Genomic DNA, 71,535 nt, shown 5'->3' with positions numbered 1-71,535 from the left:
GATACTGAAATATGTGTTACTAGACAGTTATCAATAATTTAGTATTTAGTAATCAGTTGTCACCCACTTTCATACTTTGATAAAAACATCACTTCATCTTGCTCACAACTTCAGCTTTCAAAAAATTGAAATAGCATCTATTGTGCTGGTTCTGTCTTCAGGGGTGGAAAGGATGTAGTCAAAATGTTAATGACTGAACTGTGTGTATGCAGATCTTTGCAGACTACTAATACCACAGTAGTTATTAGTACATGCTTATGAAGGTATAGGTATTTTACTTTCTCTGTGTTCATAATGAAGCTGAATAACAAATTCAGCTGGCTTATTAGGAAGGACAGCCAAAACCTCTCCTTCCTCTGTTGGCAGTAATCTCGGCTGTAATTTGAAGAAATTATTGGAGTGACAGAGTATGGAATCAGACAATGTGATTGTGTACCAATGAAAATTGATTGATTTAAAGATGTTCATGAATGCCTCCTGAAAGATTGCTATAAATTGCCTCTTAAACTCTTGTTTAGTTTTCACAGACATGTTAAAATCTGTGCTTTACCTGAGTTTTGATTAAAGAAAAACAGATACAAGCAGCATGCAAGAGAATTCTTATAGGTAATAAAACCAGGTTGTAGTAGAATTAACTTTGCTTTGTGCAGGGACTTTCCTCCATGATTTCATGTAGCTTGTTAGACATTTCTGGTAAGCAATGGAAGATCCTGCAATACAAGCAAATTCTGTCACTTCAGATGTATAGTTTGGAAAAAATGTCATGCTGAGGTTAGTAGCTCTGTGGAGCTCCCTGCTGTGTTAGTGGGCTGATGCTGTCAGGCTGGTTCTGGGCTTCCATCAGTTAAAGGAGCAAGAAGGCCTCTGAGCTGAGCATGAAGGCAGCTTTGGTCAGAAGGGAAACATTTCTATTACACAGAGATGATTTTGTAGAAGATAGGTTTGGTAAGATAATTGCCTCTTTTCTGTCTGTACTCAGTAGTGAAAGTGTGATTCATCTTCTCTGTCAACCATCATGTATAGATTCAGTCTAAAAAAGGAATTTGGATTTACATGCCTAACTTGTAGACAGTCTAAAACAGGTGAGATGAACCTTACCTCTCCTCAGTGCAGCATGCTGCATAAGACAAGTTTTTTGTCCTAGAAGGCCAAATTGCTGGTATCCCAGCTTCCTCCAGGATGCATCTGTGTAATACAGACAGACATCTCTGCTGTGGCTTGAGGCTGTTGTGTGGATCCTCTGTAACCTTTCCCTTAATCAGGGACTCAGTGGGCTGAGGAGTACAGCAGAGAAGTGGAGGGAATGTTCTCAGCCAGGTATGAGAAACAGGACACAATCAATGTATGCATAATCATGATTAGGTTCAGTGCTAGTATAGTATATAAATATTGCCAATGCAGCATATAAATAAAATTTTTATGATCTATTACAATATCTAAAGGGTTATAAATATAAGAAGGTTTGTCCAGAAATGTGTAAGTTTACAGTTTTTGGGCCTGCAGAATTCTCAATTATAAAGCTAGAAAGCACCTATATAGCTAATTCAAGATTGTATTTCTGTATTTATCAGGATATTAGCACTTTTAGTCACTCATCCAAAAGTGAGTGTTCCCTGTCTTCCCTATTAAAGGAATCCACCCTGAAGTGCTCTCAGCTTCAGGAGAGCTTGTCCTCAGAACAACTGTCCTCTTGGGTTGGTAGATGGTGTCAGGGAGCAGAATGGTCCTCCTGTTATCTAGGAGGGGACAGTCAGAGAACTGCTGAGTTGTTTGGATATTCATAAATCTATGGGACCAGATAGGATCCATCCCAGGGTGATGAGGGAGCTGGCAGAAGAACTTGTGAGCCATCACCACTCCCCATCATTTACCAACAGTCCTGGCTCACTTGTGAGGTTCCAGATGACTGGAAGCTGGCCAATCTGATGTCCATTCACAAAAAGGGTGGGAAGGAGGATCCTGGTAATTATAGGCCAGTTAGCCTGACCTCAGTACTTGGTAAGGTTATGGAACAGTTTGTACTGAGTGTCATCATGCAGGATGGCCAGGATATCAGACCCAGCCAGCATGGGTTTCGGAGGGCTAGGTCGAGTTTGACCAACCTGGTCTCCTTTTATGACCAGGTCACCTGCCTGGTGGATGCAGGAAAGGCTGTGGATGCTGTGTACCTGGACTTCAGCAAGGCCTTTGACACTGTCTCCCACAGCACACTCCTGGACAAGCTGGCAGCCCATGGCTTGGACAGGAGCACTCTGTGCTGGGTTAGGAACTGGCTGGATGGCCGGGCCCAGAGAGTGGTGGTGAATGGTGCTGCATGCAGCTGGGGGCAGCCACCAGGGGTGTCCCCCAGGGGTCTGGGCTGGGGCCAGTTCTGTTCAATGTATTTGTTGACAACATGGATGAAGGTGTTGAGCCTTTCATTAGTAGATTTGCAGATGACACTAAGCTGGGAGTGTGTGTCAATCTGTTGGAAGTAGGAGATTTGGAATGGTTGGATGGAGGGGAAGAGTCCAATAAGATGAAGTTTAGTAAGTCCAAGTGGCGAGTCCTGCATTTTGACCACAATAACCTCCTGCAGTGCTATAGGCTGGGGATGGTATGGCTGGACATGGGCCAGGCAGAAAGGGACCTGGGCGTATTGGCTGATAGCTGACATGAACATGAGCCAGCAGCGTGCCCTGGTGGCCCAGAAGGCCAATGGCATCCTGGCCTTTATCAAGGACAACGTGGCTAGCAGGAGCAGGGAGGTCATCCTTCCCATGGACTTGGCACTGGTGGGGCTACACCTTGAGTGCTGTGTCCAGTTCTGGCCCCTCAGTTTGGGAAGAACAATTGAGCGCATCCAGAGGAGTATGGAGGGGCTTGACAGCTGGCCTGCAAGCAAAGCTGAGCTAATAGAAGAAATAACAATTGATGATTTTCGAGTGTATCCATAGCAAAGAAGAAGACAAGGCCCTCAGCATGGAAACAGATTAGAAAAGTGACGGCGGCAAGGGAAGACATGTGATCAATCAATATGATTGGTAAAGCAAGCTTCAGTTTATTTTGAGTACAGTGGTACTTTTATATGTTTTCAGTAATTATTCATACTCATCAATAATTATTCATACTCGTCGTTAGTTCATTGGTTTAAAGCAAAAGGTTATTTTTACACACTCCTCCTACTTTGTGTTTCTAACACAGGGTTCTTCCTCATTCTTGTCGCTTTTACTTCTCTATTTTTATATTGCAAAACCTCTTTTCTTCCTTTTTTTCGCTGCTGTCCTTGCTCTTTCAACCTTGTCAGCATGATGCAGCATAATTTGCAATCTCGTTATCATGGCATAAGGCCTAGTTATGTCAAGTGAGGCCTACTCATGCTAAGCTAACATGGGGTTTGCTTGTACAACACTTCCAGGGACCCATGGCCCTGTTCATCCAGCCATTCTTCCACAAATTCCCTCTTTTTCTTTTTGTACAAGCAAAACCCTATCGGATAATTGTGTTATACTCTTTATAATACAAGAATATGCAATTCTAATAACTATTGTAATTGCAAGCAATATTCTTAACCAGCAAAGTCCTTATTTATAAGGGATTTGAGCCAGGAGATAAACAGAAGAGAGGCTGTCACTATCTATAGGATATCGTATAAGACAGATATGAAAAGGATTTTGTGCTGTTGCAAGGCTCAAACAAAACTCAGTTGTGCTAGTACGATTTGCAAAAGTAAGCCAAATATTTTCACTAATGGGGTTTTGAACTTTTTCGGGAGTTAACCTGTAGGTGACATCAGTGCCAACATTCATTCTCAGCATGCCACTTGATACTAAATACAGAATGAGGCACAAATACATTTTTGTCACACTCAAAAGTGATTACACGTGATTTTTTACAGTAAGCCAATAGAATAATATGTGTGCAGATTTCGTTAGCGTTAATGGCCTGGTAAGCTTGTTCTCTACCCTCGAACAATTGGTATATGTTTTGAACAGGACTGGGCCCACCAATAAATGCTTCCAATTGTCTTCTCCAATTAGAATTTCTCCGATGTTCATGATAACATTCTGCACATAAATCATAAAATAGGCATCTAGCATAAATCCATTTCAGTGCTTTACATCTACCACATTCAAGCAAGACCCAAGGGATACAAAAGTATACTTACTACATCTTAAGCATTTAAATGTTTGACATCTTTGCGAAAAGTAGGCTGATTGTATATCTTGTAAACTTAATGCCCTAGACTCTAAGGACAATATATCTATACACCATTGGAGGATTTGATCTTCCAGGAGGTTCCAGCGAAAATCCTCCCTTTCACACGCCTCCGGACATAACTCGTTATCAAGTTGAACAGTCTGCCTACGCATCTGCCACATCAGCAGCTCCATCTACTGCTGCTCATGTCCACTTGCTTGATACCCAAACTGGACCTTGCAGGAGCAATAATACACATGTAACCCCCATCAAAATATCGAAACTCTGCAGGACCATTCCAAACACCTGATCAGTAAAAATACCAAGATAATGTGGTACAAATAATACTTACACAATTGTTTTAGCACATCTTTAACATCTTTAATTTTTTCAAAATACAATTTCAGAGTCTGATTAGTTCCTTCCACTATAAAACACCCATTACAGCAAAACAGCTGGTCAAATGACGAGTTACATGAGAGGTCTTTTCTCCTGCCCACTGTGACAGGCACACACTTTAGCCTTCTAAACTCAGGGACACGTGTGACGTCCATCTGCCAAATCCCATCCAGGCCTAAACCTTGAGGATTAACCCTGATGCCGAGGCCTGGTCCATGGTGGCTGCAGGTAGGACATGCTCTTATTATCCCTCTGGCTTCTGTTTGTGCAGTCCTCAGGCACTCCGATGAAACGTGGCAAGGGCCTCATGAGCCTTTGTGAACTCACTCATTGGTATTGTCAACAAGACCAACTGTTCTGCACAAGCGTTGCCTTTTCCCAGTCTTTCAGTCCATTTGCGGCTTCTGATGTTCAAAGTCTATGCAGTGACTAAATAAGCAGCATAGTGGATGTGCTAAGCCAAATAGGCCGAAATTTGGCCCAACGCATTCACCACGCTGATTTCTCTTTCACAGTCTCTGCCAGGAAGAACAAAAAGTCCTTTAAATCTAGATGAGGAGTGTCCTGATAGTAATGCTCCCTGGGATTGATTATTTATCATCACTGGTCTCTTAACCCCAGTAGGGATCCTTTGTGGTTTATTGTTGACAAGAGTCACATCTATTGTGGTAGTCAGGTCCAAACCGAGACTCCCTCTGGTCGCTGGCAGCCAGCGTGCACTAATGTCAATCCAAACATCACAGCTTCCCCAACTCTGGAATGCATTCATTACATGAACATCCAGACTGTTCCTCCTTCAAAACCGTCTGGTGTTCTCATCTTAGCACAAACCACTCTGCCCATCAGAATGGAAAGGGAGAGAGGTGTCTGTGTGTGTAGGGGAGAATGCATCAAAGATCCAGTTATCTTTTCTCCAGTTATCTTTTTTTTTTTTTCCCCATCATGGGAGGTCAAAAATTAGAATGTGAAACTGCCCTGGTTGTGAGAGGGTCTTGATGCGACGAGAAAACGAAAGGCTGCCAAACAGATGTGCATGAGGAAGTTACTCCCCTAAGTGAGAATGATGTGAGTGAAAACAAGTGTTTTGGTCAGTGTGTGAATGATCTGAGAAGTCTATTGAAGTTTAATTTTTTTTAATCTTTTTTTAATCTTTTTTTATATAGGGAATATGCAATTAATTAAACAGGAGCAAACAACAGTGCTCCCTTTTGTAGGATGGTTTTATTTCTAATGTGTCTCATGTTTCATTTCAGTTTGTCAGTCTCTTTATATTGAGTGCATTCTGTTTCAAAGTAAAGATATCATGAACAAAACTCAAACCCGAGAGTGAGGAGAGGAGGTGAAAGTATGTACTAGGTAATGCAACAATGTCGTGGTTTAGCCATGGCTATCAGCCAAACTCCCATCCAGCTGCTCAGCCCCTACCTCCTTTCCTCAGGAGGATCAGGGGAGAAAATGGGAGGAACAGGAAAGGAGGGATAATGTCTTCTGATGAAGACAGGGAGATTATTTGCCAAATATTGTCACAGGCAAAATAAATTCAGTTTGGGGAAAATTTACTTAATTTATTGGATATTCAAATAGAAATTGAAGTATTAATGTGGATTGTGAGAATCTACAAGACAAACATTAAAACAACATTGTGCCTCCCTGCTTTCCCAGGTCTACTTCTTTGCTTGCTGCTCTTCCGCTTACCCACACCCTTTCATCTCCCAAACCACAAGTAGTGCCGGGGGATGGGGACTTACTTGTCAATGCTCTTTCAATCCATGGACTAGCTTCTGAAATAGCACTTACAGCATAGTAACTCCCTGTGCATGGGGGAGTGGGAAACTTTGGGGAGTTACATGAACACCTTGAGACCAGAGTAGCCCCTAAAACTTAAGCATAATTAAATAAAAACCAAAGCAAACAAACAAAAAAGAAAAAATAGGGACTTTTAAGCAATTAAACATAGTAATATGGAATACATGGATACACTTTCCTATGCTGCTAAGCTTTAATGCAGCCCAGAGCTTAATAAGTACATCTTTTCTATTGTAGTGCTTTTTTAAAAATATATCTTTGAAGATAAATTAAAAGAAGGGTTATTTTTAAAATAATAATTGTATATCCCCTGTACAATTTCTGCAGTTGACTTAAGGAAGACATTGAGATTGTTAATCACTTAAAAGGAAAGACAGCTCTATACTTAGCATCCACTGAGGAAAGTACTGGGTTACATCCTCTATAAATATTTAATTAACAAAGACAATAGGATGGAACTGTTATAATACAAGTGACTTCCTGCATCTGATTACAAAAAGTATTCTCAGTTTGAAGCCTGATCTATTTTAATACTATGAAGTAAGTTGCTTTTTCAGTTACAATAAAATAAGCAAATTTGAGTGTTCAACAGTGTACATTACAAAATTTTAAAAGATAGTCCAAATGCTCAACTTGATTTGCTGCTGTTATCTGCAATTTTCAACACTATTACTTAGGGTGCTTACATTTATTTTCCTTATTTTAGCATGTTTTTGCTCTCACTTTTACATTTTGCGTACTGCTTTTCTTGTTCATGTAAGTAATATTTTGACATTTTCACAGAATCATAGAAGATGTTGAATTGGGAAGGACCCATGAGGATCAGTAATGTATAGATTTTAGCACTGCAGTTTTGTATTTTATTTTTTCAGCTTTATAAAGACCATGAAAAGCCTGAAGTTATATGATAGCAGTCTTCTAACATTTGCAAAGGTGCAGTAGGGCAGATGAGATTACAATTGGATACTCATTGAAGTAAATTGATGCCTCTTTTGGTCCTGGACCTTGCAATTAGCTGTCTTCAGCTTCACAAGCAGAAAGGGTGCCTGAGGAAAGGTGTAAGGCTCTTTCTCAGCTTGGACAAGTCATAAAATTAATTCTGCTGAAATGGATGAAAAAAATGATCCCCAAACAACTAAGCCTGAAGATGAAGTAAATGAAGTAGGTGACTTAAACATTCTTGATTTTCTATGCTTCTTGACATTATTAGATGTCTTGTGATATAATTCTCAAGTATTAAATTTAATATGATGGCTAGATTTGGTATAATTTTCTGGTTTATAGCTCAGTCTGAAAATGTCAACATGTGTTTATCCCTGGATTGCTAATATTATATATTTTCAGACAAATGAAATAATGGGCATGTCAGTGTGACAACATAAAAGCTTATATTGGTGTCATGCAGCATGTTTTTCAAAAAATGTTAACTTCTAGGCAAGAAAGGCAGCATTAAAGGAAGCAAAGTGTTTTGCTTTTCCAAGATAAGATAGAGAAGGGGATTGTTGTATAAGTGCTAACTCATGAAAAGGATGTAATTATATAATTTTGTGTATGGTGATAGTCAAATTGCAATGTTAACTGGAAAGCAGTTCTAGAATACAAGAACTAAGTTGCAGTAGAGGAAAGCTGGACTGAGAATTATGGTCCTTACTGAGGGAAGGGAGCAGCTTAACTTTGCTGTTTCTTTCCTTACTGCAAAAGGTTTACGGTAAATTAATAAAAACTATGAAAATATTGATAATGTAGCACACAGCTTTCAATATTCCTATGAATGCCATGTAACAGAGAACTTCGTCATGGAAAGCTTGATACATGAATTGCTTTTTTAAAAAAACATAAGATGAGGATTAGAGTAGAGAAATGAAGACATCAGTTGTTTCAAGTGCCCACTTATATATCCAGTGATGTCAGTTTTGAGTAGTTTTTAACAATACCTGACAAGATTTAATTTTTAATAATAAATCTGTCTGTTTAGGTCTAAAGCCACAAAAAGGAGTTACATGGGAAAACATTAATATAAAATATTATTGTGAGAATCTTGATGAAAATGAAAGAAATGAAATTTCATTTCTTGATGAAATTTCAGATGTCAGAACTCATCATTCATTGAACTGCCTCCAGCTGGCCTACTGGACACCTAAGAGTATAAAGGAACTTTGTAACAATCCAGAGCTTTAAACAAATATTCATTTTCATCCTTAAACAGACTCAATAAAGTTTGTAAAAATTAAAGAAGATGGGTAAATCAAGTGGAGAGCCCACAAACAAAGAGCAGTTAATTACCTAGATAGAAGACATGAATCTGAAATGTTCCAATTCTGTGTTTAAAGATTTTGTTTGAGGAAACTGTAGAGGGTCATACTTAGTCTTTTACTTCTACTTGTTATTAATCATTGCCATGTTTTCTTCTCCTTTTAGAACATCCTCCACTCTGAGATTAAAGATTGCTATCTGTTGCATTTGACTATGGGACCAGCAGGATAGTTGTGGGGATGTTTCTTAGGCTTCCTCTGAGAATATACAGAGGTCTCTTCTTGATAGTATTACTAGTGCATAATATCAGAGAAACGTGTCAAAAATACGTTGGTGAAGACTTCTACAAGTTTTTAATGTTTTTAAGAACAGGGCTAACATCAAAACAAAGACAGATTTCTTGGAACATTGATCCTCTGAGGTTTGAATAACTCCAGGTGTGGGGGTTCCCTGACCTCTCTGGGCATGGCCCAGGTGCATGGCCTTTGTGGTGAAAGACATTCTTCCCCCTCCCACAATGCAGCTAGAATGTCCCCTGCTGCTGTGTGTGGCTGTTGTGGCTCGCTCTTCATTGTGCACCTGTGAGGAAAGTGTGGCTCTGCCTTCTCCATAGCCCACTTCAGAAATGGATATCTAGAATTAGATTTACTCACGCTGTCTTTGCCTTTTTGTCTCCCGCTGAGCAACCCTAAGGCTCTCAGCTTTTTGCTGTACATCATATCCTCCAGCTCCCTACCTCTGTGATCTTCCCCTGGAATCACTCTGGATAATCAACATCTCCCATATCCTGATTGGCCCAAAACACAGATGGGCATCTCCTACTGTTGAACAAAAGGAAAGAAGCATTTATTGTAGGTTATTTCACAACCCCTTTTGCAAATTGCTGGCAGTTGTGCTTGTCATTTCCTGTGTGTCAAGCTGCATCAGCACAGAGTTTTTGTAGCCACTGTATTAAATTTGGCATCCCACACTGAAAACTGAAGAGTGAAATTCTCAGCTGGTTGTTTCCTGACTTTCATGGTCTTCTTTCTCATCAAGTGTAATATAATTTGTATGGATGAAAAATTACAGTTGTGTCCACACATTTTAGTCAACAACAGATCACTCAGTCTTTGCAGGGTACTTTCTGAGAGGCTTCAAACAATGCAATGCTGGTAAATATGTGAGCACCTTGTTGCACACTTTCTCCTCATCATCTACCTGCTGTAGCTCTGCAGAGGCCTATTGAGCACAGGGATTGAGCACAGGTAGATCTCCCCAAGACAGGGGCAGTGTGTGTCTTCTAGAGTGAGTGTGAATTCCTTGGTGTGTTTTTGTGTGAGCACAGAAGGAGATAGGTGATTGGACAGCAATTTGTCCCTCAGAGTGAGGCTGTCAGTATCTTGAGCAAATCATAGACCAGTTATGGTCATAGACCAGGACATTGTCAGAGCTTTTTGATTTGCACTGCTTAAAAATGATGTGCCACTTAGAGAGGCCTCTGAGTGGCATAAATCAGCTGTGATACAAAGGAGACACGCTTTGAAGATGCCATTTAAATTAATCTTGCTGTTCAAAAACCAAGGGAAAAAACCTATTTGTTTTGGTCTTCATCTTGAAGAAGTTCAGTTTAATCTTCATATTAAATATGAAGATTATCTTCATATGAGCTCCTGAGCCACGTCATTTTGTCTAAGACTGTTTTGTGCTTTATAAAAGACTGTGCACTGAAACCCTTGCTGCTGATTTCTGACTGGTATTTGTCAACACCTCCAGTCATGGACAAGCCACAGCTACCTAAAGCCACTCCTTCAGAGCTTCCCTCTCACTGGCATCAACATGTTTTCAGAGTATTTTTCGTGAATGCTCCTTGTTTATGTAGCAATATTATCTAACTTATGCTATAATTTTTATGTAAGGAGGAAATGCGTGGTGGGTTTTGGTTTGTTGGGGTTTTGTTGTGGGAGTTTTGGTTTTTATTTTTCTTGTAATTTTATTCTTGTGCAGCTGAGTGTAACAGCTAAAACAGCATTCATATCTAGTACACATAGTCAGTAATGCTCTGAGTGGTCCAGGAATTTGCCAGCTAAACTCTGAAGAGATAAGACAATGAATTGACTTGAGAAATGTGATTGAACCTCTAGCTGATCTCACAACAAAGCATTTGACTGTGACAGGAGATACCTTAAAGACAGACTTTTATGAAGTGCAAGAGACTTTTCAGGCAGCTCTTGCTGTGCCTACAGCAACTGAGAAACATTTTTTATCTGCTTAAATGTGTTGATTTGCAGAGGAAAATGCCTGAGGCATGGTGGTGGTGTCTGATACAAATGGGCTTTCCAGAACAGACAAGATGTAGATACCTTATAGGAAGTGGAAACTACTCCTGCAAATATAGAAATGGTCATGTAATCTTTTGTATCTAGATGAGATGATCAGGACATATTTTGGATCCAGCTTAGAAAATTTGAGACTGTAGTTCAAAATAAACTGTCAAGCATTTGGATATCCAGGTGATGATTTTGTGCAGGTCCCATCTCAGCAAGACTGTGCTGTGCTCTCCTGTTCACTGGAGTTAACTTCTCAGAGGGAGCCAGATATGCAGGAAGAGCCTCTCCATAGCCACTGCTCCACAGCCTGAAGGAAGTAGAGACTTTTCTCTGAGGAATAAATTGGTTGAGACTTGTTGATCAGTTAATTCCTGCTAGAAACATTCCATGATTTCTGTTGTCTTTCACCTTATTTTAGGCAGCCAACATTTCAGTCCAAATGGTATCTGCAGAAGACAAGTTGGCAAAGAGGATTCTGGCAAGGAAAAAGCATGACAAATTGAAGAAAAAAGATAAGTTGCTATGGAATTTTCAAAACAAAATAATTCTATTTACCCTCATTCTATTCATTTTAGGAGTTGTAACATGGACATTACTGTGGCTCTTTATTGGTGAGTTGCTGAAAGTTCATGCAACTCCATATATCATTATCGCCAATAGTACTTTCAGATGACTTTAGGATCTCAGTTGTCCTGAGGGCTGTTTCTAAAGTAAACATGGAAATTTTAAAATGGGGTCTGAAAATCTTTTGTCTTTGCTAAGACTTAACAAGTAATAAGAAAAACTGGCTTTAGGGAGCGTGATTTTATTTCAGGGGTATGAAAAACATTTTAATGTGCAAGCTGATTTGCACAGACATGACAGGTTTTTATGAGCTTGATTCCTCAGAAATTTTGCCTTCCGTTGTGTTTCTTGGCCTTCTGAAGTTCAGATAAGTACATTCTTTTTCAGAATGGATTTAAGGAAGTAAAAGGGGAGTAAATTAAATTTGTGTGTAATTAAGCATTAAAAGCTATGTTTTCCTCTTTAGGCCCCTGATACTAATACTATCTAAAATACCTTAGAGATGCTCCAGAATCTGGATGTTGATACTGCCTTCAGTTGTGCTGGCTTGTTTGTATGGTGGTGTCTTATCTTTTGTGTAGGTAACAGGAGCTCATTAACCATAATTTGGTACACATCTAGAACTGTTTGGCTATAAAAGTGTAGCGTTCTTTGGGTAGTTGTTTCAAACTACAAAGTTGATTAGGCCAAATAGATTAATTTGGTTTAGAATTTAATAAAAAAACCTTCATTGTTATTAAAAAAAGGCTAACTGTCTTCTTTGTTTCTTTCAGTTCAGGCAGAAAACAAAGATGCATTGTATTTTGTTGGACTGTTTCGTGTTGCCAATATAGAGTTTCTTCCAGAATATAGGCAGAAAGAATCAAAGGAATTCCTCTCTATGGCACAGACTGTACAGCATGTGGTAAGATGGGTGGGCTGCTTGGTTAGCAAAAAAGATCAGAGCTGTGGACAAGGGATGTTTAGATACCATTGAGGCTGCTGTGGTGTTCTTCTACCCCTTCCCTCTCAGAGGATTATGTGCAAGTGGTGGCTGTCTGGAGGTATGAAGGAACTGACTGCTTTCAGCTTGTTAATCACAAACAGTTCTGAATGGATCTGGTTTTTACATTTGACTTAAAATTTTCCATACTTTATGATCTGGGACTAAAATTCTACAAAAGTCCTTAAACTCAATGGCCACCTTTGAAACATCAAACAGACAAAATCTCAAAATTTTTTGCATTTACACTGGTATCTTCTGCCTTAAAGCATCCATATTTACCCTAGGGATCACAAACATATTTCAGACAGAAATTTACATTTCCTTCTAGTAGTAGGTATTCTAAAGACCGTTATACTTCCCAAATACCTTGCATCAGTCAAAGCAAAAATAGAACTCTGGATCAATAGCTGCTCTACAGTGGGAAGAAAGGGGTGGGGGGCAATCTTGGTTAAAAGGGAATTTGACTTTAAATACATTTGGTGTAGGCAGCAAAAATACATTTTTGCCAGGAATGCTATCCACATAAGGATTCAAGCAACTGTATGAAAACTACTAAACAAAACCAACAACAACAACAACAAAAAATGTTAGATGAAACCAAGAAATTTTTCAATAATTACTAAGTTTTTGTCACCTTATAATGTGAACTAATGTTCCTGTTTTTCAGCTCTTTCCAAGTCCTGCATATTAATTGTTGAAGTTCTTTCAGATAACCAGTACAGGGCATCACCTTTCCCTGCTATCCATGGAGCAGCTCTAATGTCCTGTATTTCTTGTGTCTTGCTCTTGTCCTGCCCATGTCATACATAGTGGAGAGAGGCACCAGAGAGAAGGTGTTGAGCTGCCAGTGTCACCACCTCCTACTTTAACATTACTCAGAATTTATTTTTTATCTGTGAGCTTTGCCTGAACTTATCAATGGATTTTGGGATTTTGTTTGTTGTCCTCAAAACCCTTTTGTTACTGGCTTCTGACCCAGAGACCCCAAGTGGTGGTAAAAAAACCTCTCAAGATAGGTTCTTTCCATTTGATAGTAGCAGTAATACATAAAATCTCTTGTACCTTAATCTAGAGCAAAATTGAGCTCTACCCACCTTTTTTAGGCCCTTAAAATTATTGTTTAAACTTCCTGTTTCAAATGATGAAGGTTAGGGGTTAATATGGATGTGATTTTTACAGTGTTTGCAATATTCTGTGTCATAGTTCTTTGCACATTAGTTTTAATCATAAAGCAGCAATAAAGCAGCAGAGTGATGTCCAAACAGCTTGAGGTACATGCCACCTTGTGGCTTTGAACAGGACGGGGAGAGGAAAGTTGTTGTCACACCAGTATTATCACAGCCCAGCAACAGAGAGAATCAGGAGCTTGCTTTGCCCAAAGACAGTCCTTTGGCAGGGAACAGGGAGAGATTTTGCTTCTCCACGTTTTACACTGTGTTATTGGAAAGAAATATATTAATACTAAGCTGTTGATGAAGAAAATAGACACAAAGGAATCAAAGTGCAAAAAATTCCATGGACACATTAAAAAAAGACTAATTCCTTAGCTGTGAGTGGAATCAAGCACTAGGGTTCTCATCCAGGGAAGGTGTGGAGTCTCCATTCTTAAAGGTAAAACTGGAAATGGCCCTGAGCAATGTGGTATAGTCAACCCTGCTTTGAGCAGTGGGATTGTACTAGATGCTCTCCAGAGGCCCTTTCCTATCTCAGTCTTTCTATGATTCTGTGGGAAAAGCTCTGGTATGTGCTGTTCACTGCACCTTAGTAACAACACCAAAAAAAGTGTTGTGAATGTGTGCACATTTTTTGAAGTTTGGCCTTAAGTTTTAGCATCAGGATAGGGATGCTCTCTGTGTTTGGGATTTTCTGGGTGAAGGATATGCATTGTTGTCAAAATTCTTTTATATGGAAAGAGCATTATTGTATATATCAACTGGCCATAGGCAGAAGATTTGATGTTTCCTAGGAATACTGGATTTATTACAGATGCATTGAAGAGCCGGTCTGTTCATCTTCTCTTCTGCCTAGCTTGGCTGATGTATGTCTGGAAGTGTGTGCATGTTGCATAACCTTGGTGGAAAATAGGTTGCTCCTAGAAAAGCCTAGGCATTTAGCCTCTCTAGGGGTAACTGGTTTTCAGAATGCTAAATCTTTATACTTTGTCTTTCAGATGAACTTGGTTTACACAACTTCTTCTTTCTCCAAATTTTACAAGCAGTCCACTGTCTCAGAAGTCAGGTAAAACTGTGGTTAAAGTAATTGCATTTCTGCTGGGCGGTAGATAATGTAATAAGCCCACAAAACAAGCTTATTTTTAATAGTTATAATTCAATGTCTTTGCTATGTACTTGAACTGATAGCAAAATGGGTTTATAACCTATACCAATTCACTTAACAAAAGTAAGGCCAAACTAAAGTCATATAAACAGTTCCTTGTCTGCAAGAAATACAATGCAAGATGAACAGAAACAATGTCAATTAAGAGGTTTGGTAATCCTTTGGCTCATGTAGAAGTTTAACCACTTAAACATGCTGTTGGAGCACAACTCTGTGTTATTGATTAAATTGCACATATTTTGTGAGTAATGTTACTGGAGTAAAAGCATTTTCTACTTAAGATGAAGGAAATCTATGCACTAAAGTATTCTTACTCTAATATTCATGTTTGCAGCAAATGTTAGAAGTTTAGTTAGTTTCAAGCATCCAGAACCAAATACATTTTTGCTTCAGAAACTGGAGGTTTTTGGGCTGTGTTTGATTTAAAGGTCTTTCTCCCCACCAAGGAGGGAGAGATTAGTGTGATCATACATGGCCTCTAATGTGTTACCTAAATAGTCTAGGAATCATTTCCTATATACTGCAACACACTGTGCAGGGTGAAATACATACCACTGCAGAGCTCTGCATTTCTGGAGATGATAATTCTACTGTTTGTGTTCTACTATTTATGTTTTGATCTTTAGGAAATAGTCTAGTTCTAATTCATGTGGAGACAATGTGATTTCCATAGAATCTCCATAGTTAGGGGCCCTCAGGAAATCAGCCTACTGAATATTGCCAACTGGATGTGAAGAGTGTGTTTTGGTGTTTTGAGATTTGTTGTGTTTATTTATTTGTTTCTTTAGTGTAAAATATACATTCACTGGGTTAAAGTGGAAAATATGGAAATGAGCCACGCACTTCTGAATTTATGCTTCAGAAGCTTGGGCTAAGAGTCTAGTCTTCAGAGAACTTCCAGAAGTGTGATAACCTGAGCTCTTTATTTCAGTAACAACAACAATGGAGGCCTTCTTATTCATTTCTGGATCGTATTTGTGGTACCACAGGCGAAGGGGCAAGTGCTGTGTGAGGATTGTGTGGCTGCCATTTTAAAGGATTCCATTCAGACAAGTATCATCAACCGGACTTCGGTGGGAAGTCTTCAGGGCCTTGCAGTCGACATGGATTCCATTGTCCTAAGTGGTTAGTAGTAGAACACATCCATATCCTTGACAAAATACTTCATTAAGCAAATATTTTTATTTTGGAGTAGAAAATTCTATAAATAAATTAAAATCTTGATCCTACATCTCTAGCTTCTATTATTAAAATTGTAATAGAGGAAAAAAACTGTGAAGAAAAATAAAAATGAGATTTGAGGTCAAATCAAGGTGCAAATTGTCCTTGTAAGCAGTGATTGCAAAACTTCCTGTATGTGGTTATGTTCATAGTCAGGAGGTAAAATGGAGTCCTTTGTAGGCAGATTTGGGTTTGTCTGTGATTTTAAAAGCATAAAAACATGAAGGGTTAACGTGGATCACTTCATTGAAAATGAGACAGATCACTCCTTTATTAAAGATTAAAGAAGAGATTATAAAAGGTGCCCATTTGCTAAATAACTTTCGTGCCATTCCTGTCTGGGGAACAAACTCACAACCTGTGATTCAAGCACATTTAATGTACTAAGCTACAAAATCTTTAATGACTTTCCATTCTAAGGGCATCAGCCAGAAAATGACGTTCAGGGTACCTCTATCTCAGTCCTTCAACTGACTTTGATTGCTTAATTGCCATGTAGTATCTTCTTGCCTCACCTCCAAAGCTGCTTGCAGAATTTTCAGAAATAAAGGGGGCTAGGGCAAACCCTCTCACTGAGAAAAGTGTTTTGTCCTGTGTGTTCAGTGTTAGGACTGAGGTGTGATTGAATTAAACCCTGAATTCTGGATTTCAGGCAAACAAGAGGACTCACACAACTTTTTTTCTATGCAGCAGGTCTTCGGTCAGATTATTGGTCAACAACGGGAACAGGTAATTCACCCTTTTGGCAGCTTCCTGTAGAGGAGAGGTGGAGAACAAAGCTTTTAGTTTAGATACTGTTCAGTGTTAATTTAAGAGGGCTAAATTCAGCCTTGGCATTTAAGTCCTGACTTACTAAAAGGATGACCAAGAGTCTTGCATGTAACAAACACAGGAACTCTCTACCTTTAATCTGCCTGGTAAATTTTTAGATGTACCTGGTGACATAGTAGGAAACTAACTAAATCAGGTGTTTGCTATTCATTGTGTTGACCAGCAGATTAACCTTTTCTTAACTGGACAGTAATGAATTTAATATGCTGAAAAAGAGCATGTGTTGTCCATGCTTTTGTCCATTCTTTATCCACCTTAACTCCCTTTTCTCTAAGGTTAATGGTGAGTTATTCTTTTGAATGAATTCCCTAACAGTAATTACTTTTGGCAGTTGAGTTTTGCCAGGGTTGTGGGAGACACTGTTTGTACACCTGCTTGGTTTCATTTTGTAAACCTCCAGAAGAGTTCTTTTTCAGTGTGCAAAGCACTGAATAAGCAGGTCAAAAGTACAGTACATCTACCTTCAATAGTACATGGAGTAGGTATCTAGAAAAAAGGTGCTACTAGGCTGAGCAATAGTACCACACCTCTGATGGGGACACCTGCTAAGACTCTGTTGGGCCAACTGTTATCAATCAGCTGGGGATGTGTTGGCCTCCCTTGCTACTTGACACAGACTGACTCTTCCTCTTGAGAAATCTCAATTTTTTGTTTTTTAAAGGGCTTTATAGCTTTCCATGTTTGTGTTTTTCTTTCCTGAAACATTTTGTTGCACTTCTACCTGTGATTTTTCACTTCTGTTACCTTGTAAAGGTTTTAGTTTGCATATTTTTTTTGGAATCCAACTACTTTTGCCATGCAGCCAAGTCAAGCTCTGCTAGTTCTGAGGTCCACAGGCAGACATCAGGTCACAGAGCATGGTCCAATGTTTATATTGCTAACAGCCCATAATTTCTCAAAACTCAAGTCAACTTTGCTATAGCATTCATTTGTATAAGCCTCCCAATTTAAACTGCAAAGCAAAACAATATTGGCTTCTATCACATCTCATTAATGTGCATTTTATTTCTATCAAGTGTTTTACGTATTGGTGTTTACTTGCATAGCAATTTCATTTCCCACTTCCATGTTCCAGGGTGGTGAAGTTAGCCCACTTGGAACGTGGTTCCAATTTATTCCAGAATGCAGCCCTTAAAACAGAAGAAATTAAGAAGAACGCAACACAAATATTGTTGCTAAGGCTTTGTAGGACTTACGTGGTGTCTTTTACACAAAGGGAGAAGGATGACCTGCCATATTTTAGATATCTTTCACAGACTTTGTATAGGTACCCACAGGTTTCACATGATATCTGTGGGAAGTGTGGAGTGGGTATATAATGAAGTTCCTGGGGACAAAGAGCGTGGATGGCCACAGTACATGAGAATCTTATACTGATACAATTTTATTTGCTGGGGTTCTTTGACTGTGTCTGTTTAGGACTATGGAAATGATGCAGAGGTAAAAGTGAACATGCAGCAGCACAAAATGAATGAGCATTGGCAGGCTGTATTTTGAGAGCAATGGAGTTAACTTTGGGTATGGAGATGAACCCAGTGTTTGGTTCAGGCACAGAATGGAGTGCAGATTCATTGAAGAGTGGTGCTGGAGAAGGGACTTGTGGACATCCAGCTGATGTGAGGTTCTTGCATTGCCATAATATCTGATTATGCTGGTTTTCCTTGGCTGAAGACTTTATCCAGCTTTGGTTTCAAACCAGCATGCTTCAACTACTTGTAGTTCTAGAGTCAGTCTGAATTTGACTGTGCCCTATAGCAGCAGCGACCTCTTCCCATTCTTAATTACTTAGTAGAAATAATGGTAGTTACATATAATTTTAGAGATTATGATCAAGATTGGCTCTGCTAAGGGTGACTAGATAAGCACAAATAACTATTATAAAAATAATTTTGTTGTGAAGAGATAAGAACAAGGAAGAACAATTACTTAAACAAAGCTTTTAACTTTTTAATTCATTTAAATGGAATGTGACCCTTACAGATTGTTCGTAAACATTCATAGCATTAGTTTCATGTTACATTCAATCATAGTTTCAAGATTGTAATTTGGAAGGGGAAGTTGGATAAAGCCTGCCACTTCCTGTCTTGATTAGCTACTGGTTAAAAGGTCAACATTTAATTTGAGTCAACAATTGGTAGTAAAATTTCACAGTGCTCTTAATTGGTGTTCCATGATGGTAACTATTTGAGCGACTTATGTTTGTAATAGGCAGAAATTAGGGCAAATACTCACTTTTGATCTTATTCTCCCTAATTTGCATTTTTCTTCCTTCTCACCTTTTAAAGAGCTATGTTAAGAGTTTTAGACATGACCAAACAAAAATTCCCTAAGCTTTTTGCTGACTGCTAACTGCAATATTGAATTGAAATAAAGACCTCGATATATTTTATTTGGAATTGCAGTTGTTCCAGCTTAATTGGAAAATTGGATGCAAATAGGGTAATATTTTTCTTATCCTTGTCTAAATTATGACACAAATTTTTACCCTTCTTAAAATGAATGTTGTGTAGGGTAAGTTGCATAATTTTTATTTCCATTGTTTCCATTTGTTTCCAGTGTTTCCATTTCTAATGGTGATTTCTAACACTGCAGAAATTTTCAGGACTGGGCAGAACAAAATCCTGGTCTGAATTCATTTTGATTCTGCTTTGAGCAGAATGTTGAGCAAGAAAACTCCGAGCATCCTTTCCAAACTAAAGGACTTGGTGAATCTGAATTTGTTGCTAGCACTTCTAGTTCATGTCATGATAAAACATTGAGAACCTTGACATTTGATCAATAAAAAAGCTGGGGGCATACAGACATGCAACTGTATTTACCTTTGATTTTGTTTTATGTATTTTAAATATCCTAATGTCCGTAGGGGCAAGCAGTACATTTATGCTTTGAAAGTAGATGAGTATGTCCCAGTGAAGAATTAAGTAATTTATCCTCTAGAGACTCTGCAGAACTTTAACTGCAAATTGTACAAAATGGCACTGCTTTAGCGCAAATACCCTGCAAGAAAATACCCTGGCAACATCACTGTTGGCCATGCTCTGTACTTGTTATAAATAGACTGTTCTTGAACCACAGAGTTTTATCTAAGATGAATGACACAAACTGCCAGAAAGGGAGGCTTCACAAGGTGAAAGGGGGAATGGTTTTAACCTGAAAAAGGATAAGTTTGGGTTTAGGGTAAGAAAAAATTCTTTACTGTAAGGGTGGTTGCCCAGAAAAGCTGTAGATGCCCTTTGGACATGTCTGAGGCTAGGTTGGCTGGGGGTCTGGACAATCTGGTGGAGTGGAAGGTACCCCTGTCATGGCAGAGAGTTTGGAACTAAATGATCTCTTACAACCCAAACCACTCTATAATTCTATTATTACTTTGCTTTCCAAGTTAGATATGCCTTCATAATTTGCTTTGGTTTAACACACAAGTTTTAGGGTTTTTTGTTTTAATGCCATGTGGATTTAGAAGTTTTGGAGTGATTGTGTCCAGTGTTGAAAATGTGACATTTTCACAGGAACAAATTGCATGTATGATCTCTATGCTGACCAACTACATGAGCACTTTCCTCTGGATACCCAAGCTACCTCAGAGAGAACAATCTGCTATTTTAAGCTTATTGCCTCTGTGGGCCACCTTGTCCGCCTTTCCATAGTATCCCTTCAGATTGAAGCAGATAACTGCATCACTGACTCACTCACCATTTATGATTCTCTGATGCCAATCAAAGATAAGATACTCTACCGGTGAGTATAAATTTCTATTAAGAATTAATTGACAACTTTTGGGTTTTTTTCTGAAGACCTATCATCTTCATGTTTTGGTTAGTTTGGTTTTGTTAAAATTGTTCTGATCTTCTTGTATTACTCACATAACACCTGACAAATTAAAATTTCTTGGATAAGTTATCTTGCTAATAAAAGGGAAAATTTTCTTCAGTTTTTTCTCTTTTTTTTTTAACTGCATCTTCACCTAGCTACAGAACTATGAAAAATTTGCGCACTACTGGGCAAAAGTTTCTGTTTCTTATCAGGAAACAGATGCTGACTGAAAGAGAATGTCAAAATTTCCTCCCTTAAGTAAGCTATTCTTTATTAAGATTAGTGCTTTTCAGATAAAGACTGAAGTTCTGAAACTAAGTCTTGTGATTTTCACTAACTGGCACTCACTAGTTCAGTGCTTTTTTTATCTGCTCTACTTGTTTAGAGGGTTATGAAAATCTTGACTTGAAGCTGTGATGGGTTGAGGGATGCAGACTACCACTTTTTTTCTTGGTCTTCTCTGTCTTTAATGATCCATTATGTTTGTTTAGGAACTTTTTCTTTAAAATCCCTGATAATTAATTCCATAGGACTCTGTAAGTCAAAAGGAAAAAACACCATCTCCATGAAGTAGACAAATGCTCAGCATTTTCACCTCTGAAACCTTTTCTCTGGCATTTCAGTCTGTGGATAAGCCTCAAAACCAGAGCATTGACTTTTCAGTCCTTTTTGAGAGCTGTCCTGTACTAATCTGTATCTCCAATTGACTTGGATGGTGCTCACTTACATGTTAGTATCTGTAGAGGACTGAAGATGTCTGCTAAGTAAGGCATATGGAAAGTAATTTTTTTTAAATGAGACTACTTGATTTGCTTAGGTTCTTAATTTCTGACTTGAAGAATAACTTTGTTGTCTTTTCTACTCCCCAATATGAAGATAAAACTGTTGGTCTAATAAAATAAGATTTTTATTCAAGCTTTTTGTTAATTTTTCCTTCATTCATTTTTACTGGGAGTGAAGGCTGGAAGTCATCATCTCATAGAGTGAAATATTCCATATTAGTTTTCATGCAATTTCCTTCATTTTTGTAAGAAGAATTTTGAGTATTGAGTTTTAAATTGCCCTTGTAACAGGTATATTTTTGTTCAAGAGCATGGAGATTTGACTGGACTTTGAAGGAGGTAAGATCTGAACCAGTGGAAAATTTATGTAGAGTGAGAATAATGTGTTAATTATGTATTTGCTCTTCTTTCTTTCCCCTCAGAGCCTGTGAATCAGCTGATTCATTGGTGTCACTTGTGTCCACAAATAATCTCATGCTGGTAATATTTAAGGCAGCACAAGTAAAGGAGCAAAAGGAATTCCATGGCTATTTTGAGGTCATTACACAAGAAAGTAGGTTTGTTTTGTGTTTGGAAGTGTGTTTATTATATTGTTTCTTCTTCTGAAGTCTCTGTCATGTTTCTGACTATGGAAAAATGATTCCTGTATTTGAGTTTCTCCTTTTTACAAGTGCCTGTCTCCCCTTCACCTTCTCTGCATTACTGCTATTGAGTAATGTAATCCGAACAGACTGGCTGTGAAGTATGAACACAAGAGGCTGAAAGCAGCCCTGAATTCAGTTGGCGAGGACTGCAGTGTGCCAGTAGATGGGGCTGTTATTTCAGGTGTAGCAGTGGTCGCCCTTTGCCTTGGGACTCGGGGATCATGTTAAAAGCGGAAGGATGACAGCACTAAAAACTGCTTTCAGAAAACAAAACTTCAGTTGCTTTGTCTGAATCTGCTATCAGTCCCTGCCTCCTCAGGAACACAAAAGAGTCTGTAACGTTTGTGCATCAAGCTCATGTCTTTATTGCTTTAATCTTTAAGAAATGCTGAGATCATAATCACAAATAGTGCAAGGAATATCATGCTAGTGACCCAAGAAAAATCTCACACAACTCAGTGCAAGGAAATTCAAACTGCTCAAAAAGATGCTGCATACTTTTAATGTTGACAGTAATTAAGCCTTAAAATATCATCATAAAAACATGTGATAAATCCCTCATAATAAACTTCAAGTTCTATTCTGCATGGGCTGTGGGTTCGTTTGTTGGTTTTCTTTAAGTCGAAGTTTTCTTTGTTTCTCTGTGTGTGCAAGTTTGTCTTTAATGAATTCTGTAAATCCATTGAGCTGTCATCCAAAAAAGTTTGGTTTCCAGGAGGCTGATTAGTTGAGTATGTTGTCCATTTCATTTCTAACTGGCTGCTTTCTAAGACAAGATGTCCCTGTGTAGTACTGCAGTGTGGATGTATTGGTATTCTTGTTTGCAAAACTGTCTCCAGTGAGATAACGTAGATTTTACAGGGTGTTCTTCTGGTCCTGCAGAGACCAACACTTATCCTGGCTCTTTACAGCCTTTGTCTTCTGTGTGCATTATTGGGAAGGGTCTCTTTTTACAACTCGAATCCAGCTAAATATAACTCCTGACCTGCCAAGCTTTGCAGTGACAGACTTCTGATAAATTTGGATGCTTTAGCCCACTGAATAGCTTTACTGAAAGTATATCAAGGTTTGCCCAATTTTGCCTCCTTTTATTTTTTTTCCCTAGGGTGTGGGAGAGCAATAGTGACAAAAGAGGAAACAGGCTATGAAGGGAGAATCACAAGTCCATATTACCCAAGCTATTATCCTCCAAAATGCCTGTGTGCATGGAACTTCCAGGTAGCGTTATTCTTTCTCTCTTAGGCACTACTGTGTGATTTGGGCACATAGAGCTTAAGTAAAGCAGAAGTTATTGAATTGGCAGTAACCTGCATCCTCACAGATGCAGTAGTTTAAAGAAATGGTATTGCTGAATAGATGGCTGTGCTCAGCTTTTTCTCTTTCTGTGCACTTGTTTTTAAGGAAGAGAACATAGTACCTAAGCTGTCCTATTACAAAGGTGAAGAGTTAAGAGTTTTGATATTAAGCCCGCAGTATTACTTCATGGCAGGCAATGCAAAACTTGACTGTTTTTAACTCCTCTCTTCCCACCCCCAGAAAACTGAATGAAAAATATGGACAAAAAACCTAACCTAGTTATTACTGCCACTTCTCTGGTATCTTTTCATATGCCTAATACATTTAATTTGTCTTCAGAATGGTCTGTCCTATCAGCACAATCCTGTGGTGCTTGTTTAATTTGGTATCCTTTTCCTGCATCATTTCATGCACTCTCCTGAAAGTAAATTGCTGAAAGTTGATGTTGTTTTAAAGTACTTCTGTTTTCTCTGACATGAGTGTTTCCTTATAAGCGCTGCTGAAATAAAGTCTCCAACTTAGGCTTTGCTTTTTAGTGTTTTCCTCTCTATGGAATGTAGCAATGGATATGATAAGATCCACTTTCTACCCATCTTTCTGCTTATGGTACTCATGCCTTGTTAATCTAGTAACTGACTACAATGAATAACAGCAATATAAATGAAGTCAAGCTAGCTTACAGCCTCTTCCTCTTCTAAAATGATGAGGTGATTTTTGGGGGGCTAAATTTACAGTCTTCAGTTCACCCTGGACTTCTGATAGAAAGGTTTATTGCTCAAACAAGTTTCATTTTCAGTGCTGTATTTTCGTGCAATATTGAAAATTTGCTCATTTCCCAAGTTATATTTTCGATAAGAGAGAGGGAGAAAAATTTTCATTTCTGGTTTTTTGCCCTGAATCAGTCCTTGTTTTTAAATGAACACTGCTTTGCCGTGCAAAAAAGGTTCTTTTTATGAAAGGAATTTCCAATTAAGTATGAACACTTGTGATTTTGCTGGGTTTAGAAATGTTTTGTAAAATACAAAAGAATGCATGGCTGCGCAGGTGCTAGCAGAAGACTATAATAATGTGGTAGAAGTAACTCCTAGCATTACAAATGTGACACAAGCATTCCAGGCAGTATCTTAACTCTAAAAATCCTCTGAGGCTCTGTGTCCTTACACGAGTACATTTGGATGTATTTGAGTACTTTGATCTTGATACAAAAGCTGCTTTCTATGGCCACTGGCTCTCTAAAGATGAGAAGACTATTGGCTAGAGGGGGAGAAAGCCTGCAGATGTGGTGGGCCTGTGCCAACCCTAGACTCAGGACTGAATAGCTGGCAAGAGTGTAAAGTGCTGGATGTTGAACTGGTGAAGCCAGCACAGCTCCCAGGGTGTGGCAATGCCAAGCTCCGTATTCCTGAAATACATTTATACACTTTTATGTTCTATGCCCACAAAAGGAAAAGGAAGACTGCTTGCACTATCTTTCTTGCTCACAACAGACCCCACGGAAGAGCCTTGGTATAGCTCTGAAGTTCCATAACTATACCATTAGTGAGAAGAATATTAAAGGCTGTGAGCGAGGATGGTGGAAAATTAATGAACACATGTAAGTACTCTGCATGGATTATTAATGTAATGGTACCAAATAAGCCATCCCATCACTACTGCAGCTCACTCAGAAAGCTTCCACAAGGACAGAAGTAATTCACTGGGGTGTCCTACCATTCTTTCATTTTAGCTGATGATGTAACAATCCTTATAAAATAAGAGTGTGCGTGTGTGTGTGTGTGTGTGTGTGTGTGTGTGTGTGTGTGTGTATGTATGTATATATATATATATATATTCTCTACTGAAAAGTACCAGAAAGATGAAGACAAGAGTCTGTGGTACTCTCTGGAGAGAGAGAAATGGAAAGAGTTGGATGAAGATTGGTGTCCTGTGAACTCTAAAATAAATCTGTGTTTTCTGGGGCCACTAAACAAGGTCTGGTTAAAGCCCTTTTAAGTGTAATTTAATTCTATGATTGCTCAAGAGAACAACAAATCTAATTAACTTCTTGGTGATTTGGAATAGAACTGTAACTGCTTCCTCATTCCAGTCACTGACTCTTGAAAGAGAAACTGCACAAAGTGGCTTTCAAGAAACCACTGTTTTAGAAGTATTTTTTATTCAAATATTGCTGCTGGTTTTTAATTAAGATACCACTGCTTTCCCAGCATATTGTCCATCCATGCTTTTCTCAGTTTCAAAGTCAGTATCTTTAGAATACTGGATGATGAGGCAAGGCTAGATTTAAAACATCCTTTTTTTTTTTCTTAAACTTCATTCAAATGGGAATCTCAGTAAGATTAGTCTTGAAACTTAAGTTTCTGAACTCACTACTGAAACTAAGTGAATTAGGCCCTTAAGAGTACAACTGAAAGAATTACAGAGAGAATAAAAAGCTTCATCTGTTCTTGAATAGCATGTTGTATTTATAGAGTGAAAATTCAATTTGAATCTCCTACAACTGTGCCTTGATGGGAATTGGTTGCTGGACTAGATGAGTACATAAAAATACCAGTCATAACACACTACATGTAGTATGTTTGTGTGATTTTTGGGGGTCTTTTTATGAAATAAATTGAAAGATTTCTGATATTTGGGATGTTTGAGATAAAAAACAAAAGCAAAATCTGGAGGAAAATATTATAATAGGATCATAGTGAGGAATTCTCTGACACCGAATCCTGAAAGAATATGAGCAGCTTTTTGACAAACCTGCCAATTATGCGTTCCACAGAATCAAATGTCCATGGTATGATTTTTAGAAGTCCACTCAGGGTTACTTTTGAAGTAGTGCACAAGAACACACGCTCCTGCTTTCTGTTGCAAGTTGCTGGCTATAGTTATAGATCAAGACAAGCTTTCCTTTGAAAGACTGTGTTTTTCATTGAAAATAAGGCTTTTGAACCTTTCATTTTCTGTCCTATATTAACTTTTGAAGGGGAAAAATATGACTTCAAGCATGAAACGTGGTGATATGTGTTTTTTTTGTTTTTGTTTTCCAAATTTTAACTGTTAATGAAATGGGGTGGGAGGGTGCAGGCAGGGGACCCCAATTTTTCAGCCTCTTGCCGTTGCAGCCTATGGGATGTTTATTCTGCTATCTTAGATAAAAATGGTTAAGAACCTTTGGGATATTGATATTAGTAAACCCTGTGAACAAGCAGGTGGTGCAGATAAGGTTCCATCAGACCTCTAGGGACAGCTTTCTCTAACCAGAGACACTGAACATGACCATGCAGTTCTTCCTTGTCTTTCTTCCAGTTGACATACAATGCTTCACTGCCTTGTCAAAGAAGTTACAGCTGATGAACTTCTTACTTAAAATTCTCAGAGGCAGGAATACCAATGAGTGTCTTATGAGGAGACTACCAGAGCTTTATGTGAACACAAAGGTGCTTTATTTGTCTTAAAACTGTTAGTGCAATATGCCCTTGTTTCTGCTACAGCATGCATGAATCTGCTCATCCCCTGAAAAATTATCCTACTCGCTTCTCCAACATATGGGCAGAATCCTCTTAATCAGTTTCTCTCTGGAGCAATGACACAGAGTTACAGATGGTCCATTTGCCCTGGACCTGGATAAAACACCAGCAAAACACCAGCAAAAGGCTCCTGAGGGCCTGTAGCTTTCTTTTACCAATCCCATGAGCATATGGCCTTTCACAGTGTGTAAAGGAGATGTACCTGTTTCAGCTTTTCCACAGATGGGCAGTAATTTCTTCTGCTTTTGGGGAGATGAATTTGTTTTATTTGTCTGAGAAGGGCTCAATGCAGACTTTAACTTTTGTTTGTTTGCTTGTTTGTTTGTTTGTTTGTGGCTTTTTGTTTGTTTGGGGTTTTTTATATTGCTAGGGTTTGTTGGAAGGAAGACTGTGTCAGTCATTGGCAGAAGAAGAAATGTAGAAAATGTCTGTGAGCTACTTGAAGGGAATCAGACTGGTAAACAGCATTTTGCTGTGCACTTTGACAGGCTGTTTTAGGTTGGAAGCATTGGTGACAAACGCTAAACTTGGTGACAATTAGACTTCCTGTTGTAGGGAAGTCTGCACTCAACACTGATACATTTGGCGGGTGGGTGTACTGGCTTGAAGGCAAACCAGCAGGAGGAATTAGCTTCACATGAATATTTTGCAAGAGCTTGCAGGTCAGAGCTACAATTTAATAGGAAAATTGCAATAAAGGCAATAGTACAGAAACACTGGCCTAAACAGAAGAAGTCAGAAGACGACCTGACACCCTGTTGGTCAGGGTGGGGGTAGCAGTCCAACTAAATGGTGGCTGCAATGCCATTGGAGGATGGATACAGCCTTGTTGAAGCAGTGATCCTGTGAAAAGGTCTCCTCTTTCTCTGGAGATCCAGTGGTGGCTGTCAAGAGTCCTCTGGGTATCAAGTGGTGGTATTGTGGTGTCCCAAGCCCCAAATTTTTTACAGGCAGGACTGTTTGGTACATCCCCCAGGGCAGGGAATTCCACAATGGGGTAACGTAACTCTGTGAATCATTCTGGGGAGTACTTGACTTAGCAGAGTTGGCCCCCTCAGAGTGGTGACTGCCTCCCCAGAGGGAGTTATCAGGGTTCTCTCATTTTAGCGGCTCACATATATGGTAGTAGAAATATGTACTTTAGATTACACCTTACATTGTAACCCAAGACTGTAGTCAGTGGGGTTTTTTGAGGTTTGAGGGTTTTTTGGTTGTTTTTGTTTTGGATTGGTTTGGTTTGGTTTGGTTTGGGGGTTTTTTGGGTTTTTTTGGGTGTTTTTTTTTTTTTTTTTTTTTTTTTTTTTTTTTTGTTGTTTTTGTTTTGTTGGTTGGTTGGGCGGTTTAGGATTTTTTGTGGTTTTTGTTGTTGTTTGGTGGTGTTGGGTTTTTTTTGTTGTTTGTTTTTGGTGGGTTTTGTTTTGGGTTTTGGGGTTTTTTGGGGTTTTTTTTTGGGTTTTGAGGGTTTGTTTGCTTGCTTCTTTGTTTGGGGCTTCTTTTACAATTAATTTTGCTATAGTAAGAAGCTGTAAAATTAACTCAGATTTTTGTATCTGCTTCCAGGATGTCAAAGAGAAGTCTTTTTTTCTAAATTGTTTTCTTCCTTTAGTTTTCATATTGCTGGAACAGATACCCCTAGATCTGTTGACAAGATGTTTGATTTTAGTACAGTGAAATAGGGCGTACATGAAAACATATGAATGTGTCCATTCCCTTTGGCAGACCTCACTGGGATGCTCAGGACACTGAGGCAACATCTGTTCACATGGAAATCACTGACCAATTTTTCTCCATTCGGTGACATGAAGATTAGTCCTGGTGCAATGTTTGATGTGGAAAAATACACAAGAGGAATATTTACTTCTGGCTAATAGTCCACTGCTCCATTTAACAATACAAAAATCAATTTTTTTCTTTTGTTTTTGTGTGCGTTTTGTTGTCAGTGAGCGACCTTGTACTGCTGTCAAAGAAGTGTGTGTGCCAAGTCTGCTAAAAATCAATGCAGCTGCCTGTGCTCTTAAATCTACTTAAGATTCGTATGTACTTTGATTTTGGCAGGAATATTAAAGCCAGATGTTTCTCTTTTAAGTGTTGCATTTTTGAGGCATTTTAGTTGAGCAGAGGAGGGAATCTTTATTTCCACTTCTAGAACATCCTGTACTGTTGATGTTCACTGATTTAGTAACTCTAAAACAGTCTCCATTTTTAAAATAATGATTCAACAACCTTTCCCTTGTCAAAGCAGCTTTGTTTTGTTGTGGGGTTTGTTTTTTCTTCTTTGCTTTTTTTAAATCTAGTTTTTTGTTGGCCCAGCCCCAATCCCCTGGTAGAGAATGGCATATTTGATGAAAGGAACATTAGAAATTAATTTAAAATGGATGGATTAAATATTTGCTGGCATCAGAAAGTATTTTGCTTTCTCTGAGTCAAGTGGCACCTAGGCAGAAGTCCAAGGAATTTCTTTGCCAAAATAGCAATTTAAAGTATATGTGCACTCAAGGCATTCTTTTTAGGACTATTTATTTGAAGGTGGGACATTGAGAAGTAAATTTCCACAACGTTAATGGTGGATGAAGACTGGGTAACTACTGAGAAATAGTTTTGGTTTTGGTTCTTAATTAAAGTATGGGAGCTGACTGTATTTCTGAATTTCAATGGTGTTGACATTTAAATTGTATGTAAGGCAGTTTTCCCATGAAGGCTGCTCTAGAACTCGCCTGGACACTTTCAGGTACTGTGGTTACTATGTTGATCACCAAACAGTGTTCCACGTCACAAGTTCTGCTGTCAGCGTGGAGTTGCAGTGCAGTTCGAAGGTCTCTGAGAGGCCCCTGCTGGTGGAATATGGCAGCTATAACATCAGCCAGCGTAAGATGGATTTTATCTCTTTCAACCCTTCTTTGCAATTCAGATCTGTGAAATAGCATTTTTTGGGTCCAGTAGAACCTAATTAAGTTTATGCAGGAAATTACCTGTTGGGTTTCAGTTCATTTTCTTTTCTAATCTCACTAAGTCAGATGACTAGCAAACAAATAACCTTTCTAGGCTGTGCATCTAAGGTTTGTGAGCATGTGCAGCATGCTCTACTTTCCTGCATGCACACTGTTCTCTTCCGCACAGTCCTCAAAGCTTCCTGCATGACTATAATCATGGTGCAGTTAGTTGAAGTCTATTCCTGTTTGTTTTAATCCCCAACATTTTGTTTGCAATTTTTCTGTTGCTATAAGGCTTATAGGTAATGAAAAGAGTACCAAATAACCATCTGCTTATATCAGTGTTTCCATGTATTTATATACAATGCGTGCAAATCAGAAATCTGAGCTGAAAAAACAGCTCAAAAAATTGATAAACTCTGAGACTGAGATTTTTTCAGTCCTGTAAAATACAACCTGTTTACTGGTACTTTCTCACCTGTGTTACTCTTACATATTCTTTTTAAGGTGGGAGAGAAGCAGTATTTTCTAGACATAGTTACTTGTCGCATTAGAGGAACTCTATTCAATATGTATATGTAGAGTATTTAAAAAGACGAGAAATTTGATTTTAGTTTATAAGGCAGAATTATGTAGCTCATACACCTCCTCAACACAGGTTATTTACCAAAGTTGCGAAGTGCTGCAAATTTTAGTTATTGGAAGTAAGATGTCCTTTAAAACAAAGATGGCCTTCTAAGTAGTCTTGTGTTGTACCACAAAACACTGGCTTATTTGTTCCAGCCCTAGAGAGCCTTGGTATGTATTCCAGGAACAGCTGAACTGGAACTTTAAAGATATTTTTTTCCTCTTCTTCAAATCCCAGTTTTCAACATTTGAATTCAATTTAAGGGCTGGAAATATATACAGACTGTTAAATTTAGATCAATTTTATTGTTCCTTGGAGCAGCTTAGTGACTGTAAATTGAAACAAGCTGGCAATATTTGTGAAAAATAAGTCATGAGGTTTGGTTGCTTGGTTTTTTTGTTGTTTTGTTTTTATTATTTTTTTTCCTTTTTAACCTCCAGCATGTCCACCTGGACATTTCAAGTGTTCTACTGGCTTATGCATTCAGCAGATGCAGCGCTGTGACGGCATAAACAACTGCTTTGATGAAAGTGATGAACTATCTTGTGGTTTGTATTCACTTATTAGAGATCTTGACTGGAAAACAGTGAATGTATTCTCTAATCTTAGAAGGCAACTGAAACAAGGTGAAATTTTTTAATGAGAATAACAAAAGATGTTATTCTTTTGTACATCTGGGTACAGACTATCTGTCAGTCTCTTGAATTCTAAATTCATAATTAATTGGCAAGGGACAAAACCAAGAATAAAGAAGATATGCACTGGAGAGCACAAGGAAGAAATTTAGATGTGCAGTAATAGCTGTAGTAGGATGTATTTCCATTTGTGATAAAAGCTGGCAATTATTAATGAAGTTCTGTGCCATTTTGATGTGAGTTATTTTTGTGGGGGAACAACAAAGAGGGGTTCACAGAGTAGATGAGAGTGATACTAAGCATCACTACCTGGGGCACTCACTCAACTCCTTTGTGCTCTATTTTCTCCATGCATAACGTGGCACTGATGCCCATCCTTGTATTGGAATGTATTGCCTTGTATTGCCCATCCTTGAAGGAATGAATGTTGTACCCAGACATAGTCAGAAGGGGATGTGTTAGCACTTACAGGAATGCTTCTGTACCTAATTTGGTTTATATTTTTAAAGTTGTCCCTGAGTGGAACTGTAACTCCAGCTTTGCAATACAGGACAACTTGCTTGCCTGCAATGGAGTAAGTGATTGTGAGAATGGAAGAGATGAGCAGAACTGCACCCACAGTAAGGCTGTTCTCCTGAATAACTTTTTCCTCTCTTTTGTCATCTGTTGATTCCTGACTTGAATTCTGGATGCTGCATTCAAAAGGTTAAGAGGCACTGTCAAATCTCACTTGGGCTATATAATTCTGTTTAATTCTTCTGATACACTTATAAACAAGCCGTTACAGATTTTAAACTATTTCTTTTTAATAAGCCCATGAACATCTGTTTCTGCAAAATACTGGCAGAAGAGTTAAGTACTTCAGGTGCATGATGGGGATCTAAGGATTTAAAATGGAAGCTGAGATTTTATCTCTTTACTGCATAATCTGTGCAAATTAATTCCTGGATCCATTTTACCATCTGTAAAATAGCTATTAAAATGATGGTTTCTCTGTCATAGTTCTCAGGGTTATAAGGCTAGCAGAAGCTGTAAATTTGGCATTAGACAAAAATTTTGAATCAGAAATTTCTTGAACTTTTTAGAGTAAATGGATGCTGTGAGCTATGAAAGGGACTTATGAAAGGGAGCACAACTGAAAAGTTCTGCAAGTAACTTTTTAAAAGAAAACTTTTTTACTACTCCCACAAGACAATCTGTTTAAATGATTACAGGATACTTCTGTCCATTGACAACAAAAATGGATTGGGTTTGAGTGCATTTATTGGAAGTCACAGGGAAATAGGAAAATGCTGAGTTTAGGGGTTGCTGTTTTACTGGATACAGTAGTTAATAAGGCTAGTTAATAATACTAGTTTAAAAGGCTGCTTTCACTGCAGTCTTTCATTTCACATTTAATACTGAAATACAAAGGAGAGCTCCTTTCCAGAGTACTGGATGTTTTCTCTTGCTATCCTTACACTCTACATCTAATTTTCACTATTATATCTGTATGTGTTAGTGCTGTGGGAAAAGATGGGAAGAAATCTTTGTTTGGACTTGGCCAAGTAAATGCCCACCCAAGTACAGATGCAGTTCTATTTGAATAGTTTATTCTGTTTAGAGGTTAAGCCATCCCCACCAAAGGGCTTTTTTTGTCATATTACTTCCTACCTACTAATATATGCACATCTTCTATCTGTGTAGACATGTCTTTGTGTATTAAGCTGAGCTAATGGTTGTTTTGGGTTTTTTTCCCTCACAACTATTTCAGGTATTCCCTGCACCAACTACACATTCAAGTGCAGGAATAACATTTGCATTAGGAAACAATATGCAAGGTGTGATGGGACTGTGGACTGTGTTGACGGAAGTGATGAAAGCAGCTGCAGTAAGTTCCTTTCAAATATTCATCTTTTTGAACTTTGAACATTTCACACAGTAAGTACCTTTATTTCTTCCTGTTTTGGAGTGGGTACAAGTCGGGCTGCAGGTACTAAATTTTTATTGCATTCTCTCTGCAATGGTTGGGTAATGATCAGCTATCAGTTGACCACAGATATAGTTTCAGAACTTGCCAAGTTCCTGTGGGAGGATGGACTGACAGTTATGGGGAGCCTTAACAAGCTGTACTGCTTATTGCAGCTGTGCTGAGGATTAGGGCAGCAGGGTTAATTACAGAATGAACTTGGTTAGTTGGGGAGGCAGCAGCTTTTGTTGTCTGCAGCAATGCTAGGCATTTCATTGAAGCTGAACTGTATTTGGACTTCCAGAGTGATACGGCTGCAATGGGAAAAAAAACCCACAAACTTTTCACTTCTCTGATTCTTCCAGATGGTGAAGACCCCAATACTTCATAGCATCAAGTCAGGTTCTACTCTTAAATCTTCCTAAAGTAACCTCTGTGCAACCTTTTAAGTTTGTTTTGATGTAAAGCAAACAGATGATTGTCATTGCAGTAGCAATAAAAGTAGGGTTAGGATTAGTTGCTTAAACTGAATGGTCTCAAGTATATTACATAACATGGATGTGTTGAAACAAGTCCAAAGGAGGTTTGTGAAGATATCTGTGGGCTGGAGCACCTCTCCTATGAAGACAGGCTGAGACAGCTGGGGTTGTTTAGCCTAGAGAAGAGACAGCTTTAGGAAGAAGGCTTTTAGCACGTTCCAGTACCTAAAAGAGCCTACAAGAGAGCTGGAGAGGGACTTTTCACAAGGACATGTAATGATAGAACAAGGAGGAATGGCTTTATAATAAAAATGGGTAGATTTAGATATAAGGAAGAAATTTTACACTGTGAGGGTGGTGAGGCCCTGGCAGAGGTTGCCCAGAGAAGCTATCGATGCCTCATCCCCAAAATTGTTCAAGGCCAGGCTGGATAGAACTCTGAGTAAGCTGGTTTAGCGGGAAGGTGTCCCTGCCCATGGGAGGGAGGGTTGCAACTAGATTATCTTTAAACTCCCTTTCCAAACCAAACCATGTTAGGATTTTGCCTGACCCTCAGCTGTCTCTGGCTTGCTGCGTGTATGACAAATCTGTCAGCACTTGCCTTGGATCCAGTAGGATGTCTTAGGAGACTAGCCACATGCATATTTTTATTTGGAAACATTAAAGCTACATTTGACTTTCTGGATGTGTTCAGGAAAGGATCCAGAAACCTGTGTGTGGGAGCGTGGGACTAAAACTCCTGAGCAGATGTGCAAGCACTAGGGATGGACAGAGACTTTACAGAAGGGTCTTTCTTCCTTGCTTTTCCAATTAAGAGTTCAGATTTTTGTGCTAATTGTTGCAGAGTTTTGTTCAGACATGGCTTATAGGAAAAGGCCATGATTACATACCGCTGGTTAAAAAGTAAAAGGCAGCTGTAAGCAGCAAGTTCTCAGGCTTTTTCCTTAAAAACAATAAACACCATGTCCTCAAGTAAAGTGATGAGAAAAACATGGTGGAAAACATGGAGGCCTTGAGAATGGTCAATAACAAGTCAACAGCAGGATGAGGAAAACAAGTATTAGCCTCAACAAGAAACCACAGGTATTGACAACAAAGGAGGGGTTGGTGTGTAATCTGTGACCAATGATGAGCTCAGGTTTTGCAATATGTATGAGCTTAATTAACACTACTATAAAAGTGTGTAAGCTGGATCAATAAATCGGAGTTCGATGCTCATCAATCCGATGATCGTCTCCCTTCACTTTCCTCAGCTGATGAGACATGACTTCTTCACCTGTTAGTATTATACATTGTCAGTCAGTCATTTCCATACAAAATAATGATTGTACCACCTTGTTTGTCAAATAAATATCCAGTCTCTACATACATTTTTCTTGTATCGTTCCCACTGTTTTGGCAAGTGTTTTGATGACGTTGATTTTCTTTCTGGTTGGTCTCTTTTCAGGTCAAGGTTGGCAGTATCAAAAAGAGATGAGGGTTTGCCTATTTGTATATATTCGCTGTGATGCTTATTAAATCAATGGATCCCTTGACATTTTTGACACAAGAAATATTTTGGGTTAATTTCTGTAGCAGAGATAGAAAAGGGACTCAGTAAAATTTCCAGACTGGTGCCTTTTTATGGAGTCATCTCTGATTTAACTGATAGAATAACCAAAGAGAGAAGTTTTATTATTATAAAAGGGGAATGAAATAGATTTCAAAATATTTCAAAGTGTAATATTCTTTCACGCCATGTGTGGGAAGCCCCCTCATTAAAGGAAAATACTGGAAATGGGGATTATGACCTGAAATATCTCTTGCAGATTGTGGCAATAGCAAGATCAGCAACCTCATCCCTCGGATTGTGGGTGGCTCAAACACTGAGGAAGGTGAATGGCCCTGGCAGGTCAGCCTTCATTTTGTGGGAGCTGCTTACTGTGGAGCATCAGTGATATCGAAAGAATGGCTTGTGTCTGCAGCCCACTGCTTTCAAGGGAGCAAGTAAGCAGTCTTCCCTCTATATCTGTCCCAAACATGTCCAGAATCCACAAGTGCCTTTAGGTTCTGTAGTTTGAACTGCATGGAGGTGCTATGTTCTGCTTTTCCCAGTCCTGCTGAGAGTGACTGTTTTGAGGTACTTTTTAAAGACAAAACATCTTTGTTTGCTCCCACCCAGGCTGGCTGACCCCAGAGCATGGCGTGCCCACCTGGGCATGCAGATGCAGGGCCGTGCCAAGTTTGTGTCTGCGGTGCGGCGGATTGTAGTGCACGAGTACTACAACGGCAGGAACTACGACTACGACATTGCGCTGCTGCAGCTGAGTACGCCCTGGCCGGACACCATGGGCCACCTCATCCAGCCCATCTGCCTACCTCCCTATTCCCACAAAGCCCGCAGCGGGGACAAGTGCTGGATAACAGGTTGGGGCCAAAAGCAGGAAGCAGGTGAGTTTTATCCCTTCCATTGATATGATTTTGTTCCAGGAGCCTTCACAGCTGGGGCAGTGTGCATGTACCTTTGTATGCTCAGGAAACTTGGCTGCTGGTCCCATGGATCTGAATGTCTTCCATATTGTGTTGTTAATGTAGGGAGCTACACTTACACAAAAATATCACAGGGTTGTCTTTCCCTTCTTTTTCCCTCAGAGGTGTGGGACACATGGTGTGGTTTCTCTTTGGGCTGCTGGTTAATCATATGTAAAATTAAGAATCTGGTTATTTGAAAATGCATGTAATGTCTCAAAAAAAAAAAAAAAAAAGGGGGGTATATTTTTTCCTGTTTCCCTCTATTCCCTTTGTCAACTTCTATAATACAAGTGCCAAATCAATCTTTTAATTTCAAAGTATACCTTATTACATACTAGCTTTATCAAATCCTAAAATAAAGTTTTATTATGTAAACCAGTGCTTGCATATCTGAGTAGGCAGGTGAGGGCTTTTGTGCTATAACCAGATTTTGAAAGGATCACCTGGCGATGAGATTGGGCCTGCTGCATGGAAAGGAGGGGAAACTTTAAGTTAATTCTGTTATTATTAAGTTATATACCTTACAAAAAAGAGGTGTTTCACCAAATCTTTCAGATAGAAGGAAGCAAATGTGGAAATTGATTCTTCATGCTGCGAGAATTTGCATCCTGAAACTGACTCATAATCTTAATCTTGAATTTGGCTCCTTCATATTATGCTGCCCTCACTGCAAATGTATCATGTGATGGTCTAAATATCTTTGTAAAATTCAGTTTCCTTTTTGAAATGAAAAGAGAGCAAATGAAGAAGTCTTGAGATGTTATGGGGAAAAACAAAAAACAAAGAAAAACATTTTGGCCAATCCTAGGGATTATGCCATTGTATTTGGTGTGTCTGAAGGACTCAGATCACATTAAAAAATTGCCTGATAGTTTGAAGGGGCTTTCTGCTCTGTTGCAGTTAGTTGTTTGGAATCTGGCATAAATCAATAGTCAAAAGTATCTATGGATATTTTCTAAAGACTTCTTGTTTTATATTTCAATAGATGAGTAAAATGCTGTTGAATTTGTTTTCCAGATAATGAAGGTTCAGCAGTTCTTCAGAAAGCAGAGATAGAAATTATTGACCAGACATTATGTCATTCCACATACGGGATTATCACAGCTAGGATGTTTTGTGCTGGGCTATCATCTGGGAAAAGAGACGGGTGTAAAGTATGTACCTCAGCAAATTCTGCAAGGAACTTATCTGGTCTTTCATTGCTGCATGAGGAGGTGTAAAGTTAACTAGCAGACCACTTTGTGGTCAATATGTTTCAGTTCTGAAAAAGAGGAATATAAGTATTGTCTGTCAGCAAATCTCTCCTATGGGTGATTTCAGAGTTCTGCTGCTTTATGTGCATGAGTAACATCACTAAATTTCAGTTGCAGGTCAAAAGCCAATCAAACTGTAAGTCCCAATAACAAGTTGAAATCAGGCAATTTTCAGCATAATAGGCTCTCAGCTGAAAAAAATGCAAACTGAGAAAGTAGCTTGTGTCTTTTCAGAATCCCTCCCCTCCAACTTGGAACTACAAGACTGTATGATGAGATGCAGACAATTAGGCATACATTTGCAAATGTAAGATATTTCTGATCTGGAAAAACTGAAAGATGATAAATGTAAAGCGCTGAATTTCCTTCTAGTGAAAAGTAGTAAAACCCCATAGATACGCTGTATATATCTATAAGACACTTAATATTACAGATCTTATATGCCATTTTGTATTATACTCTACTTATATAAACCATACATATTTACTGCTAACATAGTAGTACATTTACTGCTGAAATAATAATAAAACCATTTTTTTATGATAGAGATCTAGAATCTTCAAGATGTTCTAACTTTCACTGATCTACATAAAAATGAATAAGCCTACAATGGCTGAGGGAGTATAATGCTCCAGCTGTTTTTTAGAGGTTAGTGAGGCCATTGATATTAAGTATTGTTTTCAGAAACTGGAGAATTTGTTTATTTATGGCCACTCAAGATATAGCCAGGGAAAGACATCATTTTGGCTGCATTTTTGTAGAGGCAAATGACTTGTGTCTGTGTCTGGCAGTTGTTAGAGCTAATCAAATTGTGGTATTCCTGTTTTGTGAAAAGTGCTGGTGTTCTACTTTTGCCCTAGGAATGAAGGAGAAAACTCACAAATTTTACTCTCTAAATGTGAAATCTTTTTTGTCATGGAAGGAAAAAAAATCATCTAAATTCTTGACCTTTTTTGAGGCAATTCAATCTAATCCTGCTTTAGAGGAGTGAGTGGCACCTTAGCACCTTGGAAGGGTCCCCTCCAACCTGCATAATCCAACAACCTGTAGAGTGAAGGCAAAATAGTTTTCTAGATCTAACAAAATATTTGTTTAGCAAGAATATTTGTCTTGCAAAACATCTGAATTTTGCCAAATGCACCTTTTGCTTTTAGAAGTTGTTTCTTGCACCCAATATTTTGGTAAAGCTTACTTTGCCATCGAGTGTCTTTCAGACATGTTATGTGTAGGGCAGAGCCTTACAGGGAAGTATCAGTTTGGTCCAAGGAATTTTCCCCAAATGATGGCAAATGATTGCTCTGCCAATGTATTTCTAAAAGAACATGCTGTAAAGGAAGAGTCCTAGTTGCTTTGTCCTGTATTACAGCATGATGAGATCCTGTAATAAATTTTGAAGTCTAGAACAGACTTAATTTTAACTGCTCTAATTACAAAGACATTACGGGCCTCTAAACATTATATGCTGACTGGTATCTACCAGAGGACAATCCTTAGGCTCTTTTTCCTTCTTTAAAAAAAAAAAAATAAAGAAAAAACCCAACACAAAACAATTTAGGGATTCCATCTGTTTCCATTTACCTTTAATTTGAACTAAAAAATACAATTATTAAATACTTTATTGTATGTATCTTATTTAAAAATATTTTTTAAAGCCTACTATTTTTGAGTTTTAATGTCTAACCTATGAAAGTGCATATATGTTAAGTAGCAGATTTGGGGTTTATGGTTAAGTACAAGGTTAGGGGAAAAATGTGAATTTCAAATGTAGTCCATGCGAAGTCATATCTTTATTAGTGTCTTTAAAGAGTGAGAATTACCTTCTCTCTTGTGAAAGAGCAAACTTTGGTAAAACTGTGCAACGCCATCTACTTGAAAAAAAACCCTATCAACTTTGAACTATCTGAATTTGAAAATATAATCACTGGAATTATGCAAAACCTCTCCTATGGATTTTTCCTCAGATTTCATAATTCATGTTGTAAACACATATAACTTGATACGTTATTTTTAGGGTGATTCTGGTGGACCACTGTCATGTCAAAGCAATGGAAATGGAAAATGGTTTTTGACTGGCATTGTGAGCTGGGGTTATGGATGTGGAAGACCAAATTTTCCAGGTGTCTACACAAGAGTGTCAAATTTTGCACCATGGATACACAAATATGTGCCTTCACTCTTGTAGCTTGAAAACTGTTTCCATGGAATAAAACATGTCCTGGATATCTTCATTAAAACCATATTTGGAGGAACTGTTCACAGGTGGAATTTCTTTGCATGTCTCTTGCTGATTCTGGCTCACATATGGGGCTAATAAGCACCAGGAATTTGAGCTCTGGTGAAAAAGGAGGAGGCTGTTCCTTGTGGTGCTTGTTCCTTCCACGCAGATGTCTGAAGACATGGTGGGAGGTGCAACAATAAACTTTGTTTTCAGGGCACCAACTAAATGTAGGTGCATTCACCTGTCAGGAAGCTGAAGATACAATTGATTGTGTAAACAGAGAGCTTGAGGCTTACTCATAATTTCCTCTGAGATGTGTGCAGCTAATACAGAAGTAACAGTGAAGTAGCAGTGAACTGTTTGCACTCTGGCAAATACTACTTCCACTACCTCTTCCAGCAAGGACAGATGATGAAAGAGAGAGGAGACACTGTAAAAAGTGAACTCGATCCTTTCAAATCCATAGGGCCCAAATTTTTGAAGATCACAAATTCTGCTGCTATAAGTGATTTGTCGCATGCTTACTCCTTCTGCTTTCTTTTTAATTAACTGCATGATTTGGAGCTACTAACTTTTCTTTCGTGCTTTCATTTCTTTATTTTCAAGTTCATCCACCTAAGAATTTGAATTCTCAAGCTTCAGGCAACCTTATCAAGATGAATAAACATGATGATGTGTGTTATTGCAATGATCTTGTCCTTGATGAAATAAAACCATTGTTTCTAAAAGGTCCTGGTATAATATTTATGTAAAAGTGGTTTGTTTCCTCTAAGCCTTTGTCTGGGTGTTTTTTTTTGCGGAAGGAAGGGAGGGAGGGAGGGAGGGAGGGAGGGAGGGAGGGAGGGAGGGAGGGAGGGAGGGAGGAAGGAAGGAAGGAAGGAAGGAAGGAAGGAAGGAAGGAAGGAAGGAAGGAAGGAAGGAAGGAAGGAAGGAAGGAAGGAAGGAAGGAAGGAAGGAAGGAAGGAAGGAAGGAAGGAAGGAAGGAAGGAAGGAAGGAAGGAAGGAAGGAAGGAAGGAAGGAAGTGGCGGAAGGAAGTGGCGGAAGGAAGTGGCGGAAGGAAGGAAGGAAGTGGCGGAAGGAAGGAAGGAAGGAAGGAAGGAAGGAAGGAAGGAAGGAAGGAAGGAAGGAAGGAAGGAAGGAAGGAAGGAAGGAAGGAAGGAAGGAAGGAAGGAAGGAAGGAAGGAAGGAAGGAAGGAAGGAAGGAAGGAAGGAAGGAAGGAAGGAAGGAAGGAAGGAAGTGGCGGAAGGAAGGAAGTGGCGGAAGGAAGGAAGTGGCGGAAGGAAGGAAGTGGCGGAAGGAAGGAAGTGGCGGAAGGAAGGAAGTGGCGGAAGGAAGGAAGGAAGTGGCGGAAGGAAGGAAGTGGCGGAAGGAAGGAAGTGGCGGAAGGAAGGAAGGAAGGAAGGAAGGAAGGAAGGAAGGAAGGAAGGAAGGAAGGAAGGAAGGAAGGAAGGAAGGAAGGAAGGAAGGAAGGAAGGAAGGAAGGAAGGAAGGAAGGAAGGAAGGAAGGAAGGAAGGAAGGAAGGAAGTGGCGGAAGGAAGGAAGGAAGTGGCGGAAGGAAGGAAGGAAGTGGCGGAAGGAAGGAAGTGGCGGAAGGAAGGAAGGAAGGAAGGAAGTGGCGGAAGGAAGGAAGTGGCGGAAGGAAGGAAGGAAGGAAGGAAGGAAGTAAGTGGCGGAAGGAAGGAAGTGGCGGAAGGAAGGAAGTGGCGGAAGGAAGGAAGGAAGTGGCGGAAGGAAGGAAGTGGCGGAAGGAAGGAAGGAAGGAAGGAAGGAAGGAAGGAAGGAAGGAAGGAAGGAAGGAAGGAAGGAAGGAAGGAAGGAAGGAAGGAAGGAAGGAAGGAAGGAAGGAAGGAAGGAAGGAAGGAAGGAAGGAAGGAAGGAAGGAAGGAAGGAAGGAAGGAAGGAAGGAAGGAAGGAAGGAAGGAAGGAAGGAAGGAAGGAAGGAAGGAAGGAAGGAAGGAAGGAAGGAAGGAAGGATCAGTCAGCAGGTTCTGTATGTATAGCAGAGACAGGCTGTTGAAAAGCAGAGGACTTAAAGCCATCTGTCTGCAGTTGTAGTTTGAATTTCTGAGCTGTGAGGATTGCCTTCGAATTAACCCCTTTTGAATCTCTGTACAATCTCTGTATGAACTGTTCAGATTTGTTTTATTCCCTTTGTTCCTTTGTATTATTTTTCTGGGGCTGAGATTTCTCCATCTCCTTTTGCTTTTCTAGATTCTGTTCTTTGTGCTCTCTCTCTCTTTCAACATGTATCAAATATGTTCTTTCCCCACACACATCCTTGATTTTCTTATTTTATAAGCAGCATCATGCTGAGCTTGATGGTTTGCTGACTTAAAGCTTCTTTTCCTTTCAAACAGGAAATGTGAACATAAATTGGTTTGCAATTTATTTACCGTATTTATTCTGTGGTACTGTCTTGAAACTGGAAAACTAAGGTGACATGTGGAACTGAGAATGTCTCCTCTCTTACAGATATTTCTATGAATTCCCCAGGGTGTTTATTAGAAGTTGCCTCATTCATATTGCCCTGGGACCTTTTATCTGTAAATTGCATGTCTGCATGTCCTTTGCATTGTGTCGTAAATTATTTCCTTACTCCCATGTTTCAGAAAGAAGTGATCTATTTTCAAATTATGGGATCCATATCCTACTTAGCCTGTCAGGTAAACAAAGAGTTACAGTGATGGTAACTTTTCCTGCCCACCTTCTATGATTGCAAATCAGCTGGCTCCCAATTGAAGCAGTACAGCAAAGGTGAAAAAAGAGAAGCTCGGGATGTGCAGTGGGGAGAGCAGCTATTCTGTTTAAGAAACGGGGTTCATTTATGGGGTTGCTGCTAGCTTTGTCAAAAGGCATTTGTCATGGCATCATGCTGCAGGCTTTTCCCTCCAGCCAGATTTCTGTGTACAGCATTCCAGTGCCAGGTCGCAGGGCAGGTAAGAGCCACCAGCTAAGCTTTGCAGTAGGAACACAGTAAAAAAATTATCTCTGTCTACTCCTGTGTCCACTGACCCCCATTCTTCATAAATTGCTCTTAACTAAAATTATAAAAATTCCCCCCCCCACCACTTTCCCAGACTGAGATGCATACAAAAAGGAAATAGCCCAGAGAGATAAGGGTTTCAGGTGTGATGTAGCTGATAACATGAAAGATCTTATCTCAATTTGCAATATTTTTATCTCTTTAAAACTATGAGAGTAAATACACGAAAATATGTTACAATAGCTCTTCTTTTTTAACACTAATGCCATCCATGGTCTTTCTCTAGGAAAGTCTGCATGTTTGCTACTGCCCATCTTACCAAGAAGGTTTGGTGGAAATTTGATATATTCAGCTGTGTTTTCCTGTTTTTCTTTAATGCATTTTAAATTTGCTATCTAGAAGAAAATGCACATCTCTGTAAGAGAATTAAAAATGCAGAAATGGATTTAAGTATATGATTTAAGCTTATAGTGTGACTTCTGTCCTGCCCTGTAGAATTTGTGAGAAATGAAGTCTGATTAATCGTTCCTGAGTCTATGGGTTGTTTTTTTGTCTGTTAATCTACTTTTAATTTTTGAAATAATAATTCAGCTCTTGCAAGATCTTATTTTATCCATTCAAATAAAGTTATCTTTCAACCTCTGAAAACAAATCCTTATATGTGTAATTTGGGGCAAAACACTATTTGAGCTCCTAGTAAGAAATGTAAATCCACTGAGCAGCAAGTTATTACAATCCTGGTAGTTTCTGAAAATCCTGAATAGTCAGTGCACAGGTGATTTCAAAGGATTGTGGTGGAATCACTGAAGTAATAACTTGTATGTGTATGCTCAAGGATTCTTTATTTCAACAAAAATTATGTGAGCAAAGAAATTTCGAGCATAAAATCATAGCTTCCATTAAAAATTTAATTGCAATGTGTCTGGAGCTTTTCTCTGATCTTAAAAGTGTAAAATTTTACAGCAGGGATGGTAATATCCAATTTCATAAAAACTATTGAAAGATTTCAAGGTGTAGTTTTCTGTCTCAGTGTGTAGCTGTTTAATCTGTATATGTCAAAAATAGTCCTACTGTATAAAAATGCAACAAAACTAATTGTTAAGCAAAAGAGCCTTTTGTCACCATGTTTAGCAGCAACTATTGGGCACAGAAGTTCAGCTGACTATGAAACTGTGCCAGTCAAAAATGCAGACCAGTGAAAACCATGTCCAAAATAGTAATTAGACTGTATTTACAGTGAATTTCTTTTCCTTTCACAGTGAAGGAGAATCTGGGCTTCAAGATCACTTCTGGAATACATTCTGGGCACCACAAGATATGGTTACTTTTCTTGAAAAATTAACCCCAGTGAAACAAAAAGAAATCTGTAGTAAACAAACAGTTACCTTGTTCAGTTCTGGGGAGGAAGATTTTGGTCTTGTTACAATGGAGCTTTTTGGTATCAATGTACCTGTCATTTAATACCTATTCTGTCTATTTTTCTTTCTCCGCTTTGTGTCTTTGGCTTGTGTAGCTCATAATTATTACATTTCAGTTTCCAATTCCACAGAATATGATGTGATGATAAGATCAGGAAATTATGCTTCAATCGCAAGTGATGCCACTTTGAGGGGGAGTGGAAACCTGTGATAGAAAAATGGCATTTTTTCATAGGGCTTATGAACTAAACTAGGTTATGGAATCTTCATGTCTTGTGTTTCAAATGAAGGCTGGATGGAAATACCTTACAGCTTTTATTCTGAGGTTCCGACTAGAATGGCTGAAATTTAATAGCTCCCTCTATTGCAGTGAGCTGTGGCTCTGATTTTTGCCATTTCTAAAAAAATCCCCAAAAACAAAACAAACAAGCAAACAAAAAAACACCCAACAAAACCTCTAAGAAATTGTACATAATTTGGCTTGTGACTAGACAATTTTGGTTTTATATTGTTAGTGATCAATTAGGCAGATATTGTAGCAATTGCAGCTGAATCAGTTCCTGCTTATGATGGTGAGGCTTTGTACTCCCTTGGCCAGAGCTGGAGAAAGTGATGCAGTCTGATAGGAAAAGGGCAACAGAATTGTAAACGTAAGGGCAAAAAAGGAATAGAGGAATCAAGAAATATGAGTACGTGATTTTTTTCTACTTTGTCAGAAATCTTACCCAAGAACCTATCTTTCAGTCTAACAGTTTCTCCATACTGATCTACACTCTACTTTGTAGCAGTATCCTTTGATCTGTATTCCAAGCCAGGTAACAACTCTGATGAATCCCAAAAAGTCTTTTTATCAATGGAGACTGTAAGTTCCTCCTAATTACATGGTAGTTATCACTCTGCATGGTGTCACTCCAGAGAGCTGTGCATCATACCACTTGTCAGCATATGATTTCCTTCTTCCACTGCAGAACAAGATCATTACGAGGTAAGATACAGAGCAAAAATGCTTTACTGAGCTGTACAGAAGCTCTCTGAAACTGTACTAGATGGATAAAATTTGAATTTGAGATTTGAAATACAACCTAATTAAAATCTTGGATAGCGTAATCAAAAGATCTCCTAATAAAGTTCAAAGGCACTGATAAGGGTTTCCAAGTCCAACTCCCTTTTCCTCAGAGGACTACCTAAAACCAAACCATCTGATTAAGAGCATTGTCCAGATGTTCCTTAAACTTTAACAAGCTTGGTGCCATCACCCCTTCTTCCCTGGGGAACCCAATTCAAATTTCTGTGGGGTTTATTCTACACTATGACTAATTCTAATGGGTTCCTTTCAATAAAATTACTTTTACAACTCAAAAACATACAGAATTTATTTTAGAGTATTATATTCTATTACTTTCAGAAAATGTATGTTTTATGGCAGTCCAGTCACAGCTGAATTCCTCCTCATAATAGGGGGTTGGAAGGCTACATCCTCAGAGTCACTGTAGTGTATTTGCATAAGTGGGTTCAGATGATATTTAAATTTGAGAGGCTACACTTCTACTTTTCAGAGTTAAATTTCATGTATGAGCACAAGGAATCTGTCTTCCTCAACCAAATGAATAAACAAATTGTAGGATCTGAGGATGGATGGTTTCAAGAGGAGAACTTTACTTAAATTCTTGGAACTTTCAGGAAGAGGTTAGCTGGGCATGAAGATTCAGCTAGGAATCTGAAATGCACTTGTTTAGGAGTGGTTTAACGCAATTGAGTAGTCCTCTTCAGCTCTATTAATATACTAAAATTAACTGCTCTCTATGCTACAAGACATAACAGATTGCCATTGTTGGCATGGAATGGACAGAAGGTTTTTGTAAGGAGTTACTCTCAAACTTCAAAGGGGAATCCTGTTCCTGATGTAGGCCTGCATTTGTTCTGCTACTTATTATGGATTATTGCTGCTACTGTTACTCCATTGTGTATTATTAACACTGGCTTAGCTTTTTAGGAGCCACAAATGTAGAGCTGGCCATGAGCATGAAAACACCTGGAAGACAGCAAGACCAACACAGGTGTCTGACAGGTTCTCTGACATTCAGAGAACATTGATGCAGTAAGCTGTACGATAAAATTCAAGAATGTGCATTGATGTCTGTCTATTAAAGAACCAAAACAGAATTTGGTGACTGAAATGATGTTATAAGCCTGAAGGTACTTCAGAAAAATTTATTTTTTTGGTTGCTTTTACTGCCGCCCTAAAAAATGCATTGTTTTGCATATGTCTATTAGTTTTGCTCTTGGATCAAAAGCAGCCTAGTGACATACTTATTACACATGCAGTAGAACTAATAATAACAGGATGTCCATCCGTGACAGCCAGTAACTATGATAGCCATTATTCCCCAATGTTGAGGTCCAGGGTCACACATGGTGACTGAACTGATTCTCTCCAGTTTCAGTAAACTGCAGTAATAAATCTGTTCAGTGACAAATCCTAAAGCATGCTCAAGCTGAGATGGGGAGGTGTGCTGTGAGAGTAAGTATCTAATGTGGACAATTCTTCTCATAGCTTGCCTTGCTTTCCTGATGATACTGTGACAGAAGGTACAGATAGAAGATAAACCAGGCTGTCAACTGGGTTGATGAAGATGCTGAAATATTTCCATATGGCAATGTGGAGGTACTTAAATTGTTATTTTATAAATGTTTTGTCAGCTGTTATGATAGAAAGGATTTAATAATGTCTGCAGGAGAGGCAAAGCAGAGATTCATTCACTAGCACCTCACTTCAAACGCATGAAAGGAATAGGCTGCTAAAGCAGAAGAAAAGTACTTTCAATTTAAGGTTAAAAAATTTTATTTTAATGCTGCCAATCTGGGCTTCAGTTACATCAAAGAACTTGATGCAGGGCTGTGATGGAAATAATCTGTTACTGTGAGGTCTAATCTTAATTGCTTTCATTTGCTGCGCATAGAAAAAGAGAAACCTGTTAGAAATTTTTAATGTATAGATTCACTCACAAAATATTCTGAGTTGGAAGTGACCCGCAAGGATCATAGAGTTATAAATAAATGAAAAATTCCAAAATATGATGCAGGTTGCAAAATGGAATAAGCATAAGAGTGAATTACAGATGCAAGAAATAGCATCTCACATTACAAGTAAAAGAACAGCAGAAAGTAATAGTTGCTAAGCATGGTGCTTCACATTTTGTGTGATAGTTTTTGTGACACAAAACCAGGCTGAACATGGATCGATTGAAAATGCTTTGGGTTCATTTGTTGCACAGATTCTGCTTAACACTGCTACACGGGCACTTGTTGCCTTTTTATTCCTAACCTCTGCTTCTCAGTGCCACTATCACCACTGAAGTAACATAATCTGGCATTGCCTTTCTGATGCTTCTATAGGTACAGAAACTCCAGGACACTTGTTAAGCAATAAAATGGTGACATACACGCAGAGTGACTAGTCATCAATGCTGGGATGCCCAAGCATCCTGTGTACTATCAGCTGGATGGAAGAATCAAAGGGAAGTGGTAGCCAGGGAAATATTCTTGAACACAGATGACCAGATCAGTGTTACTTCTGCCCAGTTTCCCAGCAAAGACAACAGGAATATGGGAAATGTTTTGGGATTATTTTTTTTAATGCTTTTTTTTTTGTAACCTTCCAGATGGTGTGGGCCTGGGGCCTGGACTCCTTTGGTTGTGTGTTTAACTTCATCAAGTAATGTGATGTTGCTTACCTTCTCACTGGACCAAAGAGGAGAAAGCAACATATTAAAAGCTCACTTTCAAGCTGTTCCTAAAATCAGTAAGTAATTAATAGAAACAAGCATCTGATGAAAGCACTCTTATTACTGATTTTGCCTCTAAAAAAGTTGATATTGCCTTGACCATATCTGAGAGAGGGAATGTTGGCATATAAAGTAGAGAATTATCATTGAGATCCACTTTACGAAAGACTGAGAATTGAACAAAGAGAGAACATCCTTTGGTCTGGGAGACTTTGTCTTCCTGATAGCTACTCAAGCCTTACTTGCCAGTCATTGCATGGGTAACACCGAGCAGCGGCAGGGAAGCAGACAGACAGCTACAGGCACTATCTGGGCAAAGCTAGATAGCCCCAGTGACAGAGCAGCTACTTTTGTCAGTTTTGGCAACGTATCCACAGATCATAGAATGTGTATTTAAAGAAAATGGAAAAGAGCAAACACTTCTAGTTTCTCTTTGTTCTTTTTCTGAATGCATTGTTGAGTGTAGTTAACTGAATAAGAAAAATGTGTTCCAAACCTAAAACCTATATTCCAAATCTATGAGGTACTGTGGATTTTACATGAGTCCTGTGGGGTGAAATATTTTAAGTAATGCCAAACTGTAGTACTAATTTTAGAAGAGATAAAGGGGCTCCACAGGATCAAGTTTAGCCACAGTTGTTTGGTAAGGTATAAGTGAAAGAGTTTTGACAATGAAGCAAGTGACTTTCCTTTCAATGTGTGGAACAAGTCACTGAGGACAAACTCCTCCAAAACTGCCACATTTCAGCTTATGTCTCTCTGCACGCTGCTTATCCAAATACTTATCCCATGCACATTACTAACTAAAATGGCTTTATTGTTCTGAGGATGGGCATTTCAAATTACATTTAGCCCAGGTTTTGCTACAATATTTTTTTAATTTCAGAATTATCTTATTTTCTGTTATGTTCATATTTGCATTCACCTAATATTACCTAAAGGGAACCAAAAGCACTAAGGACTGGATATCTAATATAGTCCTTGGTAGAAAATAAAACCTCAATATGGCATTTTCAAACTGAGAAGTGATACACAAGCTTCCTTGTTTACATGAAATTAATCAGTTATCCCTTCACTGGGTTAATTGCTTTTTAATTTTGAAAATACCTACAGAAAAGTCAGAAGTAGATTGGAAGGGGGAGGTGTGTTGCATCCACATCTGGCTGCTTCTTCCACTTACCATGAAAGAATGCCTTTTTAAAAAAGAAAAACTTCAGTCAGAGGTTTTTTTGTACTTACCCTTAGTTGTAATTTGATCCAAAAAAAGAGAAATTCAGTTTTATGTGGAGGTGGAAGTTAAGTGATTTTCAGTTAATACAGGAAAAATGTGAGTTGAATACTGCCACAATGCATTCCTTGAACTCTGTATGTAGAGAAGACTCTGCACTTTCATACAGCTGAGATAACTGTGCTCCTTGATGATGCATTTCTCTCCTAGTATGTGGTGGTCAATATATTTCCTGGAATGGGACACTGACTTCTCCTTATTATCCAAGTTACTACCCACCAAACATTGACTGCACCTGGATCATCAAGGTAAGTGCTGGGAACTCTTCTGAGTATTGATGACTTTTCTTTATCTTATGTAGACACAAAATTGGGAGAAATGGCTTTTGATGTAGATGAAACAGAGAAAACCTAGTGAAACCACTGAACCTGACTTCTTCTCAGGCATGCATTTGTTTCCTGTCCTATGTACAGGTGCCAGCTATGGGATGGAAATATTGCCAACTTCCAGAAGTTTGAGAATTTTTTGGACTGCAACAAATTAATTTGTAAGATGACAAATCCCAGCAGCCAGAGAAAATTAATAATAATCAGAGCTTTTCTTCTATGTCAAAAAGAAAAAATGGTCATGTAAATCATGCCTCACATGATGGATACCACAGTGTATTTCCCTGAATTCTGAATTCTGCAGAGCCAGGACAGTCTCTGGTTCAGAAATTCACCTCTGAATTTCAAGCAAGTCCTTTGGCAAGACTTAAAATCTGCTCATGATTTCTACGAACTACCTAATTGTTGCAGAGTTTTGTTCAGACATGGCTTATAGGAAGAGGCCATGATTACATACAGCTGGTTAAAAAGTAAAAGGCAGCTGTAAGCAGCAGGTTCTCAGGCTTTTTCCTTAAAAACAATAAACACCATGTCCTCGAGTAAAGTGATGAGAAAAACATGGTGGAAAACATGGAGGCCTTGAGAATGGTCAATAACAAGCCAACAACAGGATGAGGAAAACAAGTATTAGCCTCAACAAGAAACCACAGGTATTAGCAACAAAGGAGGGGTTGGTGTGTAATCTGTAACCAATGATGAGCTCAGGTTTTGCAATATGTATGAGCTTAATAAACACTACTATAAAGGGGTGTAAGCTGGATCAATAAATCGGAGTTTGATGCTCATCAATCGGATGGTCGTCTCCCTTCACTTTCCTCAAATGGTGACCCCGACGTGATATGGCAACACACCACAGAGGAGTGAAGACACGGATCGGGTCCTGAAGCAGCCAGGACAGCAGAGAAAAAAAAAAAAAAGCGGATAAAAAAGAAGCTGAGATGCGTCGTGCTCTGGGTGTCATATAGACGAGCCTGGCCGATATTGCTGCCGGACCTTGAAGAGCTGCAATCAGCGCTGACGATTTAGGTATGGAAAGGCAAGCAGCATATGAATTATTTACTGCCTTTTTACAAAAAAGACAGGTTAAGGGGATGGATTTGCAAAAGGATTTACCAGGGCTTTTGACTTATGGCTATGCTAGGGGAGTTTTTATTAACCCCCATACGGTTCACGAGTTAATGGAGTAGCGTAAATTTGGTGATTTATTATGGGAGGCTACTTTAGAGGACGATAAAACTGCCAAGAAGTTAGGTAAATTATGGAGGGTCGTTCACAATGAATTACTGCAGTTTCAAGCCGAGAAAAAGGCTGCCCAGCAGCCTTTGGTTAGAAATTAGTATTTCTCACTTTTGCCTTGCTCGATGCTGTAAAACTCTTTCAGAAAACAACAGAAACTGAGAATATGGTTATTCTGTTGCAATCAACTTCCACTGGGTGATGAGCTGGTCACCCACAGAGCATTTTATGTTGAATACAAAGCTTTCAGTCCCACAGAACATAAGTTAATAAGCACACAATTTAATTTTTAAGGAGAAACCTTTCAGAAACCCTGCTTGACAGATCAGTTGCATACAACTCAACCTGCCTATTTTCTTAACCCTATTGCAGGAGACAAATGTGTAAAATGTTATGTCTTTGGTTGACTGAATAGAGCTACAAATTTAGATATAAGATGCATTTATAAGCTAGTACTTATTTTCTAACTTCTATCAACTATTCTGTAAAATGGGGAGTAAAATTTCTCAATTTCTGTAGATCTACTGTATGGCACTTCACTGACACTTTAAAATAGCCAAGCTGCAATATGAAAATAGAATGGCAGAGGGCCTCTAAGCATGACTCTTCTCCCAGCCAAAGTTAACCATGAATACCGAATCTTTTCTTGTCTTGGTTTCGACAGACAGGTGTCTGCTAAGGAAGGCAGGAACCTCCCCTGAAATGGAAAGCAAAAACCCCCTCCCTCCAAATTGCTATAAATTTTAAATTAAGAGACTCTCAGGCAAAAATATGGGAGCAGGGATAACAGTTCTTTATTAGGGAAGAAAATAAAAAGATAAAATAAACAATGCAGAAAATCAGAACAACGTTGACAGAGTCAGAGCACAACCTGACACCCTGTTGGTCAGGGTGTTGGTAGCAGTCCAATTGGAGATGTGGCTGCAGTCCTCCTGGAGTGTGAGGTGTGGTTCTGTTGGAGCAGGGATCCTGTAGAAAGGGTGTAGTCTTCCTCTGAAGCTCAAGTGGAAGAGGCAGCTGTTCCTCTGGAAAATCCAGTGGAGAAGCCATGCTGGTGTTCCAGAAACTCAAGATGATATCCAGGTAGAAATGCTTGGCTCCTCCCTCTGGGCGGAGCATCTCACAATAGGATGCTATAGTTCTTATCAGTCATGCAAGGATGCTCAATAGGCTTATTATCGGCAGATATCTCCCCTGAGAGAGGATTGGTTGTGGAAGAGATAAGAAAAACTGCCCACTTAACAGAAGACAACTGCCATACAGATGGCAAATAGAATACTATTTGCTTGGCAATCCAGAACATGATCCACCCCTTATTCTATTTTCCATCTGCATCGCAAAGAAACCTTACACAGTTCTCACCTATGACTAGGTTTCCCTGTGGTACACAACGGCTTTCCTCATCTTTCTGCATTACCCACCAAGTGTAACCAGGTCCTTGAGCAAAAACAATTTCACAGATGGGTTTATCTTTGCCTGAGGTGGAATTAATCCAAACAACATTTCCCAAAATATCTTTCATATGTACCACAGGGACTTTATCTCCATCCATTGTGTGCAAGGGTTCAGACTGGGCAAGACCAGCTTGATTGATAGACCCTCAGGTGTCGACCATCCAGGTAGCTTTTGTTAAGTTCATTTCCCAATTTATAAAAGTTCCCCTGCCAAGTGCTTTCAGGGTAGTCTTAAGTAGTCCATTGCACTGTTCAACTTTCCCGGCAGCTGGTGCATGATAAGGAATATGATATATCCATTCAATACCACGTTCTCTGGCCCAGATGTTGATAAGGCAATTCTTGAAATGGGTCTCGTTGTCTGACTCAATTCTTTCAGGGGTGCCATGTGTCCACAGGACTTGCTTTTCCAGGCCCAGGATGGTGTTCCAGGCAGTAGTGTGAGACACAGGGTAGGTTTCCAACCATCCTGTGGTGGCTTCTGCCATTGTGAGCACCTAGTGCTTGCCTTGGTATGTCTGGGGCGGTGTGATGTAGTCAATCTGCCAGGCCTCCCCATACTCGTACTTGGACCACCGCCCACCATACCACAGGGGCTTCACTCGCTTGGCCTGCTTGATGCCAGCACATGTCTCACACTCATTTCAACCTGTGAAATACTGTCCATGGTTAGATCCACCCCTTGGTCTCGTGGTCACTTATAGGTGGTATCTCAACCCTGATGGCCTAAGGCATCATGGGCCCATTGAGCTAAGGGGGAACAATTCCCCCGTACGTTGCCAATCTAAGTCTGTCTTTGACACCTCTATTTTTGCTGCCTGATCTACCTGCTCATTGTTTCAATGTTCCTCATTAGCCCGACTCTTGGGGACACAGGCATCTACACGAGGGATTTTCACAGGTAGCTTCCCCACGCAAGTAGCAATGTCTTTCCATTCATCAGCAGCACAGACTGGCTTTCCTCTCCGCTGCCAGTTGGCCTTTATCCACCTTTCCAGCCAGCCCCACAGAGCATTGGCTACCATCCAAGAATCAATATAAAGGTAGAGCTTTGGCCACTTCTCTCTCTCAGCAATGTCCAGGGCCAGCTGAACAGCTTTGAGTTCAGCAAGTTGACTTGATCCACCTTTTCCTTTGGTAGCTTGTGCAACCTGTCGTGTGGGGCTCCATACGGCTGCTTTCTACTTCCGGTTCATCCCTATGATGCGACAGGAACCATCAGTGAAAAAAGCGTAGCGCGTTTTCTCTGATCGTAGATGGTTATATGGTGGAACTTCTTCAGCACATGTCACTTGCTCTTGTTCCTCTTCATCAGTGAGACCGAAGTTTTCACTTCCTGGCCAGTTTATAATTTTCTCCAAAATCCCAGGGCAATTCAGGTTTCCAATACAGGCACGCTGTGTGATGAGAGCAATCCACTTGCTCCATATAGTGTCAGTGGCATGGTGGGTAGAGGGAACCTTTCCTTTAAACATCTACCCCAGCACCAGTAGTCGGGATGCCAGGAGGAGTTCTGCTTCCATGCCAGTCTCCTCTGAGGTGCCTTGAACTCCTTCATAGGCAGTAAAGATTTCCTTCTCTGTGGGAGTGTAGTTGGCTTTGGACCCTCTGTAGCGTCGACTCCAAAATCCTAGTGGTTGGCCTCAAGTCTCCCTAGGCACCTTCTGCCAAAGGCTCCAGGACAAGCCATTGTTCCTGGCTGCAGAGCAGAGCACATTCTTCACCTCTGGTCCTGTCCTGACTGGGCCAAGGGCTACCGCATGAGCGATCTCCTGCTTAATCTGGGCAAAAGCCTGTTGCTGCTTGGGGCCCCAGTGGAAAGTGTTCTTCTTGAGGGTCACTAGGTAAAGAGGGCTCACCATCTGACTGTACTTGGGAATGTATATTCTCCAAAAACCTATGACGCCTAGGAAAGCTTGTTTTCCTTCTTGCTGGTTGGTGGAGATATTGTGGATGATCTTGTTGATGACCTCAGTTGGAATCTGACACTGTCCATCTTGCCACTTTACTCCCAGGAACTGGATCTCTCAGGCAGGTCCCTTGACTTCACTCTTCTTGATGGGGAAGCTGGCTTCTAGCAGAATCTGGATGATCCTCTCTCCTTTCTCAAATACTTCCATTGCCATGTTCCCCCATACAATGATGTCATTGATGTACTGCAGGTGTTCTGGAGCTTCTGCACCCTTTTCCAGTGTGCTCTGGAACAGTCCATGGCAGAAGGTAGGACTGTGTTTCTACCCCTAGGGCAGTCGGTTCCAGGTGTACTGCACTCCCCTCCAGGTGAAAGCCAACTGAGGCCTGCATTCTGTTGTCAGAGGAATGGAGAAAAACGTGTCAGCAATGTCTATAGTGGCATACCACATCGCTGCCTTGGACTCCAGCTTGTACTGGAGTTCCAGCATGCACAGCAGCACTCAGCGGTGGAGGCACTTCATTAAAGCCACGATAGTCCACAGTCAATCTCCATTCTCTGTCAGACTTGTGCACAGGCCAAGTGGGGCTGTTGAAGGGTGAGTGGGTTTTGCTGACCACCCTTTGGCTCTCCAGCTCACGGATCATTTTGTGGATGGGAATCACAGCATCTCGATTTGTTTGGTACTGTCGGCGGTGCACTGTTGAAGTGACAATTGGCACTAGTTGCTCTTCTACCTTCAGGAGTCCTACCGCGGATGGGTTTTCTGATAGTCCAGGCAAAGTGTTCAACTGCTTAATGTTCTCTGCCTCTACAGCAGCTATGCCAAAAGCCCATCTGAGTCCCTTTAGGTCTCTGTAATAGCCATTCTGGAGGAAGTCTATGCCCAGAATACACAGGACCTCTGGGCCAGTCACAATAGGATGTTTCTTCCACTCTTTCCCAGTCAGGTTCACCTTGGCTTCCAACAGGATCAATTGCTGTGATCCCCCCGTCACCCCGGCAATGGAAACAGGTTCTGCCCCCACATGTCCCGATGGTATCAGGGTACACTGCAGTACCCTGATCAGTATCAGTATCAACTAAGGCATTGTATTTTGTGGTTGTAATGTGCCAGACCATCAGATCCACACCATCCAGAAGATCCAGTTTTCTGATGCTGCTCCCTGGATAGAGGCAGGGCCCCTTTAACCTGGTTATAATTGCTTTCCTGCACATTCATGATAGAGATACCTTCAAGAGGATCTGACAGATCATACTCAGCAGCTTCATCATGGGAGTTTGAGGGTACCTTCACTTTACTGGAATTCCCTTAGTTAGGGTTTCCCTCCTTGAGTTGACGCACTCCTGCTGCCAGGACAGAAGTGGGTTTCCCATCCCACCTTCCCATGTCTTCCCTATGGTCACGCAGAAAGAACCACAGGTCAGCCCGTGGGGTGTACCCTCTCTCTCTAGCTGGGGAACGTTGGGCTCTGACTTTGGGGCCTGTGACTCACACTGCTGCAATGTGGGAATGTTCCTCCTCACTTCCTCCCTCATCTCCCTCATCTCCTCTTTGAGTTCCTTGACCACAGCTGAGACATGATCCTGCATTGGGCCACTGAACGTACTTTCATAATTTCTAAGCTTGCTGGCAACAGAACCCACTGTCTCTCGGTTGTTATCAGCATCAATCGTTGCAAAGAAGGTGGTGTATTGAGATGGCCCTCAATTTGCCAGACTCCACAACATTTGCCCTGTGCACCTGACCTTGTTTGGGTCATTATCATGATGTCCATCCCTCCCAAAGACTACCTCCCATACTGCCATTTCTCTCAGCTGTTGGATCCCTTCCTCAAGGGTCTTCCAGTGCATTCTATGGTGGTGGTCTTGCATTCTCTCCCTGTCGACAAACCTCTCTCTGACACTTATTAAAAACCACTCCCAGAGGAAAAGGGACCCTGGCTCCCTTACAAAAATCTGATTCATACCTGAGTCCTGGGCCAAGGGTCCCAGATTCCTTGCCTCACCACCATCCAGCTGGACACCTATACCCATAAGGTCCCAGACCCAAAGTATAAGCCTCACATCCCCGTCATACAATGTCTTTGTGCAGATTACGGAGACTTTCATACGTCAGGGACTCGGTGATGATTGCAACCTCTGGCTCCCCTGTGGGTTGTGAGGGCCCTCCCCTATCTGGGTGCTCTGATTTCATCTTAGATCTCTGTGGGATCTCAGCACCTCAGGATGAAGGTGCAGAGTGACCGAGACCACCCTTGGGGGGCTCGGGAGTCCTGGAATGTTGCCAGAAGTGTCTGGTGGCTGGACTTTGATCCTACACAGGAGATGACACCTGTATGAGGACTGGGAGGATTTTACTGGGTGAATGGTGAAGGGATAAATTAGTTAGAGTATAAAACACAGGGTTTAGGATTTCTGTACAGGGGAGTCTAGAGAAGTAAGATGGAGGAATTGGGGCGTGTCCTGTCCTTCTTCTTCTTCTTCTTGGCCTCCATCTTCTGTGGTGATGGTGGCACTTTTGGATTGGTCTTTACTAGAAGTGCACCGGTTAATAAGAGTAGAAGGTATTGGGGAAAAATTATAAATATTGTATACGTAACTTCGGGTATAAAGATAAGTGACCGCCCCGGGGGCTCTCAGTGTGCCCATGGCTGACTTGCTGTGCAGACCTCTGTCAGGCTGAAAGAAAATCTTTTAGATAAACAATTAATAAACACCGAGACCGAGACAAGATCAGAAGTCTCTCCTCGTCCTTTGAAGCGCCGGGCTGCCCAAGGCCACTCTGGGCCTTTCCAGGCCACCTAAACAGCAGAGAAACCGACAGATCTCCTTGTTTCTATAGGGGCAACTGTTGCTAGCTATGCCTTGCCTTTGCAGTTCAGCTGGAACCTGGACAGTTGTAACATCTGTAGGTTCCACTGCTGCACTGTTAGACTCCTCCTATTTGAGGCAGGGGGAGCGCTTCTCACCAGCTGGGGATATGTACTCCTTCAGCATCTGGCCCATCTAATGTATCTCCTTCACCAGACCCCCCACCCAATCTGGGTAGTTCATATCTGGGGTAGGCTGTGGGGCACGGTCAGGCTCTGGGGCATCAGCATCCCTAGTCTCTGGTGCCATGTCAGGTTCTGGAGTAGGTGTCAGGGTGGTTATCCAGGTTAACTTTCCTTATCTCTAAATGCTAAACAGAACAGGCCTATCAGCAACACCAGCCACTGTATGATATTATTAGTATTTAGAGTGGATCTAAACACTTCAAAAAATGGTGGGGCAGACCCAAAGAGATGGTTAAAGGGTTGGGAGAAAATTTTCCCCAGTGTCATTCCGTTATGGTAGGTGCCATTATTAAAGTAACCCCAAAAACATACAGTTAGTGTGTGATAGCTCTGAATCCATGTGCCTGCTTTCCAGAGGAAATTAAAAATCCATAAATTCCTCATCTTATTCACCCATAAAACAAAGTGGATAATAGCCACAGTAGCCTTGGTTATAGGAGCCATGTTTAGATAAGGGTCTGCAAATGGGAGAAATATAGCTACGATCACATGCCACCCAAACTAGGGTAAGCTGGACCACATGGTGTCACTTAACGAGGTTTCTCTAGCAGCACACAAAAATTAGATTACTCAAGAACTGTTATTCCCTTTTTGTTTCTATGCCCTTAAGCCTCATGTTGGGCACCAAAATCTGTCTTGGTTTTGACAGACAGGTGTCTGCTAAGGAAGGCAGGACCCTCCCCTGAAACAGAAAATGTTCTGGATCAATATTAGATTTTGGGGGTCTTCCAGATGGTGGAACATGAATTTTCAGGAGATATGAGTATATTTATTTGTGACATTTCTTAGAAAAGATGCAATTTCAGATTTTTTAAATGCCAGGGGTTTTTTTACCCAATTAATGTCTAGGTAGCTAAAGTTCTCTGTGATTTCATGAGATCTGTTCATTTTGAGAAGACTCTTCAAATCCTCAGCTTGCTTGTCAGAATGTAGTTCTGTTCATTGTTGACATAGAAGCATTTAAATTTTAAGGTTTCTGGTAAAGATTCTTGTTTCACGGCCTTTCACTCTAAATAAATGGCACATTTTGTGGTCAGTCATTGTGGGATTCACATTCTCTGAACCTGAGAGAAGCAGAGAAAAGTATGATCAAAACCATTGTTATCTCATTTGCTGCGCCTGTGTTGTTGACAAGTAGAACGCATTGTGGAATGTTGTTTACTTGAAGGGAATTGGTAATTGGATTCTGGTGTGAGTGTTTTGATTCACTGGCCAATTGAATCCATGTGTGTGTCGGGACTGTTAGTGGGCAGTCACGAGTCAGTGCAGTTGAGTGCTTGGCAGATTCAGCTTAGATGTAATGTAACATAGTGTAATATAGTATAATAAAGTAATTAATTAGCCTTGTGATAAGATGGAGTCCTCCTCATCATTTTTTCCTTCATCAGGGGTGCCCTGAATCCAATAAGTCATTCTATAAGACACAAATTTTCAGGGATTTCTTCTTCCAACAATGTGGGTCCTCTTTCTACCAGAAAAAGTTACTATTCTTAGTTCTGTGGTTACTCTGGTTTTTGCCTCAAAAATGGTTAATATTCCAAGCCTAGGAATACCTTTTTTAACAAAATCAACTGCCTTTATTGTGTGTATCTGTGTGCTCTGCTCCTAGCACTGAGGCAGGAAGCAGATGGCTCAAAGTTATTTAATCAGTTCTTAGTCACAGTCAGGAGGCTCTGTTTAAAGACTCAGGAGGAGTGGAATGGCTGTCATGTGTCAGTATCAAGTAGATGCAGTAGTTTGGGGAATGCTATCTCAGACACCAGCATGGATGGAGAGCGCTGGCCTATATCAGCCTTCCCTGCAGCAGTAGTAACAGGAGAAGGAAAAAAATAAAGTCATGTTTTCCCATATCTTAAGTACCTGCAATCACCCACCTGAGGTTAGTTTTTTCCCCATTGTTGGGTGCCTATCAAAGCACAGTTACTAAAAATTGCATGCTCTGCTCTGAGCTGACCTGGAAAGCAAATGCCAGCCATCAGCTGCATAACTTCAGGGAGAAGTGACAAGAAAATGCAGACACTCCTGCTTTGAGCTTGTGCTGGCTGGGTGGTGTGTGCTTTCCTCCCACTGACATCACATGCAAGGCAGTGAAGAAGACTAATTTAATCCAGATTGGAACTGATTAGACTACTGTGGGACAAGTGGATTTGGTCCTTCAATCTGATGTAGCTCTTAATTTGCCTATGGTGCTAAATGGGAGAAAATTTCATTTTACTTCACTTGGGCAGAAAGAGGAGTGGTTTGAGCTACTTACTCTTTCAGAGACTTTTTTTTTTCTTGCACAGTTGAAAGAGTCAAAGAGAACAAACATTTTTACATATTGTAAAGAAACAACTTACCATCTAAACTAACTAGTAGTTAGTTAATGTGAATGTGAAAGAAATTCTTGGTCAAGGGCTGTTGCATACAAGACTGTGAGTTTTGGGAATTGTTTGATAAAGTACTTATTCACATCAGACACTGAGTGTAGTAACATAGAGATTAATTTGTACAGAATTTTAATAGGAGGAAATATGTATTTGTAATACTAAAGAGAAGCCTAGCTTTGATTTTATTTTCCTTTTCCTTAGGAAAATTATTTTTTATTTTATTTTCTTTTTCCTGTATTAAATACATTCCTTAACAAATTAAAGAAATGCTTCCTATCAGTAGTTATGTATCTGTGGTGAATGACTTTCAACCCTTAGAGGCAATTAATGTAAATTCAATTTGCTAACTATATTTAGGTGACTCATTTAATTCAGACTGCTTGATAAAAATCTTTGACAGATTGTGCCAAGTGAGATTTTTTTAAATATTCATTTTATTTTACAAATGACACAAACTTCAATTTTTAATAATAATTGTACTATTTCTTCATGGTAGAGTCCTGCATTACTGCATTGAGACTTTCTCAATATTTCCAGTGTCATTGATTCTTATTTTTCTAGCTTGTCCTTAGATATGCAGACAGAATGTGCATTCCTTCAAGAAATTAGTTTGAATGTTGGAAAGGCTGCCCAGATGGTACTGCTGAATTGGATTGGGGTAGAGAAATCATTTCTTGTTTGTTGTTTTCTGTAAAGAGTTTTTTCCACAAAGTTGAGACATGAGTTGAAATTATCTCTAAACTACTGCTGGCAATCTTAAGGATCACATGAAGCACGTGGGTGAAGATGTAAAAGTGTGGAAAAGAGGCTGTGTAATGTGTCTCTTTAAAGAGTGGGAGAACAGAAAAATCAAGAGGGAATTTCACACCAGTCTTTATAAGTTAACTTTCCAAAGGGGAAAAAATGCACAAGAAATAGCCAAAGTAAGCTATTTGTAAATAGTGAAAATAATATTAAAGCCAGCATAGAAATTTAAAATTTTGTTTTAGTTCCCTGCTGTGAGAGGATAAATAGATAAATTGTATTTTGACACTGTTTTATGTGACAAGCTTATCAATAAGTAAAGAAAATGTGGGGAGAAAAAAATACAGGAAACTGTTTCCACAGAATGATTGGTCAAGACTAATTGCCAAAGAGGAAGAATATTTTTAATATCATTCTGCCAATATTGTTATGGATTGTCACATAATTTTGTTCGTGATCTAAATTATGGATTAGAGTAGGTGCTTCTGAAATAGAAAAGTGTTACACAATAGAAATATGGATGTATTTAAGAGGGATGCATTTGTAAGGGGTCCTGAAAGGCTGTAGAATATGTATGGAGAAAAATAAAAACAAGAATATGAGTCAGCAGTGCCCTGGCAGCCAGGAGGGACATCCTTGTCCTGAGGTGCATCAGGCACAGCATCGCCAGCCAGGTGAGGGAGGGGATTGTCCTGCTCTGCTGTGCACTGGGGCAGCCTCACCTCGAGTGATGGGGGTAGTTTTGGGCACCACAATATAAAAAATAATAATCTTTAAGAGAATGTCCAAGAGAGGGTAACAAAGATGGTGAAGGGCCTTGAGGGAAAACTCTATGAGGAACAGCTGAAGTTACTTGGTCTGTTCAGCCTGGAGGAGACTGAGGGGAGACCTCATTGCAGTTACAGCTTCCTTGTGAGGGGAACAGGAGGGGCAGCTGTCTGATTTCTGCTCTCTGGTGACCAGTGACACTTCCGAGGGAATGGTCTGATGTGGTATCAGGGGAAGACTAGGTTCAATATTAGGAAAAGGTTCTTCACCCAGAGGGTGATTGGTCACTGGAACAGACTCCCCAGGGCAGTGGTCACAGCCCCAAGGCTGCCAGGGCTCAAGAAGCATTTGGACAATGCTCTCAGGCACAGGGTGTAACTCTTGTGGGTGATGCTGTGCAGAGCCACGAGTTGAACTGTAAAGTTGATCCTTGTGGGTCCCTTTCAACTCAGAATATTCTGTGATTCTGTGAAGATCTGAATGGAGATAATTAAACTGACATGCCTTAGGATCGCCTAAGTTGCTTTTGATGAAAAAATGGCAGAGGGGATGATTGTTGCTCAAAAGCTGACTTGTTAGTCAGAGTCACAAAATACTCTGTGAGTTTTGTTTGTATTTTGTGGTTGGTTGTCTTTGTTCTGGGGTTTTTAAGTGTCACACTAGGATATAAAACAGGAAATTGAAAATACCTTCCTGATCACCAGTGGGAGGGCTTCAGCTAGTGTACTGTACGTAAACTAGGCATTGCATGTCAAAGAACATAGGGAACATTCAAAAGATACCAGAAACAGTGACCAGAAGGTAACCCAAGGTCAGATAGTACAGCACAAGTCTCTCTGTCACTGTGTACTACCAAAACCAAGGTAGATAAATGTCTGACAGAAACAGCAGAGAAACATCCAGATGACCTCTAGTAGGGAGTGTAGCATGTGGCTGTTGGTCCTCAATGGTTGTGGACATTGCTGATACTACCAATGGCTCCCTAGTGAATTGCTTCATTTTGCTTATGTACTTTTTGTCGTGCTTTCAGTCTTGGGGTAACCAGGAGCAAATCCTTTTTCAAAAAAAACCTACCTCCCACTGTTTAGAGGTCCTTGTAAACAACTGGTAATAAAAATAATAGTTATGGAAGCCAATTGATGAGATCTATCAGGCTTCTCACATAGTAAACTGTGATAGTCCTTAGTCAGAAATTTATTGGAGGGAGGTATAAAGCTCTTCTGCAGTTTTCTCAATTTCACTTGAAAATTAAAAGATGCTGTGAATTTTTATTATTTGTAATGCCCGTGGTTCTGGTGAAGGCAAAAGAACAGGTCTGAGAAGCCTCACTTACTCAGGTTAGAGTTATGTAAAATGGGAGTGTGGACAGTTGAAGGGTCTTCTTTTTTGTCAGGGACAGTAGAGACTGAAATTAGTGTGATCATTAATTAGGGTGGGTCATTCCCCTGTTCGCTCTCCACAGTGGGACCAGTTTACACTAGTATAGGACTACTACTTTAAGCAGACTAGAATGCGTAGCTTTGAACAACTTGCTGGATGTGCAGGGTGTTGTTAATAATTTGAAAGCATGACTCCAAACATGTGACACTATCTTCTCTCTCTTATTTCAGCACACCAAAGTTGCTCCCCTTATGCATACAAATGCCTCAATGGAACATGCTTGCTGAAACCAAATCCTGAGTGAGATGGGAAAAGAGACTGTGCAGATAGATCACATTTTGGTGTGGTAACATTCATTTTAAAATTTGTTAGTTACTTGGAAAACTAAATCATCAATTCGTGTTATTCTTAAGCATTATTGGATTAAGAATTTGTTAATCAAATATGAATTTTAAAAAAATTTATTTCCTGGTATGCAAATGTCTGTCTTGAATTTTGCACTGTTTCTTTTAAATCAGCTCATCCATTCTGTCTATGATGACTTATTTCAAGTAATGCACTTCCTGGATAAGCTGGTAGGTCTTGCTGCTTTTTTAAGCTGAATGAAATGTAGTCAAGCTGTGTTTGTAAGGAGGGAATAGAGACAAGAATTATTCAAGTGAACTTTTAAATTGTGCTTAACCTTTTTTTGAGTTATTCAACTCTTTAGAAAGCTACACAGGAAGACAGATAATGCTTTATATCTGACCTACCCATTGAGTGAAAATGGGCAAGTACTCACCTTTTTACCAATTGCACAGTAAGGTCTAAGGGTAAAAGTTTGTGTCAAGCATGGCAAAGTGAATTAACTGGTGGGCTTTTTACTAATTTATTAAATTATTTCTGTTAGCTTGTGGAAGACACCAGCTTAGAAAAAACAGAATCGTTGAAGGTGAAGATGCGAGATATGAGAAGTGGCCTTGGCAAGCAAGTTTACAGATGGGGGCACATGGCCACGTGTGTGGTGCATTTGTGATCTCCAACAGGTGGCTCATATCTGTTACCCATTGCTTCCTGGATCCTGATTCTGCAAGGCGTGAGGAAATTATACTGTTCTAGAGTACTTGCAGTTTAATAACCTTACAAAGATGCTTTCAATAGTTTGTAGAAGCTATTCCTTATCTAGATAAGTTGATCCAGGTAATAACTTGGTGATATGACATCCCTACACGAATACTTGGTGTTGTCTGCTGGCTTCAAAAGTCTTCAATTTTTGAAGTTATTCTTTTGCTTCCATTACCAGTAAAACCTGGATGACAGAACACTGTCCTGTTAGATGTAGGGCAAACACCATTGTTTTCTTCCCCCTTCTTTCAAAAGGCAGGAGTTTTCTGAGTAGAACTATGGCCTTTTATCCCAATACATGTCCTATATATTGATCAATGAGTGAAAACCTCATTGATGTTCAGTTTAGGTAGTGGAAATTGAAAATGCACCATGGTTTTGATGAATGTCCTCAAATACTGAAAAGTAGTTAAAACAGAGTGAACTAACATTGTGTTGCTTTCCAATGGGATGTTCTAAAAATACTTTTTTTTACAGATACTCTGTTCCAATGGGATAGAGAGTGTATATGGGCTCACATACTATAAATGAAAAGAGCAATCATGTAGCTATGAGATCAATCATAAGGATTATTGTCTACCCACAGCATGACAAAGCTATCTCAGACTATGACATTGCTCTGTTGGAAATGGAGACACCTGTACTCTTCAGTGAGCTGGTAGAGCCCATTTGTTTACCTAGCACCTCTAGAGTGTTTCTTTATGGAACTGTCTGCTATGTAACTGACTGGGGAGCCATAAAAGAAAATAGTATGTTCCTTTCCTGGATACGCTTTTTGCAAGTTTGGCTTAGTTTTAAACTCTAACAATGGAATATTTATACTTGTAAGCACAAAAAAAAAACCCAAAACAAACAAAAAAAACCCCAAACCCATGACATTTACTTACTGTGTCTATAAAAAGCCAGAAAAGATCTCCTTAGCTACAGTCTGTGAATTCTGAATGGTTGCTTGGATAGCAAGTGATAAGTGACAAAATGCATACTCAGGTGTCATAGATCATTGAAAAGCAAATGATCATGACTCATTTAATCGGATGAATAGAACCTTGCAAGTAAAGAGATCCGTAATTTGCAACTATTGCAGAGAAAGAATTTGTTTCTGATTGACAACATAGAGCCATAAGCAGCAATAATTGCAATTGCAAAAAAATGTGGAGGATCTTTCATTTTCTCTGTCTTAATCAAAGGCCTCATGAAGTTCTGCCTCTGTGTAGCTTGGAGCAGCCAGCTGCAGTGGGGAGGCAGAAAAAAGCACACTGAGGTAGAGAGGGGTAGCAAGGGAGCCTGAGGGATCCTTGCCCTGTCTCAGCATTAAACAGCTTGAAACCTAGGCTTGGGCAGCATCTCAGCACATCAGAAGGATCAGGATATTTAGCTCACAATGGCACCTCATGTCAATACCATAGTTCAGAATTAAAGTCTTAGCATCATTTGTGAGTTACAGACTGTTCTTTGGTGTTTCTTTAAAATTATTTGTTTTTCCATGCTCAGCTTTATTCCTCAGTTTCTTCCCTAGAACTGAGAGAATGGAAAACTATATAGAAATTGCATTTTGTAGGACTAGGATGTTGTTTGGAGCATGGCCATGGTTTAAATAATAACAAAAAGCTTCAGGCATAATTTGAAACAGCATTCAAATTTAGTCACCCTGTGTGCAGTCTTATCTACAATTTGCATGGCACTTTTACTACTTTCTGATAGAATAAGGTCATAAGGATAAAGGCTAGGGAAATGGAAAGGTGGTGCATGGTGCATTGGAACATCTATGGCTATTGGGTAGTGTGAACAACCCAGCTTTCAAAAATAAGGGCAGGCACCATTTGAAGGTGAGGGAATTACTCTGCTGTCATTAGCTGGGTAGATTTTGAGTTAGAAGCAATTCTCTTTTGTTTTGATAATTGGTATCTCTGTAAGAAATTTGTGCCATCGTAACCTCTGCAATACCCTTTGTATTTTTTTCTAGGTCATCTTGCCAAAACACTGCAGGAAGCTCGAGTGAGAATGATTAACCAAAGTGTTTGCAACAAGCTCTATGATGATCTTACTACTTCACATATGCTGTGTGTTGGGAACCTTAATGGTGGTGTTCATGCATGCCAGTAATATGGAACTGGTAGGAAAACTACAAAGGAATGTTTGCTTTCTTTGGAAAACTCTTCAGTTTTAGGTTGTTTGTGTGGTGAGGGTTTTTTTGGGTTTTTGTTGTTGTTGTTGTTTGGGTTTTGGTTTTTCTTTTTTATTGAGTGCGAATTTATGGTTAATTTAACATGGCAACTAAAAGCCCTCCAAAATAAGGAAGAAAATTCATAATGGATAATCTCTGACTCTCTTGAGAAATGTCATTTTGCAAATGCAAGGGGTAAAATGTATCGAGAAGAGTTCTTTTTCTTCTTCAACAGTTATATTTCATACCAGACAACAAAAATATAAAGATAAAAGGAATCGTCTGCACTAAAAGGTCCACCTGTGAATTGCGCTATTTGTATTAATTTCTTTTTATCTTTTTTAATATCTGGATGTGGAATTGCTAAAATACTGTAAAAGTATGATGAGTAATTTATTGTTACAGTTAAAAAGAAATACAAAAGGAAAAGCTAAGCTAAGTTTTGGAACTGCAGCTGCAATGGTGCTTTTTAATTTCAAACATTCATTTATGTGTATAATTACAAGTTGTGACTACATCACAGTAGTGTAAGTTATAAACCCCAGCTTGTTTACACACACAACCAGAAACTGCTTTTTGGTTATACTTCCCTGTCCTGACTCTGCCTTTTTTCTCCTAGTGCACTACTTGTGTACTTCATTGGTGTTTAAATTTCTGATGATGAGTATCAGCTTTACAAACGTGTTTTTTATACCAGTTAGCATGCAAAAGGGATAGAAATTTGTTACTGAATATTAGGCTGAGGCAATTTGGTACAAATTTTGTGTAATATATAAATTTTATTATTTTAATGCAATAGGATAACTTTTGCAAGATTGTAGCTCATGATGGGTGAAACTTATTTAACATGATAGACTATTCGTAGAATTTTTTATAGTGTCAAAGACTTAATTAAATTAATTATTATTTTTATTAACATTTCATAGAGTTTATCTGCAAACTTTGACCTTGGAATTATTTTGCTAAAATATGTCAGAGGGGTGGTATTCCTCCAAAAAATGTGTTGCTTAAGAAATGCCCTTGAATTTTCAGATGGGCATTTTTAACCTATTCAGCTGTATATCATACTAGACATTTTCCAGCATGATATGCTATGTCTGAGTTTTAGCATGTTGGTCTGAGTTCTGGCATGTTGGCCCTTTAAGTTCTTAGTCTGGGTAGCATCTTTACTTTTTTGGGGGTTGGTTTTTTCTTTTTTTCCCTTTCTTTCTGCCACTAGTATATATATTATATATACTTTCTGTCACAGTATATTATATCACTGTAATATATTGTAAGTGTTTCCTGTACAGTGCTAGAGAGGAATGACATTGGGAACTCAGGAAAGTCCCATAACACCCTAAACCTGCTTTACTATGCTTTCAGACTTGTGAGGGCCTTGTTCTGTTTTACTCCTTCCTGGACATGTAAGCTGTGCATATGTTGCACAAGTTATGTGAAGCTTCCAAATACCTTTCATCTTTAGAGGACCTGATACACAAGAAATAAAAAAAATCACCCTTTCATTCTGTTTTCTTATCACTCTAGAATGTTCTTTGATCTTGATTCTTCTGCTTAGGATCCTTCCTTTCCCTAGAGATATACAACCCCTTTGGTCTTTCAGAACTGGCTGAGTAATTGGCTGAGCCTCCTTTCTCAAGTCACTTTGACATCAGTCTCTTGGATTAGCAACATTTCTAGTATGACAGCAGCCTGAGAGAAAGGAGGAACTCCGACTTCTTTTCTTATCTCTAGATAATTTTGTACCATCATAATAGATAAGTTTGGTTGGTTGGGTGATGAAAGCTTAGTGTTATTACTCTTTTCTCAGCACGTGGCTTTCTCCTGACCTCTTACATGTTTTGGTTCCACCTGGGGGCTCAAACAAGCCCGAGGGTGAATTTGGAGGCTGCTGACAGCCCTGTGTGCATTAGGAACAGCTGCAGAGAGGAGCTGCACTGTAGTTGCCCAGAGTTCTGTCAACAGACTAGGTCAGAGAAGGTTAAAATAATGGAAGGCAAAAAAAACCATTGATGAGCCCAAATGCACTTTGATCCTGGGTACTGAATTAAATAGAACTTTTTATTTTTCTATACTGCTATGCAAACCTGCATGTTCCATTTGAGAAGCCTGTTCTTATTTGCACATTCCTTAGTCTTTGTTCCTTCTTCTGTCTCTACAAAGTAGTCTACTGTTGAGTCAGTCTTGATTATAAAACTACTGATAATACTCAATTGTGCCTGGTTTGTTTGTCGGGTTTGGGTTTGCTTTGGTTAGTTGGCTTTTTTGATTTGGGTGTGTGGTATCTTTCTGTTCCTATTTAACACACAGTATAAGAGATCTGCCTTCAACCTGTGAACAATTTATAGTAGATTTCAAATTGCAGTAGAATTCCCTATTTCAAGTTGTAGTAGAATTCCCTATTTCCATCCCTGTCTTCTTCTCTCCCTATCTGAGCTGTGGTGAGTTATTCTATGAATCCTGTAATGAGACATTATCAAGGAGTAATTTTATAAACTGCTTCTCGCCGTTGCTTTATATTGGTAAGTGTGCTGCATCCATAATTTAAAACAATTGAATAAATATGGCATCTGGCTGAGTACATTATATCTAGAAGTAAGTTTTAATTAATATTTGAGACAAAGAGGGGCAGGTATTTACAGTTCCTAAATAACCTATTTTTTGTTACACTGCTCTCTGTGTGTGCACTAATGGCTGGATTCCTTCATTTTGGGGAGATTCTGGAGGTCCCTTGGCCTGGACAGGGAAGGGCAATAGATGGTACCTTGCTGGCATCGTGAGCTAGGGTGAAGGGTGTGCTCGGTGCAATTGTCCTGGTGTGTACACCAAGGTGGCAGGACTTTATGACTGGATCTGTTGGAATACAAACTGGTGAGCCAAGGACAAAATGCAGATCACCTCTGTGTGAAAGCTGCTTCCTGCTGTAGTCAATTTGATGATACAACATGAAAATGCCATTGACCATTCCTCGGTGAAAGAATACATTTTTTAAATGAAGAAACTATCATTTGTGGTTCATCTAGAAATAACTGTTCAGCCTCAGAGGAACTCTGGGCTCCTTATGAATTCATCTTCCTTATGGCTATTTGCAGAAACAGCACTGCCTTAGAAACAAAATAAAATGGTTCATAACCTGTAACAAAAATCCAGCCATACCTCATTCATAACCCTTCTCTCCTTCCTTGTCCCTTGTTATCTATATTTATTTCCACATTTTATCTGGATAAAAATGGCCACATGCCATATATATTCAAGTCTTTAGGTATGTTACAGGATCCTAAACACAAATAATTATTTCATCGTTCTCAAAAATATAAATAGTGTATTGTGTCTAAAGCTGAGATTAATTCTTTCCAGTTATGAGCAACGGCATGATTTTTACTTTCTGGGCTGTAACTTTTTGGGGTCTCTACTGTGTTTTCCTAAAAATACCAGATATATAGCTCAAAAATGCTAGGATGCAATAAATTTTCATTAAGTAACTGGAAGAGTATTGTTTAGGTTCTTTGGGATGGTGTCTAAGTAAAAGGAAGGAATGAACGAGTTGTAATCCATTGAACAAAAAGAAACTATACTGCCTTCTTAAATTCTCTTCAGAATTTGAACTAACTGTAGGGGTTTAATATTTGCAATATGTTACATGTGTAGTTCTCCAGCTCTAGCATCCATTGTGAATTTTTAGCATGCTCCTGGTAGGTTAGGATTGTTTTTTGTCCTGTCCTTGGTCCACAGAAAGCAGAGTTGCAGGCTCAGGAATTTTTTTTTTTGTGTGTATCTTTCTGGGCTGTGCCCACAAGGCCACACTAAATTGAAATGGACATAGAAGGAGAATGGATGTATGTGGTTGGATTCATCCTTGGGCTCAAAGAAAGTAACATAAGAAATGATAGCAACATTCCTTTAACCCTGGTAGTAGATCTAAGTTTTTAAATTTTATTCTCCTGATGAGCTTATCACTCCAAATCTAGCCAATTTAAGGTTTCCAAAGCTGTTTATGGGACTTCAGAATACCAGTACTTAGCTTAATAAAAGAATTGTCTAGATGGCCTTAAGACCATTTAGATGGTCTTTAAGCTGTGCTCAATATTTGGAAGTGTTTAGCTTTCACCTTTAATATATATATTTAAAAGATGAAACTGGCAGTTTGAACACCTTTTATTGCAGTCCACACAGCACACTCACTCTGCAGTACATAAGTATGTGATCTTTGTTTAGTGTCAGACGTACCTTGGCAGCATGTGGGGTAAATGTTGAAAAGGGCTAGCACTGTAATCTGCATGCAGTGAGACTGCTCTTTTTAACACTGTTATTGCTTTTCCCTCCTTTCTCCTGTTGGGCATCTTGCCCCAGCTTGTGTCAAACTTACAGCATAAGCTATATTCAAAGCCTGCATATTAGGAGGGTTGTTTCTTTAGCGGCTACTCAATTATTCACATCTTCCTTTTTAATAAACATGTGCTAAAACTGCAAGGGACTATGTTTTGTTTGTTTGGATGTGCCTCTGAAACTATAAACCCCATGTGTAATCAGAACTACATTGGTGCCTTGGACTTCCCTGTTTTTGCAAAGCTGAAGGGTCAGAATTTCACATGGAAGAAATGCACAAAGTGTGGAAGTTAGATCCCCCAGATGCAAGAAAGACTTCAAGCAGTTTCTTCATAAATACATAAAATAAAATAAGGACTTTGGCCTTTGCATGGTGAGATCTGTATAATCATTAACTCTTTGTCTCAGAGGAGCAGTTTTGATTTCAGACAATCCAGTAGGAAGGTCTACTGTGAGCAGAAATTAAATAATTGAGCCCAATATCCAGCAGGAGTAGTGAGAACCAGATAAAGGCTTTTCTAGTGTCAGATGTCCCAAGTAAGATTCTGTAGATCCAGATACATGTTATGATCCTGATGACTGCTCAGTTTCACCTTCAGTCCTCCAGAGCTTTAAAGATTCTCAGAACCAAAATGTGTGGGGTATGCAATTTTTATTTCTTTTTACTTGTGGAATAAACCTAAGACATGCTCACTTTCATGGAGTGCCTTTGCCTGGATGAGTGTGACATGACATCAGGAATGCAAACCCTGGGTGTGCTTCAGAGAGCAGAACCAAGGTGAGTTGCACAAAGAAAAAATTGGAGTGGTGGGACAAGGGGAGAACACCCTGAGCTTTTGGCAGGAAAAAGGATTGGTGCTGTGAGTGGAAAGGGCATTGGGGAGAGAGGCTGTGTTTGGTTCTCAATGCATGATACTCCCTGTGCTGGGACAAAAGAGTAAGGAAGGGTGTGAGTACCAGCTGTCTGCCCAGGCTTTTTGAGTAAGAGGTGAGAGAGATGGTCTGTGGAAAGGAAGGAGAAACATGGGGATGGCTTGTGAACAGGAGAAATAAGATGAGGTAGGATCAAGGATATTTAGGAGGCTGAGTTCGAAATCAGCCCCTGGCTACAATAAGCTGTTATGAGAGACTCCTAGTGCACATGAGAGGGCATGTGGAAAGCTAGTGCAGACCAAATCACCACAGTTGTTTCATAAAAGCATGTCCTGTAGAGCACAGAATTAAATTGAAGCCCATCTTTCTCTTCTCTTTATCTATGTCCTCTGGGTTTTTTTTACCAGAAAGCAGCTTCTCAGGTTTAGGTTGGATAGTATGTTAAAGGACATAAATGGTTCTTTAACACTGGATATGATTTTAGGCAGTATAATAGCTAGAGGAAGAACAATTTATAGCACAAAGGTCGTTAGTGTCCATTTCTTTATTGACTATAAAGGGAGACTAGAATCACAAGTGTTGACAGAGTCCCACCCTAAGCAAACAACATGCTCTATGAACTTTTAATCTGTTTGTGCTGTTCAGCACCGCATCTGTTTAGCTGCATGGATAACAGTAATAACATTTTATTGTTTTGGCTGACAGCAGCAGAGAAAATACTGGTTCCTTTCAAAATCATCCCCGCATTGCTGAAGGTTTAGTCACTTGCTTGTCAAGGGCTGGTACAGGCAGGTAGGCAAACTGGAA

General features: G+C 39.5%; 3 protein-coding genes across 4 annotated transcripts in view; all 3 read left to right on the top strand.

Annotated features, from left to right (window-relative positions):
* The first annotated feature begins 11,374 nt into the window (after positions 1-11,374).
* Positions 11,375-40,234, top strand: TMPRSS7 (transmembrane serine protease 7). 2 transcript variants are annotated; one of them, XM_058018715.1, is made up of 16 exons: positions 11,375-12,414; positions 14,666-14,733; positions 15,764-15,957; positions 16,747-16,782; positions 20,391-20,619; positions 21,899-22,029; positions 23,226-23,338; positions 24,904-25,010; positions 29,663-29,799; positions 30,933-31,040; positions 31,637-31,747; positions 32,881-32,997; positions 35,363-35,540; positions 35,716-35,984; positions 37,083-37,219; positions 39,330-40,234. In XM_058018715.1, exons 1-16 carry the CDS (start codon positions 12,391-12,393, stop codon positions 39,498-39,500), a joined length of 2,130 nt encoding a protein of 709 aa, XP_057874698.1. In that variant the 5' UTR covers positions 11,375-12,390; the 3' UTR covers positions 39,501-40,234. The 2 variants fall into 2 exon arrangements, with proteins under 2 accessions (XP_057874698.1, XP_057874697.1); XM_058018714.1 differs by having other exon boundaries at positions 16,744-16,782.
* Positions 40,235-46,462: 6,228 nt separating this feature from the next.
* Positions 46,463-49,885, top strand: LOC131080460 (suppressor of tumorigenicity 14 protein-like). Its single transcript, XM_058018717.1, has 4 exons — positions 46,463-46,605; positions 47,603-47,742; positions 49,164-49,261; positions 49,427-49,885. Exons 1-4 carry the CDS (start codon positions 46,568-46,570, stop codon positions 49,469-49,471), a joined length of 321 nt encoding a protein of 106 aa, XP_057874700.1. The 5' UTR covers positions 46,463-46,567; the 3' UTR covers positions 49,472-49,885.
* A 21,555-nt stretch (positions 49,886-71,440) lies between these two features.
* The window catches only part of C2H3orf52 (chromosome 2 C3orf52 homolog), a 9,820-nt gene continuing 9,725 nt past the window's right edge, over positions 71,441-71,535 (top strand). The window contains exon 1 of the mRNA XM_058018492.1: positions 71,441-71,535. This exon is cut by the window's right edge and continues 414 nt beyond it. The gene's annotated coding sequence lies outside the window, so the exon portion shown is untranslated.

The sequence above is a fragment of the Melospiza georgiana genome, chromosome 2 (assembly GCF_028018845.1).
Source record: "Melospiza georgiana isolate bMelGeo1 chromosome 2, bMelGeo1.pri, whole genome shotgun sequence".
NCBI classification, from domain to species: Eukaryota; Metazoa; Chordata; class Aves; order Passeriformes; family Passerellidae; genus Melospiza; species Melospiza georgiana.
This window is presented reverse-complemented; position numbering and strand designations above follow the sequence as displayed.

Excerpts from the sequence above, each read along its gene's own strand:
- TMPRSS7 (XM_058018714.1), top strand. The coding sequence starts at position 12,391 with ATGGCACAGACTGTACAGCATGTG. Across the intron at positions 15,958-16,743 it reads GGATTCCATTGTCCTAAGTG|CAGGTCTTCGGTCAGATTAT; the intron begins GTTAGTAGTAGA and ends TTTTCTATGCAG. Across the intron at positions 16,783-20,390 it reads TTGGTCAACAACGGGAACAG|GAACAAATTGCATGTATGAT; the intron begins GTAATTCACCCT and ends ACATTTTCACAG.
- LOC131080460 (XM_058018717.1), top strand. The coding sequence starts at position 46,568 with ATGAAGATGCTGAAATATTTCCATATGGCAATGTGGAG. Across the intron at positions 47,743-49,163 it reads TCAAGCTGTTCCTAAAATCA|TATGTGGTGGTCAATATATT; the intron begins GTAAGTAATTAA and ends TTTCTCTCCTAG. Across the intron at positions 49,262-49,426 it reads ACTGCACCTGGATCATCAAG|GTGCCAGCTATGGGATGGAA; the intron begins GTAAGTGCTGGG and ends TCCTATGTACAG.